The 67,836-nt window shown below is 41.2% G+C and overlaps 1 protein-coding gene and 1 long non-coding RNA gene across 2 annotated transcripts in view; both read right to left on the bottom strand.

The window, feature by feature from the left end:
- Positions 1–15,474: 15,474 nt before the first annotated feature.
- LOC139759667 (uncharacterized) lies at positions 15,475–25,244 on the bottom strand. Its single transcript, XM_071682072.1, has 3 exons — positions 24,068–25,244; positions 15,975–16,060; positions 15,475–15,590 (listed from the first exon to the last, which is right to left on the bottom strand). Exons 1-3 carry the CDS (start codon positions 24,844–24,846, stop codon positions 15,475–15,477), a joined length of 981 nt encoding a protein of 326 aa, XP_071538173.1. The 5' UTR covers positions 24,847–25,244.
- Positions 25,245–66,930: 41,686 nt separating this feature from the next.
- LOC139759688 (uncharacterized) overlaps positions 66,931–67,836 on the bottom strand; it is a 44,348-nt gene continuing 43,442 nt past the window's right edge. Inside the window, exon 3 of the long non-coding RNA XR_011715130.1 lies at positions 66,931–67,035. This is a non-coding gene — a long non-coding RNA (uncharacterized lncRNA). The remainder of the gene's footprint in view (positions 67,036–67,836) is intronic.

The raw sequence follows: 67,836 nt of genomic DNA, 5'->3' as shown, positions 1-67,836 counted from the left end.
GTATGTGCGCGGGTGGCTGGCCGGAAACCATTAATTACACTTCCTTTCATACATCAAGGGGCATTCCTGCCCTGGTGAGGTCTTCTGTTATGTACCTTTTTTGATATATGTTAAGGAGACGATGCAAAGATATTCTCTCGAGATGAAGTTCCTCTTCTCTTCGAAACAGTCTCGTATCTACAACCAGTTCTCGTCAAGATCACAGAGAAGGTTTGGCTTCGTAATTGCGACTGCTTCTTCGTCTGGCCCTAATGATCCTGTCCTCACTATATATATACATACTCCTTCCCGGGTTCATTAAAACCAGGGAGTCATTTTCTCACTCGATCGTATCGATCAAGTTTATGTAGGTCAGGAAGCCACGATTCGCAACACAGCTTCTGAAAAATGAATCAAAAGCTGTCTCAAACCATTGCCCTCATCGTTGAGTCACGTTGTACCTTTTGCCATACATGTTGGACGTGGAGGAGAGTTGAGGCATCTGACTTTAGACGTACGCCAAACATTCGATTAGAATCAAATTCATCATCCTGTCTCCACCCCCTTCCTAAAAAAAATATATATATATATAGATATATTAATCCTCGACAATTTATTTTCTTTCATCAAATGCCAAATAATGAATCGTTTAAAGCTCCAAGGTGAGGGATGTAACGGTTTCGTGTCACCAGACGGTGTGGACAAATCGAAAAATGATAAAGAAAGAGATGTGAGTCAGCGAGGGCTGGGGGGAGGGGGCGTGGCCGTCAGAATGTGGAGGAGCGAGAGATCAGAGACCACAGTGTGTGCACCAAGCCAGTCCCATGAAACGGAGCACAAATCAGTGATAATAGATAGAAAAGTAGATAGATCGACAGACAGATATGTAAATGATAGATAGTCACGTAGATATACATATGTGAATAAAAGATAGGCAGGTAGATAGATTGATAGACACACACAAATATATATATATATGTAAATAACAGATAGACAGGTAGATAGATTGATAAACAGGTAAATAGATAGACAGATATGTAAATAACAGATAGGCAGGTAGATAGATAGGCAGATATGTAAATAACAGATGGGCAGGTAGATAGACAGACACACAGACTAACAGGCACATAACAAATAGGCAGGTAGATAGACAGATAGATGTGTAAATAGTCAGCTAATCAGACGGATACGTAAACTTTCCACTAGTTTCCTCTCAGGCGAAAACCTCGTTCCCAGTGTCGAACACAGGCACGATGACAGCTCTCTCAGGTTCGTGAGTCACACACACACACACACACACATACACACACACACACACAGGAGCAGCACTACCCAAGGATATCGGGCAGGGGAAGGAGTTGGTCTGGTGGCCAGCAGCGGGTTAGGTCAGGACTAATACCAAGTGGAGGATCCGATCTTTGCTCTGCCATTACTTATACAGAGATAGATAGATAGATAGATAGATAGATAGATAGATAGATAGAGAGAGAGAGAGAGAGAGAGAGAGAGAGAGAGAGAGAGAGAGAGAGAGAGAGAGAGAGAGAGAGAATTCTACCAGTAAATGCCAGGTTGATAAAATATTTCTGTACAACCACAATATGGTGATGGTGAACTGTACCCCGTTGGGGTTTATATTCGATGAAAGGAAAATTATTTCTCTCACGTTACGTATAACAACATGGGCTCCGTGTGAATAAAAGTCCATAAGATAGCAACAGGGGGACACAGTAGTACATGAAGCAGTCTTCAAACACGTAAATATCTAGAACAGTGCATGATGACACAATCATCCCCGATTCAAACTTTCCAAATTGAAAAGCCAGCAGAACGAACCCTCGAGAACCGTTTCGAAGCGTATCAAACTACTCAGCATTAAGTCTGAATCCCAGGATGCGAACAGGTGCTCACACTGGCTCTATGATGAAACCCCAGCCTCCGGAATAAGGAAAATATACACGTGTACTTAGAATGCAGGTCACGTTACCCCATTCTTGGCGGAAGTGGGCTAAACGTTGTTCTTACACGAGACGATCAAAACAGCGCAAGCGAAGGTGAGGCTTTTAATATGATGTGTTTTTCTAGGCAGGGAGAGCGTTATGCTAAATACTAAGGACACAGTTATCACCCAGTTGCTTTTCCTGCTCTTTGCTTTGAGGAAAATACTTGCGCAGTATGTACATATGTGTGTGTGTGTGTGTGTGTGTGTATATATATATATATATATATATATATATATATATATATATATATATATATATATATATATATATATATATACATAAGTTCTGATATTTGAGACACCTCTGTATAAGGTTGCAAATGACCAACCGATGACACTTTGAAATGCTACATTGACAATGGACCTACACACCTCTCTATTTCCTTCACTCTTTATCCATGGTTCATTCAAGGTCTGGCCTAAAAGAGGACCTCTATCTGTGACTGAAACCTTCGACTCCAAGAAAAGGAAGATAAGAATGCAAGGATCGATAGGCAGATGGAAGTAGTGGACGAACTGGGAGGCAAGGGCAGAGGGCAATAGATAAACGGATACGCAAACAGACATGCCAGGTGGCGACGCTTGCATCTCTCTCCTCTTGTGCATAACATCAGATGACACAAACCTGTTTCTTTTGACTGCGAAATCCCTCTTCCAGCACCCGGATTCAACATGACTTGTGTTCGTCTATCCCGCTCACCCGTCATACACCATAAATAACCACAGGTCAGCCAGCATGCCTTCACTCCACGTCCAGAACTCTTAATTCATGCACTGCTCTTAGCTCCCGGTCATAGACACACCTTTCGGATGACGAAAGAAGATATTCCAGTACCACTCATGAATAAGAAAGCTTTGTCGTGTCGTGCAGTGGAAATAGTCATGGTCTTGTTTACCACTCTCCATCTAAGTGACAACCTGTTGGCTAAAAGTGGCTACTGGAAATGCTGCATGCAGTCCACCATGCCTGGAATATGCTCGAGAGTTCATGTGGCAGAAAATTCGTCCATGGATACCTAAGGAGAAGAATGAGGAGGAGTTCGAAGTCTCGTCCCCCAAAAAAGGCTCAGCAATAAGAAGAATCATGATGGGTCGAGTCTCTGCATTCAAGATTTAGGACGCCAGTCCAGTGAGAACGGAAGAGAATCTGACACAGGAGGACCAGCAGCCATCAATCAAAATAACGCGAGGGACATCAGTGGCAGTGATGAGTCGATCGCTGGCTTGCAGGGGGTCGGGGACGCCCCCAACACCTACTACCTGCCCTCCCCCCAAAAGAAATAGACACCAGAAGAGCAGCACTTGACCGCGCGTGTGGTCCGTCAGCAGTGGTGGGTTTACCGGTGAATGAAGAAGAAGCAAAAACCCGCAACCCGACACTTTCCCAAGGTCCTGGTCAGACGGTCAGGCGGAGATTATAGGACATAAACAATGATGACCACCCCAAGTGAATGCGTAGCAAATGATCTTACTTTTACCGAACTGAAGGCGACGGTCTCACCTTCTCCTGGAGTGGGATAAACATACACGCTACTGCATCGGTGGTGAAACACGAAACCTCTGGTTTTCTTTAGCGATTCTATGACCTTTTGTTCAACTCTCCCAAGTCGTCTGTCAAGCCCGGAACTCACATCTCAACAAACTGGGGGTCACGAATTTTTCAAGCCCAGCTTACATGACTTGAGTATGGGATTCAGAATATGAAGTCATAAGAATACACATATATTCCTTCTGCTACGATATTCATAGGAATATAGCAGTACTTTTCACGCCAATATTCATGTCAATCGAGAGTCATGTGGTCTGCCAGTACTGACTTTGAATTCAGAGCAGAACCTTTATATATAACTAGATGTCGATGAAAGAGAAGTTTGCCTGTACATAATCAGTTTCTCTTCTGTGGTGTACTGGTTAGCGTCCCTGGCCATTAATCACGCATGAGCCCGCCAGGGTTCGAACTCTGGACGGGGCAGTCGATTCACAGCTAATCCAGTGGTTCATCTCCCAGGTGGAGATGGTCGATGAATGGGTTACTTGGCTTAGGCTGGTATATATATATATATATATATATATATATATATATATATATATATATATATATATATATATATATATATATGTATATATATATATATATATATATATATATATATATATATATATATATATATATATATATATATATATATATATATTTACAGGCCAGTCCGTTTCCGACCTCTGACCGCAGCAGTCGGCCCACAGCCAACCTCAAGGCCTTCATCCTCCCCTTGGTGTTGGTTGTTAAAAGGGTCGATAAATGTGTGTGTGTGTGTGTGTGTGTGTGTGTGTGTGTGTGGACACAGAGGAGTAAAGACGTGGTTGCATAAGACATCAAGAGTGTAACAACAAGATCATAAAAAAAAAAATCTTCACCATCCTCTACTGTTCGATTGGTTGACCTTCGCATCACGGTGCGACGCACTGCCCACCAAAGCGGAGCCTCTCCACTTCCCTTCCTGAACCACCATCGGACGCCGCGTGGAGCCCTTTGAACCTGAACGCTGGGGGATGCCTGAATGGCCAAAGGGTCACGCACATCCCCTTCCTACGTCCTCAAAAACGACAGTTTATATCACGCTTGATTATGTGACCGTAAAGATGATGGTCTTGATCACTGACCTTAGCAGCACCAGGTGGTCTCTCTTAGACCATATCAAACACCATGTGATGCTACCCGGACCATCAAGATTCGTCTGATGGCCTTTGGACCATTAAGCATCATTCGGGGCACTATTTTTTCCTACCCGACGACCCAGTCGTGGGCCAATCAGGCCTCCAGTTGTCTGTCTTTCTCATGTAGACCCAAGTAAACATTGGGTCTTTCATGTAAACTCATGCGTATTTCATGTAAACTCATGCGTCTTTCATGTAAACTCATGCCACCTAGATCATAAACCCCATGTGATACCCCTGGACCATACATCAACACATGATGTCTTCTAAACTACACAACATTATGTGATACCTCTTGGAAAATGTAGCATCATGTGGTACCCCCGTGGACCATGTGATACCCCTGGACCATCCAGTATCATGTGATGCCTCCTGGATTATGCAATGACTCTATGTGACACCCTAAGATCAAACACCTCTACGTGTTGCTTCCTGAGCCAACAGCATCACTGATATCTCCAGACCACACTGAGCAATTTGAGATCTGGGCAAAACAGATATGGTCTCCATATCGTGACACTTTATATATATATATATATATATATATATATATATATATATATATATATATATATATATACACACAAACACAATGTTTAACTATAAATAGCATGTTGAAATATAATAATACGACCACAGACAGCCATTTTCACATTCCCATCACCCGTACCTACATTATGTAATATTTAGTAAACAAAAGAGGAGTTGCTGGATATAAAATCCACAGAACATTCTAATAGCAGTATCGCAGAACAGCCCCCCCTAACGATCTTGTTCAAGCACTCACCTGAAGTAAAACTTAACTTCGCCTAATGTGCAACTCAGCCGAAGAGAGAAAAGAACATGAGGACTTGAAGTTGGCGGCAAAAGGACATTAATGACTCACCTGTGCCAACGAACTCGTCCTCCAGGTGCTTTCTCCATGATCTCCTCCTGTTCTCTTCGAGGACTAAACGGTGTAAGCGGGTGTCCTTAACGGAAGTTAGGTTCTGACTAAAGGTGGCTGATCCTTAAGGAGCCAAACATGGGGCCCTACGGTGTCGTGTACAGGTGGTGGTGGGTTACACAGCCAATGTGTTTATCTTTTTTTTTGGCCCCCTTGAAGGTGGTGGACCAAGTTTATGCTGATGACTTGAGGGCGTACCATTTCTTTGTAAAGCTAAGTGTAGGGTTCGAAGGTGTTCGTTTTTTTATAAAGCTTTATAGAACGAAGCCAAGTCCCCTTGAGGCGAAACACAAGTCGAAACTCTAAACGAACTGGGAAAAACCAGTGTTTAGTAATACAGTTCTGGACGAAGATGGTACTCCAGGCCATCTCCGCCTATGTTCGAATGTTGGGACAATGAGAATATACGTCATCTCGATGGGAATTTGCATTTCATCCGCCGGTGTGTACCCATTTTAAGAATACTTCATACGACACAGTTTAGTATATTTTTCTTAACGGTACTGATGGCTTTACTGATTAACCTGATGTCTGAGGATTTGCCAACTGTTTATCAAATTCGGAGGATGCCTGTTTTTTTTTTTTTTCTCCCCTCCTCCTCCTCCACGGGGAAGTCCCGAAGGTGGAGTGGGCTGTTCCCTCATGACCCAACCTCCTCTGCTGACAAAAGTTTGGGTAATCCTGGCTTAGAACTGGCTGGTGACCAGGCACAAGGGCACTGCGCACTTCGTTCCGTCATCGAGTCTACATTCTATGCATGACGGTGTGTAATGGATAACGTCTTTTTTTTTTCACTACGTCTACGAAAGATCATGATGGCCAAACCCGTGAGGAGCCTACCCGCTCAGTACAAGTGTAATGATCAACATTACACTAAAGAAAGATAATCCCAGCTTTGATCATATTCCTCACCGGGATTAGTATTTAGAATTACCACAATATACAAAATGACTCCAAAGAAAAAACAAACCCACCTGTAATTGTATGTCTTAAAGGACTTACCTACTCAAAATTATCTTACACCAGAGTAGTTCTATCCCCTCCAGAGAGCTTTTCAATTTAGAATAAGCTTACTGCTGATAATCAAAGCAAAATAATCCGTACTCTAATTGTGTTCTTGAATTGCATTAAAACGTTTCAGTGTAAACTAATAGTTATAACAGCTGGTAACATACAAAAGTATGTCCTTAAGCTTCTAATTTAGTTAGACGATCAAAAGAAGACACAGAGGGAAATTAATTATATAAGGTCCCAAGTCTATATGTTTTAAGAATACAATTAATGAGATAAATGAGTTTCCGTTACACTTGATAACAACGAGCGGGGTTAGCCTTTCTGTGACGAAATTATAACCTTAAGGAGACTTCGCTTGACATTTTGTGCCAATCCGGACCAGTGGCTCACACACACACACACACACACACACACACACACACACACACACACACACCTGCCACAGGGGAGGAGAAGACACAGATGTGAGGTGATAGAGAGACAGAAGAGATAGAATAGGGAAACAAGGTTAAGATTTTGCGAATCAGGGAAACAGAACCGTTTGGGAACTTCTAGGATGGATGGTTGAGGCGAGATAGGTCTTTAAAAAAAAAGCATACTAGGGAAAGTTGATTAAAGACAAACTTAAAGGAGGCGAGTCGATGGTCAAAGTTATTTCAACGACTTAGTGCAAGTGTGTACGAAGGAGAGGTCTTGGAAACAAGGTGCTGACACCTCGACCTAAGTTTGGTGTAGGCGAGGATGCGAGGAAGAAAACATAAGTGATCATGAAATACGCAATGACAGGCAAGAGCTACTCCTAATAACACTCACTACTGGTTAAAAAAGCAGATATAAAGTTAGCTATCCTGCACTTGCTCCTCATTCGGTTTGGTCAATGTTTTTGCGTTCTCTTTAAGGCCAACGTTTCTCCCGAATCCCTTAAAATCCCCCCACTACATCCAATGTATAACCTGGTTATAGGTTCAAAATGCTCGTTGCTGTGTGAGGACCCGAGACAGAAAATACGTGCAAAATCACTGTTACTTCCATTATTTTCTTTTGTCTTCTAACCTTCTCACTACAGGGTCCGAAAGTACCGAGCATGCGCGCGGATCAAAAGCCCACCTGAAGAGCGTCGTCAGCCACAAAATGGCCGATTTCATAAACCATAATTCAAATGTGAAGAAACTCTGGTATCTACGTTCGTTCTCTCCAACAAATATGAAATTGCTAGCCTTAGCGAATCTCTCAAGTTCCTTTTGTGCTTTCATAGAGGTTGGGATTAAATCAGTGTCGTATGGGTAAGGAATCCAGACCGGTAAGTAATCACTTTGTCCTACGGAGTCATAAACCCTATTGTATCTTGTGCTTTATGGTGTCTATCTTCTTGGGAGATGGTGAGCCGGTCGATGGTGGTTCTCTTCGTCCGTCACCGAGAAAGCCAGTAACATACTTTAGAAAACGGAAGTTAATCTAGAATCATATAAAGTGTATGGCCTCATCTACCATAAATTAGACCTTTTTTTTTTGTTTTTCCATGGGTGGTGATTTGCGCTTTAAGCCTATATAACTATCTGGGTCACTAAAGCAGCCACGATTAAGTTATATAACCACCAAGCGGAAAATCTCGAACGCTTTCTCATGTCACAGATAATTCTAAGAACATATACATTCCCACTGTGTATACAGCCTAGCTTTTCGCTAACATAGATATTTCTATATACTCTTTTGTTAGGCTAAGGGAGGATGAACAGCTGGGGTGACTGGGGACCTACTGCCGCAGCCGGGATTCGAACCTACGCGCTCGATCTGGGGAGGGAGACCGTGAATGCATGAAGGTCAGCAACACTGACCACAACACCACGGGATTAAAAAATTCCTCTGCTAAAGCCGTTAAGACTGTCAACGTCAAGTTATAACTACCACCCACAACAATCAACATCTGACTGTAAGATCATAAAATACTCTTAAACAATAATTTTGAGACCAGACATACTTTCAAAAAATAATTCTAAGACGATACATGCTTTATAAAAATTATTTTAAGACCATACATACTTTCAAAAAATATTTCTAAGACCATACATACTTTATAAATATCATTTTAAGACCATACATACTTTCAAAAAATAACTCTAAGACCATAATACTTTCAAAAAATAATTCTAAGGCCATACATACTTTATAAAAATTATTTTAAGACCATAAATACTTTCAAAAAATAATTCTAAGACCATACATACTTTCAAGGAATAAATCTAAGACCATACATACTTTCAATAAATAATTCTAAGACCATACATACTTTGTAAAAATAATTCTAGGACCATACATACTTTCAAAAAATAATCATAAGACTTTCACTCCATGTATGTAGTTCGTGACTCTTCGATTCATCACAGTTGCCCCTTTCGGATGCCCACTGAACAACACTTCGCGTGTCAAACATCAGCTTTAATGATGTCGTTTGAAAACTATAACTACCGGTCAGGCAGGCAGGGCCTAGCTGAGGTTGCGACTGAATCGGTCGAAAAACTAGCCACTCAAGGCCATTATGGCGGGTAGTTGTGCTAGTTTTGGGCGATACAGCGCTAGTATGTCACCATGAACCATTAACCTTTGGTTACCCTAAATACCGAACTTTAACTTGAGCGACGGCCTACTTTATGCATCTACACTATACACCTTTTTTTCTATCATTTTTTCTCCCTAAAAGATATAATCAGAATGTTACATAATCATACACTAATAATACTAGGTTACCATTCGGGTAACGTACATCAAATTAACTAAATAATTAACGCCACAGGATAAGTGATCCAGTAATTACCTTTAGTGAGAAACGCTCAGGGTCATGATATGACATCAGTTGCATAATGTATGTTACATTTCGGCGCTCGAAGAATAGAAATAATTAATGACATTTGGACATCTCATGTGATCCGATACACTTAATTAAAAATACTGATAGCAATTCGGCATTAACAATACCTATATTACCTACTGACAAAATGTGAAATGTATCTCTCGCCTAACAGAAAGAAAATAGGCATTCAATCTACTCTTTCGTCACTCTGCATATATGTCAGACTGAAATAGATAATAACAGTAATGAAAGTCTGAAACAATATTTTTTCTCTCTTTTTTTTCTTTGGCAAGGAAAATGGCTACAAATTATTTCCTAATAGGGTTTCAATGCAATCATGCGCGTTACTGGTGAATTAGTGCGAGAATCCCAAAATGTCAGCTTTCTATTTTACAAGGATGTTACTTAATAGCTAAGTTAACGACCAATCATATATACATATATATATATATATATATATATATATATATATATATATATATAAGTGGAAGGGTGGAGTGATGAAACAAGACTTATAAATATGCTTAGTCTTGTTTCATCACTCCACCCTTCCACTCGTATATATATATATATATATATATATATATATATATATATATATATATATATATATATATATATATAACTTTTTTGTGTACCCTAACCTTTACTGCTAAAAGATTTAAAAATCAAATATTAAGGGCTATATATGTCTAGTGAGAACACGTCAAGCTCTGTGACATTTTCTTTCGAGTGAGAACTGAAAACAAAAAAGCATTTTGCTTTGTGTAAGGCGCTAGATGTAGCAAGTTTTTTTTTTTAGATATATGTTTATCATCAGATCTGCATTAGAATATTCCACAGAACACGTTAATTAACCAGCCCAACAGTTACATAGCTACATTCAGGGTTATTTCCGCTAACTCTGTCGACTTATAAAGACTTCTTAAGTCAATAGCTTCTTAGATCACAAGACACAACTGAAAGATCTTGAATATCTAAAAAGAAAAAAAAATTCTGACAAAATATTCGACTACCACCTGTTAAGTGAGATTATTTTCCCAAAGATGAAATACTATAGAATATGGTCATCATGACAATTCTTTGAACGAATAATCTATTAATTCTAACATTCCCTTACTATGAGAACGTTTACCGTAATCTTCTAGTATGATATAAAGAGAAAACGTTTCACATTACTAACTAACCAGAGCACTAAGAGGCGACAACCTTGTCTTGTTCTCAGACAACAGACAAACAGATCAAGGCAGGGTACTTGTTTACAACAGACCAAAGAGCAAAGTTCAATATTCGTTCCAGACAAGGTTAGATCAAGCTGTGGGCTGGGTTCATCTAAGCCAAAAACGTAGTCCCTGTGAAGCGTAACGGAATTTCTACTGGTCGCGTTTGCATAAAGAGAGAGAGAAAAAAAAGAAGTGTAATCTTAGCACAGTTTGTAATGACAGGCTCCCACATCAGTTCTGGAAAATATTGAGATACCTGTGAGTTGTGATATCCATAATGACAATGCTATATTTTTGTTGTGAGGGCAAACCTTCCTTCCCGAACTGTAAGGTCAGGGAAGAGTGTCTTCCTTCCCTACATTTTAGGACATGTAGCCTCCGCGTTCCCTTCCCTACCTTAACTTAACCATTGCCATGAAATAGCAAGCTGTTCGATGATGTGGTGTTCTCACTGTGCGAAAAAAAAAGGGTGGGAAAGCAGCGCATGCGCGTTTATGAATGTCAAGGTTTCTTATGTGGGAGAGAAACATTCCTTTTTTCATAGATTCCTAAGGCCCTACTAATGAGTGAGTGCAATACTAGGAAACTATTCCCATATCTACATTATTCACACCATTGACCATTTCACTGAAACCCGAAAGCTGCCGAACTGTCGTGTGTCAATTCACTGACTTGTACTAAAATAGTTTATCTAGTGTAATAAAACCATTTTTTTTTCATTCGTCATTAACTGCAGAGCTTCTCCAAAAAATGATTACCATTTCTTTTTATCTTTCTTCAAAAATATCGTCAGTGGTTGGTTTGAAATGATTCATCTCGGTGCAAGATTCTAATAATGCTTAACTTACTTGCTTTATGAGGATGTAGTATATCTGAATACTGGTATAACTTTGATAAAGGTTTCGCTATTATTCACATATTGTCACCACAGATAAGAGAATAGAACCTCCATGTACATACATGTCCAGGGTACTAGATATGCAGCATCATCTCCACGGCTTCTTTACTTTTAATGAACGACCGGCCGGTAACCAAATAAAAAAAGAAAAATAAATATAAGCGAAAGCAAGCGATACACTTATGCTTCATCTACGTCACAAAACAAGAAATCAAGCAGGTTACTGAGAGACAAGAGTTAGGCTGCTTGGATACTGAAATCAAGTCTGTGGATGTTGATGTCGCTCGTTGGGTAAAGAAAAAAAAAAAAAAAGAATGAACGAAACATTTGACAACATTGAAAAAAGAAAAGCAATGTGGGAAGTCGAAAGTCGCTGGGATAAATGTCTTTAACAAGAGACGATGGAAAACAAATGTTATTTTTGTGTTGACTGATTGAAAGTAAGTGTAATGTACTATGAACGAAAAATGAAAAATCGATATAAAATGAATAGAGAAAAAAATAAATAACTAAAATGGCAAATTTCGTTTATAGAAAAAAAAAAAAATGCTAATCCGGTTTCAGGGAGAGGCAAGCTGACCAACGACCGGACTACACCGGTTAAGGCGACGGTTACGACGACCGGACTACACCGGTTAAGGCGACGGTTACAACGACCGGCACCGGGGCTTCCCCCCTTGCCTAGCAAGGTCACTAAGAGCATCTGAACGTAATCGTCTGTGGTAACCAACGGCGAAAGATTATAAAATGAACTTACCAATCGCCTGTGGAAACCGTGATGTAAAAATCTAGATTTCCAAAAACATTCGTCCGGCGACAGTAGCGCTACCACTTCTTGTCTTCCGTAGACTGAATTAGATGAGTATCTTTTGAAGACATTCTTAAAGGATTGACTGCTCAAGTGTTTCCCCGTTTTCTACTTCATCAAGTGAAAATGATGTACACGTACATACGGTGAGCGCTACGCAGCAGTCCTACCTTTAATGTAATATTATCACTGGAACTGATTCTTCTTAGTAGCGATGTGGTGGATTTCAAAAATGGCTCAGCTCAATGTACTAGGATAAGACTGCATCTATGTATTTTGAGTCGAAAATCGAAAGGTTTGCATTACAGAGCAAAATTGCATGTCATTCAAACTAGTGTGGGATATAACGTTACATGCTTATCTAGCTATCTTCACTCACACGGACATGGGTCGCACACCTTAGGCAAACGGTAGACAAAGATATTATGATACGCCAGGAATCAACAGTCTACTTCACTCGGGCTGTTTTATTCTAAGTGATCGAGTAAAGCCCAACTGCCAAGCCGTCTTCTGCAGGTATCCTCTGAAGGACAAATTCGATTCGCTCGTTCTAGGTCTATCATTTTTTTTCATTTTTACTTATTTTAAAGCAAAGAAGTGGATTCATGTCAGACAAATACTACATCAGCCTTAACCTTATTGTACTTATCATTGGTTTCCGGATTATCTTTTGTTCGAAGTGGGTTAACTGATCTTAGTCATGTGCTGAGTTTCATTACTTTGGATTTCCGTAACCCTGGAAATCCAGACTTTTAAATGTGTCAAAAAAAAAAAAACCGCTCGTAAAATGTTGACCTTTGATTGCAGCAATCGATTCATCTCACTATTTACGTCTAATACACTTGATTCTGAATTATTTTTGTACTCAGTACCAAGATATGAAATGAAGACTTCACAGTCGACTCGTAGCAGCAAAATGCAACTATCTGGAAACGCTCGAGCAAGCCCGAAATTACCCAGCCCCAAATCCTTTCTGACGATTCATTTTCTAGCGTCTTTTTTTTTTTTTTTTCCCCTCCTATCATTCTACACCACCTATGTACATCACACATCGAAGATTGTAGTAGGGTTGAATGGTACTGTGGATGTATCCAGAAGTACCCAGCGTTCTACTTTTACGGTCGCAAAAACCCCGGCGCTGGCCCACCCTTCACCAGGGTCACTTCCGCACCTTCACATTCCTCGGGTGAGGAAATGTTATGTTAATTAAACACAATTAAGGAGGCAAGACCGTCTACAGATGGTTATCGGTATTGCAAGTATGCAATATATAAAAGGTGATAAAACCAAGAGTCTGAAATTATGGTCAGGGACCGTAAAAACTTACATTCTAGGGGTATCCGTCTTGCCAATCAAAGTGTGCAGTTGAGAAATATATAAGATGTATTAAATTAATGTGGATTATAATCAACAGAAGATGGGCCACATGCATAGTGAGAGTGTATGTGGTCTTAGCATTATCTTTAACACCTGAAGAAGGTGTTAAAGATTTTTTTGGTTGGTGGATGTAACTTATGTTGACGATCTTAATGAACCTAAGCACTTGATAGGCCTAAAGTCCAAACAACCAACCAACCAGCATCAAAAGCTATTTAGGAACGCAAAAATAAACCCGAAACTACCTATCTGTGAATTCCATAGTGGCATTATACTCATTACTAGAGTGAGTTCAGGATTTTTGAATTGGTGGATACAATTTGACACCGACAGTCACAAAAACCCTGACAGTCGAAAGCCTTAAAGCCCAAATGATAAACCAAATCGAACAGGATTTGGCATGTGGATAAACTTACATTAATGTATATAAAAGTACTGCAAGTACTGAAACAGTCATGAAGAGGCTGCACCTTTCTAAAATCATTTGGATCTATATTTACTTTTCATACTCAATTATCGCGAAAGACGACCTCATGTATAATCTGAGGATTACTAATATAAATATTTCCCAGGATGGTCCCGAGTCATATGAAGTATATGATATGGTCCCAGACTCGCTGAATCATAATTTAATGTAAATTATATATACAGATGGCGGGGGAAATCAGGTGGGCCAAATTGCCTCGAGGGAAAAGTACGTGTTGGCGAAAGCCACTCCTTTCCGAAATACAGGACAAGGACAACAGCAGTCTTTCCTGTTCCCTGTTACTCACCCCTTCCCTGTTTCTCACACGGGTACACAACTGTCTCCCTCCACCTCCCTCACGCATACATGTACACGTCCTAACGTAAACTCAAAACTGTCTCTTCCTGCACTCGAAGCCTCGATTATCAGCCTTCTTATCCACCTGCCCCATCATTTACTCGTAAGGAACTGCTCTAGAGCAAAACCTGCTAAACATCCTTGGTTCTTACCTGCTATAAATAAATACACCCACAGCCGCCCGATCCACCTCTTCCTAGCCCAGAGGACTCGACTAATGGGATACACTCGGCCTGCCCTGGGCTCAAGAACGTGCCTATGGGAACAGCTGAATGAATTAGGCTTTTAGTCTTCACGAGACTTGGCCCGGAGAATGAGTGGAGTGGGGTTACTCAGTTGGTTGGAGATTGGGAGGGCTGGTTTAAACCGGGTGTGAGGGAGGGAGATGGGGTTCATTGGCGGCCGTGGACGGTAGGAAGGGGAGGTGTGCAGATGGTTTCATGGCACAAAAATCAGTCGTGCGTAGAACAGCTCTGAGGAGAGAAACTAAATCCAAGTACCATACACACCTGACTCGCTATTGTATGTGTGTCCTCCCGTGTCCCAGCGTTCATATATATATAAATGTGCTGCGCTACACTCGATGACGAGGAGGTGGTTGGCTCTTTTGGAGGGAGAAGTTCTTGAACAAGACTATACACCTTTTCCTCCACTAAGAGTGATACAATTTTGCCAAAGGTAACTTTCCATACGCGGTGTGGCCTTGCGAGGGTGAGTCAGTAATATAGTTCATTTTATCTATCTATCTATCTATCTATCTATCTTTATATATATATTACCCTTCTGACTCTGACTCCCATCTCCCCACATGTACACTTCTCTCTGGCTTGTCCTTTTGAGAGCCTCATTTACCCAACTCTCCAGCATTCTTCCCAAACTCCAGTGCGTAATCTACAAAACGTTCATTTAGTCCTGCAATGGAGTGTTCCCTTAGTTCTGTAATGGAGCGTTCCCTTAGTCCTGCAATGGAACGTTCACTTAGTCCTAAAATGTAGAACGCAAAGTCCATAAGTCACGTCGCACGCTTCCACTGGCTCTGTATTCGCGCTCTCTACCACGCCGAGGTTAAGCTTCATCGAACCCAGGTTCCAATGTCTTCTCATGCTCCTGAACCCAAAGGTCAACATCCTCACCCCTCGCCCGTGATCCTGGTCCAGCACCCACACGTCTCTCACGTCCACCTCCTCCACCCCCCCGACACATCTGATAGATCCACCTGGTCCATCATCCACACCTTTCAAAGGTCTACCTCCTCAAGGAACCCACGCCTCTCGCAGGAGTCCACCTACTCTATCACTCCACACTCCTCACAGCTCCACGTGTGATCCACACACACATTCGCACGATTCCGCACCATCATCAGCTGTTCCAATAGGATGGAACCGCCCGCAACGCGCTCAATTAAACGCATCGGAGAGTTTCCGCGGTCGCTGCAAATGTCAAGGCTCAGAATGTTGCATCACTGTTGGCAAGGAAGGACAAACACAACTCCCCCCCCCCCACGGTAAAGTATTTATGTCGAAGCTTAAGCCTACAGACGGCTATGGCGCTACGCGTTGTGGGAAACGGTTGCACAAGACCCTTTGTGATTCATACGAGGTGCCTTGTCTATGATGCCAAGCTTAGTTCACGTTTTCGTATGATGCTAAGCTTAAATCATATTGGTCTATGATCGTTAGGAGAATCTTCATTATAACTTCTAAAGTCTTTCTGTTCCTTCTCACCAGGTGTAGTTATTTATGTAAGGACAGTCCTTTTTTAATATATTAGGTAAATATAACTGGCGATAAAAATATAAGAAAACGAAAAATCAAATGCCATGGCAATAAGATAAAATACGACAGAATCAGTTAATAGCAATAGGTCGAAAAATTGCTTACGTTCATTTCAAATTTATTCATAAAATTATTCATAGTTTTCTTTTTTCTTCATCAAGGGAGAACTCTACAAGATATGTGACCTTTACTGACCCACATTTCTGACTCCTCTGACAGCCGAGGCCAGGGGGAGCTGAGCCCAACGCTACGCGAGCGGGATAAGAGGAAAATGGTTATCCACAGACCTCCAGGTCGCTAGATAATGGTAGAACCTTTGTCAACAAACTATATTCCACAATCTCTCACCCACTGCAGACACGAATTTGACATAACATATTCACTCTACAGTAAACCCGACAGGCATTAAACAGCTGCCCTTTCTAAGCCAGTCTTAAGAGTCCACCTCAGCAGATATATGACCATCTGAAATCATACTCCCTAGACACACACGAGTTACAATATCTCTCCTTCTCTCTGGACACCACCCAACTTTCCATCATTGCGTGCGTGTGTGTGTGTGTGTGTGTGTGTGTGTGTGTGTGTGTGTGTGTGTGTGTGTGTGTGCATGTGTGTGTGTGTGCAGAAAAAAACGTTTTATAATGCTTAGCAAAATGAATCAAAGCGAAAAAAAAGAAAAGGAATATATATATATATATATATATATATATATATATATATATATATATATATATATATATATATATATATATATATATATTTTTTTTTTTTTTTATTATACTTCGTCGCTGTCTCCATGATATCTTTCTACATCTGACATATCACGATTTGTTAATTAAGATGTGAAAGAAAGGTTAAATGACACCCATTAACAAAACTGCTAACGAAGTGATAACTGGGATTTTTTTTACATGATTTTTAATAACTTGTCTGAATCTGTGCTAAGAAGAAAATCATTGCGAGCTATACGAAAAAAAGCTTGGCAGGGTCAGGACCCGTATTACTGTGGCTACTATAGCGATGATAATGGCGAGGGGTTGGTTGTGGAAGGTGTGGCGTGACGGTAAGGCTGTGTGGTAGAGGTGGTGGTAAAGATGCTGTGGTGGTGGTGGTGGTGACGGTGATGTAAAGAAGGGAGGAGGGAGAAGGTGTCTAGCTGACGGTGAAGGGGCTGAGGAGACGGTGAAGGGGGATGGGGGTGGTGGTGAATGTGAGGGTTGAAGATGAGGGGGGGGGCGAGAGTGAAGGCGAAAGTCACGTGCCCCTTACCCCCTCCACCCAGTGGCCAGGATTTTTCATCGATTACTTCACCAGGAATCCAACTCTGGGAGAAGTAACCATTTTTTTCTATCCATGTGATTAACCTCGGTCGACATAATCATTATGATTTCAACTCTCAGTAAACTATCTTATGGGCGGGTATCTCTCTACCATCATCATCCAGATGCCAGTAATAACACCGTCTCCAGCCACAATTCAGATGGTTAATCAGCTGTCTATAGAGTAAACAGTCTCTTTCTTTTTTCCTTGTAAGATTATCACTGAACCGATTCGAGGCATATCTTTATAACCATGCGTAGCTCTACTTCCTTGCACCAAAGAACAGCCACGTAAATAAACGCTGGAAATCACATTCTGCGACCCCCGTGTCTCATGATGAATGGCGACATCCCGTAGAAATGGAGGGCAGTGTTCATCAACCGTGAGAGAGAATGGATGTATTGCTGGAATGTTAGATCAGCCCAGATCTCCGAGACGTGGGTGAAAAAGAAAAAAGAAGAGGGAGTGGTTACGGAATCTACCGGGAACCTTTCACATACCCGGCTGTAGGTACAACCATCACTCGCATCACATATGTTGCCCTTGGGGAAGAACTCGTACAGAAAAAAGTCGATACGATGTCTGGGGATCCCAGGCAGTTAGAAAGGTGAAGATAGTCGGAAAGATAATGCAGGTCCGCCCGTTCACTTCGCCTGATGCTGAAGACTGGAGGATCTCAACAACTGCTCATGTATTTCGTGCCTATAAAACAGTAAATCGAAGTCAATTAATTGAATTTCTTCCTGTGGCGGAATATACAAGAGCCTTTACTGTGTTTCAGTACACAAATATGGGTGTGTTTTACTCTGACAAAGTGATATTGATGAAGGATGGAGCAAAGGAGTATTCAAGCCTGTGAACTCATAATTTTTCTTGGACCATTTTGCAGTTCCGAGGCTGCGCTACTTTCAGGAGCAGGAAAATGATGGGCTCCTTTGGAGTGAGAAGTTCTTTGACGACCCTGTACTCGTAATGATACAGCCTTGTCATAGGTGACTTCATTTCCTCGCGGCGTAACCTTGTGAAAGCGAAACCCAGAAACAACCAGCCAGCAAATGCACCAGAGATACGCGAAGCGTATCATACAATAGTCCAGAGATGGAAAACATATTCGATTCTATATTCAATAGTGAAGGCATATCTCTGACGTGTGCTGACACACTCGAACGCAATAATCACAGCAAAAAACGACGAGGTATGTAGCGAGGAAAGTCAGTATAAACGATGATGAAAGGTATTTGGAAACATGATCTCACATGAGCGTAAAAGACGATCAGAATGAACGGGGTAATCCTGGGAGGTGGATTCTAGCGGGTGATCTTTCAAGCCTCAGACCCTCATATACAACCAGCTTAAAGGTTCTCATCAGTGTGGTATAATGAAAGTGGTAGCTAAACCTTATACTGCCCTGGGATCACGTACGGGGTCTTTGTATAAGAGCGTGTAAACAGATCATAAAAGGGGTGAGAGGGTAGGGTAACTGACTTGCTTGTCTTAATACTGATTGATTGATGACAGGGTTATGGATACAGGAGCACACTGATATGGAAGCCAAAATCCAAAGTACACGTAAGATTTTAATGGCAATAATAGTTATGTTTTGGAATCTTCGAGGATGTTTATGCCCATAACCTGAAACATATATCATCACTCTTTCAGAATCCATGATGTACCTGAAAAGGTTCAGTGGTGTGAGAACTAATAAACTAATTTTCTATTAGTTACAAATGCCAGACAACTCTTGTTACCACCAGGATGTACTCTGTCCTGTCTTCTTCATTCTAGTGATCAATGTCCACGAAATCTATCAGCACTTTGACTTAATTCATATTATGAATTGTACTTGAAAATAAAATGAACAGAAAACAAGGCAATGAGTATTTCTTTCCAGTCTAAAGTATCTTTTTTTTTATAGATGAAATATAAGTGATAAATACACTTGTGATGTACCTATATAAACGACATGATCTCAAATAAGATAATAAAGCAAGTCAATTTTTGAAGAAATATAACCAAAAATGCAGGGTATTATTCGCGGCAAAAGTATTTTTTCTTTTCTTTTGCAAAACCGGAAGAAAACATATTTGAAAGGCTTCTTTCTTTTAGAAATGACAGAAAATATACGCATTAATGACTCTCAGGTCGAATACATAGCGGTTAATTTGAAAAAGGAAATTACTGTGAGAGATATCACTAGTCATTTCAAAGTTCATTTACAGAACTCAGTGGAACAAAAACTACATTTCGACCCCTGAATCCAATTCACCTTGAAATATATGTCGTACTCTGTTCCTCAACAGAAAATCTGTCCTTTGAAGGAAAATGACAAAAAAAGAAAAAATACACGCAATAGTTCAGGGTAATTCTCTAGCCAAAAAAATGTTCTGTTTCAAAGCTAAAATACGATATAATGAAAGGCTTTCTTATTATATATGCTATTTTGGAATATATGAATGCGTCATAGAGCCGTTAGACAACAAAGAATTATGAACAAGGACTAATTTGGAAATATACAGAGCAAGTTGGTTAAAGGCTTAATCACAACGTTTAATGGATTCAAAACAACATTTGGACAAGAGAAACCTAGTCAGTATTAAAAAGTTACCTCTGAGAATATTGTAAATTTGTTTCTCCAAGAAAAATGGCACAACATTCACGTAATAGCTAACGGTATTTTTTCAAGAGAAAACTTAATAGAAGACTTTTCTTTCTTACCTTAAGTACTGATCCAAAATATCCAGTTATACATCCAAGAGCCACTAGATGGCGAAGAATAAAGAATAGGGAAAAATATGAAAGATGATATGCATGTTACATGAAATATGTTATGCACGTCTGAAAATTATGAAGACCACCGAAAAATGATGTTAAAGATTATTCGGACGGTTGTTATGAATTGACATGGAAGGCCTTTATTGAAGTTCATAGACCCACGGCTCAACTACCCGAGCAGAGAGAGTCAAAGCTCTTATATTGTTTTCAAACCCTTTAAAAACAAAAGAGGAGTATGGGTAGATGTACGAAAACAATGTTGCAGGGATATAACAGGAAATCACTCCGATTTTAGACATGCATTTTGGGGGATGCATAATCCAAAAACCCCTGGAAAATCAGAAAAGAGAAGAATACATGGCTCATTTACGAGATAATGATGTATAGTATACCATAATTTGAACTGATTTGCAACTAACTATTCTATCGCGAAAAAGAAAAATAACTAGTAAGTTAATCATTACAAGAATCCTACCTACAGTAGCCTTCTTCCATCATGTTATCTCAATGAATTCAGAAATGAATATAGGTCACCAGGCGATAAGACCAACATAACATCCGTATTTCTTCACTGATTACAGACTCAGGAGCGGTCATGGAAAGTCCCGGCACTATCTCTTTAAGATATTGGTTTCCCTCCTTAAGATAACGAGCCTCTAGGTCTTCCAATCAATCCAGACATTCTTCAAAATCAAGATATCAAGTTTACAAAGGTCCTCCACCACCCCTTCAAAGCCCATATTTAGTGTTTTACACTCTCAATCATATTAACGTCATGAATATAACAATACTGAACGAGTCAAATGTTGTATAAGGGCGGTGGAAGACATGCATTCCAAATGATAAGAGCTGATAAGAAAACACTCTTAATCCCGATGATAATGGCTAAATGGGATGCAATCTACGGAGCTTCGAAACCTTAATTTTTGTCGAGAAAGACAATTTGATATTTGGAAGAAAGCAAGCCGAGCTTTTCGACCGGAACGTATTTTAGGTACACCCTCCCTTTATGGCTTATCACAGTCGCTTTTATGTACCACTTTAGCACGACGGTTTCAAAGAACTGACCCCTTGGAAAAGCCTAGTCCGTTGACGGCCAGACCAACATATCCAGGAGGAGGACCACCGTTCTCAACCAAGGGGTCATCCCGTTATGATCAGGATTGGACAGTCAAGCTCAAAAGTTTGTCACCCTCCGTAAATCTTCAGTGCAAGGATGGAAAGGAGAATAACGGGAGTACTATTATTTTTCCCCACCTTTTTTTAACTTTTGATATGATATCTCCCCCCCCACATGATCACCGAAGGAAGGTTATATATTGTGGATCGAGCCTTAGCATAGCACGTACCATGAACGCCAATGTGTCTTCCTCGAGTGAAAATCCTCTCCATCTGGGGTTTCTCTGCAATCTTATCTACCTTATACAGTCTGGGCTAAAGAGAGTAAGATCTGATTCTTGATTTTATCTGCAGATCGTACAACGCACAGGGGCTACGATAATGATACAGGATCTAATTATAAGATACTTGTAATATATTGGATCACGATTGCGTCGAGATCAAGGAATGGAAGGAATTCGTTTTCGGTGAATACAGATTATATACAAGTCAACTAAACGGATCTTTTGATGTGTCACATAAATCAACTGAACAGATTTCAGCTCGTAATACTTTAGTTTCCCTTATATGTTTAAGACGTGAACCGTCAACATTAAATTATTGCAGAATGAAGGCTTTACCTCAGCATACCAAGAGCATCGAGCTCAAAACAGGAACACCCTTGAGCATTATACATGGAAATCTAGGAACATATATTCTTGGATATACCTACCTTAAGCACCATTACAGAGACCAGGAAGTTCGAACCTCTCTAACTCAAATAACAGAATCACAATTAATAGAATCATATATACATCTGCCGACGACAGTGGATCATGGTATCAGGCGGGGACTTTGGCCAAAAAGTACCACGGTAATTTATAGCCTCATAAACGTCAACCTGTCATAAGGAGATCACGGAGGAAGAAAAAGGGTAGGATTCCTCACAGAGTGGGTTATTATTCCCTTAATATAGTTTGTGTATGTGTGTGTGTGTGTGTGTATATTTATGACCACATCTTAAACAATAGCTGATCGACGCAGTCTAAACAGACCGTGGTCATTAGTAAAATGTAATAAATCATTGTTATAAAATCGAATTTCACTTGCGTTCATTCTCTGATGGGTGTGCACTGCAAAAAAAGAGCGTGTATAGATTTAAACATAAAGACTACCTTATCGTGTTGCAGATTTTTTTTGAGTGATTTGTGTGACGTAACGCTGACAGCCTCCGAGCCTAAAGCCCAAACAGCCAACTGTCCAGTTAATGCTCGACTTGACCATCACTTGAGATCTTGGATCTGTCATACTGCGAGTCTACTCTTTCCACGAGTCTACTCTTTCCACAACTCACCCTCTCTTCTTTGTCATCCTTCCCGAGAATTCTCCAATAAACCTCTCTCTATTTCTTGAATGCCCAAGACTCATTTGTCCAGTCGATACTCTTTAAATGGTTCCATAGGTTTAATTACAGGCGCTTAAACCTTCATAATAATATAAGTGATGTTTTAGACAGGGAGATTCATACCGTCCGCTCGTTCGTGCACACTGTCACAAAAATGGATAACCTTTCGACCTAGTTTGTCGTGACATATCACATCAAACTTCGATTATGACAGAGCCTTCATAGCCCTCTCATATCGTACGCGTTTCCACCGTTTTCGGTCTTGCAGGATTGATAAAGAAAACAGAAATGTTCACCTAGAGAAGCTGCGAATTAATGCTTTATATACATCTGGGACATTAGTCACCCCCTCCCCACCAATGCGCGTATTTCCAATGGACTGGGAGAGGACTCCAAGTGGAATGCGTTTGACACCAATAGGTTTGAGCGGTTTTGAGGGTTTTCTATGGATTAACTGGGCAGTATTTCGAGGAATTATGGGCCACTGGTTCGAGGCTTTGAGAGAGAGAGAGAGAGAGAGAGAGAGAGAGAGAGAGAGAGAGAGAGAGAGAGAGAGAGAGAGAGAGAGAGAGAGAGAGAGAGAGAGCATTTCCGGGCTTTAAGGGATATTAGACTGAGAGCTCGAGGGACTACTGTTCACGTGGGTTCGCCAGCAGATACTTTTGTTCCCGTCCCAAACTGCAAACACACCGCTGTAAGGGACCTACATGGTCTGTGGGACTTTTAGGTTCAATATAATTCTTTTCCTCCTATGGTTTGATCGACAAGTCTACAAAAAAGGATAAAATTGTTCCTTAACGTAAGGCCAATGTATTAATTCTACTTTTTTTCAGCGCGTTGTATGATTATAGGACACTCTATATCTATATTTCTAAGGAGCACTTATACTTCAGTGTCATATGAGTAAAATCCATCAGCTCAGGATACATGATCAACGTATGTAAAAGACTGGCCACAATCCTCGCTATAAGAAAGGAAGCAGAAGAAGAAAATCCATGGCTTTTGAACAGCTGAGACCATAATCATCAATCAAACTAACAACAACAGAACTTATCTTAATCACTTACTCTTCCAGGATGATGACTAACGACTTGTTTGATATCTTGCGATGAGGAGAAGAAGCTACTTGGTCATGAGACAATGGCTGGCTGAACTGTCGTCTCAGGACAGACCTAGGCTGGTGTCGGATGACGGGGCTTCCTAGGCCAGATCGTAGAAGAACTGGGCTTGCTGTGGGAGTGCGTCCAGTGTTCCAGATTCGAAATGGATTCAGTGGTACGTTGATCACTGATCTTGGACTCTGTGCTGCGTTGATCACTGATCTTGGACTCTGTGCTACGTTGATCAATGATCTTGGACTCTGTGGCATGTTGATCAATGATCTTGGGGAGGCCGGGCTTGCGACAGGCGATTGCTGAACGCCCCCAAGCTGCAACGGTCGTGGCAGCATGCGCTTCATGACGTGTGGGCTCACGCCGTTCCCAAGGGCGCGGCGCATGGCGAGGTTGGGTATATCCTTTGGGTCCACGTTCATAGTAGCGACGTGATAGGGGATGGAAGATGGGTCGCTTAAGTCGTACTGAAAGACGTCCTGTGAAGAGGGAGACTGTCGAAGCATCGGCTGTTCCACTTGTCCCCCTCCCCTTCGCTTATCTACGAGATCGGGTGACCCTTTTCGAATCACTTGTGCTGGCGGTGGTGAATCCACGCACATCCCTTGAGTCGACTCGCCTTCATATGTACGCCCATCGCCAGCGGAGGGTTGGTTTTCAGGAGATGATGCTGTCGCCTCTTCGGCCAAAGTAGACAACGGGTTGGCCACTGACTTCTGAGGAGCTGGAGACATTTGACTTGTCAATGATGTCTGCAAGTCTTCAGTTGGGCAGGTACACAGAGTGACCTGAACCTTGTATACGCCACGATGATGATGATGATGATGATGATGATGATGATGATGATGATGCTCGGTGTATCTCAAGAAATGACAGACAGGGAGGGGAAGAGAGAGAGAGAGAGTTGAGGGGGGCGGGCTTGACAATCCGAGTTCCAGCGTCCAAGTGGGGGAAAGGGTTGTTCCTGCCTCGGTAGACCAACCCACACATGCAATACTACGGTAATAACAGCGGTAGTGTACGTGGAACTATCACGCTGTAATTCATGACAGCAATAAACTATACCACAAAAAGATCAACGCGTTATCTAATCGGGCCGGCTGTCGTCCACGGAGCCCTGATCCATCCTCGCTCAGCGACTGTGCTCCGCTCCACCAATTTTATGGCGACTGATACAACGCTGGCGTTATGTAATTCGTGTCAGGCATCACGACAAAACGTTCTAACGTAATACCTTGTCATTAAAAAAAAAAAGTTTCTTTCCTTCGTTCTCGTCTCCCCCCAGCTATGCAATGACGCTATGAGCTATGTACTTATAACTTATTACTGTTATATTACTGCCGATCTAACGCTCGGGGAAGGCGGCTCACAGACAACCTAGCTGTTCATCCGTCACTTTGAATTACCCGAATGCCCACCAGATAAAACATTCTTGTTCACGGTCACTGATCGCATTCTACGCAAATACTTTATAAGTGCAAAGTGAAGACGAAAGTCTCTTAGAAAACATGCGTAGCTCTTAACTTGAAATCTCATTCAATTTACATAATAGGCAACAGAGATGTTCTTTGAGTGAAATTTTAATACGACCCTCTGATGAGTGAAAAGGATTACTGCCAGTCTAGAGGAAACCACATACACCCACACACACACATACATCTTCCCTGTGGGGAGTCTATGGGAGAAGTGCGTCGTGATACGCACAGTTTAAACCATTCATGTCCCACGCATCTCTCATGTCCGGCTGACGTGGTCACTTCCTGAGGCGGCGGGAGGAGCAGGAGAGAGGAGAAGGAGGTAGGTAGGTAGGTGGGGCGCCAGGGCAGCGGGTCTTGCGTCAGACGACAGCTGGAGTGTAGACGCGGAAGAAGGATCGTCGTCGTCCTCCAAGGACCATTACCACAGCCTCAGCAGGGGGTAGCAGTGAGTAGGCGTATTACAAATGGCTATTGTCTGCCCGCGTTTCCGATACTGGTGCTAGAACATGTCATTACCACAGGGCCACATTATGAAACTCACGGTGTGGGAAGTGTTGGCAGGGGCCAACTACTGTCGGAAGCCGAGGAGGGTTCCAGTTTTCCTTGCTTCAATGGGATCTGCCGTTAATATCTTACACTTCTTCTCAAGACACAAAATATCCTAAGAATATCAGCTCAGGCTGAACTCTCCTGCACGCAAGACCCTGCAACTGAGAACTGAAAAACAGATACGAGATGGTACTTGCACGGGAGACAAGATCTGTAAATATCCATCGTTTAAAGCTTCTTATTGCCTGCCTCACTTCGGCCATCCTCTTTGGCTCTCCTTTCTCTTCCTACACCCCAAACATAAATCGTAAATTTCTCTGTGGAATCCATTACACCATTTCTTTTTTACATCAATCATAAATCTCTCTGTGGAATCCATTACACCATTATTTCCTTAAGTCATTGTCTTTATCCACTCAGCATTGCAATCTTCTACACCCTACCCAGGTTTCCTGTCTCCACTTGACACCCACAGACACCCTTCGAAGTTGTTGCCAGAACACGAAATGGCGTCTGCAGAGCAACACACCAACCTTATCTGACTTGTTTTGCTTGTGTTCTGGAACTGTTTTTGCTTGTCTTATTCGCCAGGTGCGTCTCTGGCACGGACCCCTTCTCCTAGTGGCAGACCGTTCGGTGATCTGAGGCATGGGAGTTGAAAAATATTGGAAGGAACTTTTAGGACGGCGATGAAGAGGAGAGAGGCGGGAAAAGGGATGGAGAGGAGGGAGGTAAAAGGCCCTAGGGTTGGCTCCGGGTGTTCTACTGTTAATCATGGCATGCAAGACAGCACCAGTTGCTTGAGGTGGTCAACTGATCTTGAGACCTCTCAGCTAACCAGAGTCATCAAGGCCACTAATGTTCACCTTCCTCAGCTGTTCAAGATATTTCTAGCTCTCTCTCTCTCTCTCTCTCTCTCTCTCTCTCTCTCTCTCTCTCTCTCTCTGAGGTTATGGTTAATAAGTACCAGCCGCAAAGTTCACGATCGTCAGACGTCAGAGCAATTATCCCGAGGGACAGAACGTGACGAGAAAGCTTGGGCGGAAGAATCTAAGAGAGCAGAAAATGAAATACAGAGAATGCAGAAAACAGGCTGGTTTCCCCTACAATCAGAGACACTACGAAAGCAGAAAACAGGCTGGTTTCCCCTACAATTAGAGACACTAGAAAACAGGCTGGTTTCCCCTACAATTAGAGACACTACGAATGCAGAAAACAGGCTAGGTTTCTCCTACAATTAGAGACACTACTCACACACATGAAGTAATTGCGGTACTATTTGACGCTATACTGTCCTACCGTACTGAATACATGCGTTACAACTACCAGTGTCAAACCTTATGTAAATAGTTGGAACCTGAGCAAAGTCCCCCATTGATAACCATTCTTACACGTGATGGATCAAAGACGTCATAAATTTCATTAAATGATCGTAAACGATCCGTCTCGGACCCACTGTCCGTTTGGCGTCCACCTTTTTACGACACTGTCAGTAAAATTTACGACAACTCCATCAAGCTTAAATCTCGTACGAAAAAGAGCGCAATCTAACCTTCAAAAGGCATATCATCTGGAAGCAATAACTCATCGATAACCAAAGCTGTAGTAAAAAAAGAGAGAGGAGGTTTCACAACCGAAATTCCCCACAGTGAAATAGGCAAGACGGGATGGTTCTTAAACAGGTCAAAATATATCTCTGCCAGCACTGGACTCCTGCCTTCGTACCAGGGAGCTGTTGTATTCCCATGTTCTCATACTCTCGTCTCGCATCGTGACTTTATTTTTGTAAAATGACAGTTATTCACTATGTTAATCCATATATATGTAGATAGACTGATAGTAAAATAGTGTTTGTGTGTGTGTGCGTGTGTGTGTGTGTTGCAGGTACATCTTAATCCACGTCAGAAAAGAGCATGACTCAAGTGCTCAAACATCGAGGTCAGCTCTAACAACATCACTCAAGTCGAGACGTTAATATGATACTGCGAAGTATATAAACCAATCGACCATAGACGATGGTGTGTAATATTCTTATACCTGTTGTACTGGAAGTAATATCTCACGTGTACTGGGTTCAGAAGGTTTGTGTACCAAGATCATTGTCAGTAAAACACTCTTGCCAATTACCTGAGAAGAATGTTCGCAAACACGCCAAACTGTCTCGGGTTATAGCTTTGAACAATGTAAACAAGGGTAACATTTTCCGCGGTAATAATTTCATTTGCAAGCGGACGTGGAGGCAAACACCAAGCAGGCAATAGTCACTTCGCACTCCATTTAGAAACGTTATAAACTGCAAACGACAAGGGAGCTTGTTATTTACGACAACGGACTGCGGATGTGGTTTGGCTCCGCGCACACACTCGCTCACACACACACACACACACACACACAATTGTTGTCACTCATTTCAATGGTTATTGTGGGATATGGCACGTGGAACCCTAAGGGTCTTATGGAAAAAGTATATAGTAACTATATTTTTTTCCTTCTAATCTGTAGAAAAATGCGGGAAAAAAAATAATTTTTTAAAATTTCAAGTACATTTACTTTCAGCACAAAAACAGATGCTTCACATTTCTAACGTAATATATTGCAACAGTACACGAAAATGAAACATCGCTCGTTAGTATTTACGCTTCGTGGGAACTGATTCTGTTTACATAAAAGTAAGAATGATAAAGGAATTAACGAAAGCCTTAATATGATAATTACAACAATGATTACATTATTGACAGATATGCTGATGAAAATGATGTCTACACAAATAGGACTAGTATTGATAAGTAGTATTTATGATGATTACAACTAATTCATATTATCATTATAATCATTAACTGGACTGAAGTCGCAGCTCCACTTACGACGGCCAAGACGCAGGAGGAATGCGAGGCAGACCAAAAGCTAAAAACCTGGGTTTACTGAGTGGCTGGCTGGGGACGAGTGAGGTGTCAACAGAAACGAAATAGCTCAACATCTTACAAGATGCAGGATGCCAAGAATGGCCTGCGGATCTTGTGCAGGTCCTTAGAAGTGGAGTTACATGGAGTGGACGGTGGGTGACAGTGGGTGGATATGGTAGGTACATGGGAGTAGGTGGGAAGGACATAATAACAAACCTTATAACCCAACACGAAAGTATATGCAGAAGGGCAGTAGTAACATATTAATACATATAAATGGGTAGAGAACAACCTTGGTAATTGTGGCAGGTAGTTAGGGACGAGTAATGGGGACTGTGGTTGGTGGTAGGATAAGGGTGGTAGTCGGTGAGGGATTGTGGTAGTTGACTAGATGATGGTAGCTGGTAGGTAATGAAGGAATGAAGTAGACAGTATAGAAAGAGGTAGGAGGTTCCTAAATACAGTTCTTTGAGATGCATTGCAAAAAAGCCTAGGAAGAAAGAGTCAGCTGTGATATTCGTCACAAAACGTATGTACACACGGTACAATCTCACCCACTTGTCATCATACATACATACACCTACGACACTTGACGTGGAACTCTCCCCTCGTCCTGTGCGCAAAAAATATAAGCGATTACAAAAACACCTGACGTGTGTCGCTGACGAGTTGACGTGGTCCTCGTCCCACAAACATCGTACACATCTAAGAAAACCAAAAGCCTTAAAAAAAACAAAATCCTTCTACTAACTAGGGACAAACGAAAGACTTCGTCGTAATGAAAATATCTTAGAAATCTTTCCGGTTGATTGGTTTAAAGAAAATGGGCAGAGTAACCTCACTTCTTAGCTATAGATGACCCCACACCTGATGCGTTTATGCGTACACGTCTCTTGTATTTCCGTAAGGCAAGCCACAAATACACTCTCTACGTACGTCAATCGGCGCGTTCCATTTTTCTCCGTAGACGACGTTGCGTCATACTTGAGCTGCGCCGGACGCGATTTATGTTATCATCTCCCGTCATCGCTAAAGATAGAGTACGAGTCTAAGTACGTCATCAAAAGGATATGCAGGGGGACACACCTCATTAAGTTATCTCAGTAAGAGTGCCACCTTATTAGACCTAGAGGCTGATAAATATATATATATATATATATATATATATATATATATATATATATATATATATATATATATATATATATGATAGGGTGGGGAGAGGTGCATTACCTCCTCCGTTAAGACATGGACCTGAGTAAGGAAGGCAAATATTCCGGTGAGTATCTGGTTTTCCTGTGTCCCTCGTTGGACAAGTCACCCCTCCAACCCTTCCACCAGTCTGACCAAATTGCTCATATCACCATACCGACGGCCGGCGTGTGTGGAGGTCGCACGACCCGTAACTGATGAATTCTCACGTATATCATCATTATCGTTCGAGGGCGAATCCCAATCGTCGCGCCATCTTGTGGTGTGTGTGTGTGTGTGTGTGTGTGTGTGTGTGTGTGTGTGATGTTATATGGGCTGCTCAAGGCTTATGTATAATGCCTCACCTGTGGGAAAGGCGGTCTTTCGGAGCGGCTGTGAGAGAGAGAGAGAGAGAGAGAGAGAGAGAGAGAGAGAGAGAGAGAGAGAGAGAGAGAGAGAGAGAGAGAGAGAGACCTACTGTGTCAGGATAAGAAGTTATAAGACGTCGCCATTGTTACTTTCTATCCCTACCATTACACACAGTAGATGCGCGCGCGCGCGCACGCACACACACACACACACACACACACACACACACACACACACACACACACACATCAAGACACTTCGCCCCACCCACATCAAACCAGGAAAAGAACACAACGTTCGGAAAAAAATCACCTCCCATCTTGTCATGTCGCGTTTCCATCATCAACAGAGACCAGAACTCTGTGATAAGTTATGTGTGGGAAGGTCATTATATGGGTGTGTGTGTGTGTGTGTGTGTGTGTGTGTGTGTGTGTGTGTACACGTAATCTCTGTGCTGTCATATGCTAAGCCCCGCCTGCAAGGCGACCTGGCATACAGAACTCACTTGAGAATGGCCTGGTGGAGTCGTATGAGTGTGGTGGAGACGGACTTGCTGGGAGTGAGACGGAAGGACGGGGAGGGAGAGTGCAAATGAAAATAAAAGATAGGGAGAAGAGAGAGAGAGAGAGAGAGAGAGAGAGAGAGAGAGAGAGAGAGAGAGAGAGAGAGAGAGAGAGAGAGAGAGAGAGAGAGAGAGAGAGATGGAAGAGAAAACACAAGAGGGATGAAGAAAGACAGAGAAGGTGAATGATAAAGGTAAAGGAAGATCAGCAGAGGAAAGATGGGAAAATACTCGAGTGGGATGTCAAGGAAGTAAGAGTTAAAAAGGGAGCGCGAGAAAGATAATGCAAGACAACAAAGTTGCACACACAAAAAAACTAACAACATGAAAAATTGCTTTGAATACGACATACAATGTTTAGCTGACAATCATATCAGAGACCGATGACTGAAAAGTTACAAGCCCACTACAGTCCCACATTCATGAACAAAACCCTGAGTTTTAACTCGGGTTAAACTCCGGCACAGCTTATCTAGATATGGCACAACAAGCGAACCCTGGCAGTTATTGAAATGTCCATATCAAGTGCTTCGAAAACATCTAGATCCTTACGAAGTGATTGCGTGATATATGAAGCTTGCTGAATGTCCTGGTAAAAATAGAATATTTTTTCTATCATTTGTAGACCAAAGATCTCCTAGAATGTCCAGGGTGATATCATGTCCTTCATCTGTTGCTTCCTGTACACCGAACTTTGATATTCCCACGAATCTCGATGAACATTACTGAGGTCTAACATTCAATTATTAACTAAATCCCAGACATTAACATCATACTTCCTCTACCAGCTCCTCTGGAAGGTTACATCACTCCCACGTCATTCCTCAACATCTTCATCCTGTGGACTCGTTCACCCAGGCTGATGGCTGCTTCAGATGACCGGATCTCTATGGCAGGGAAGTCGTCTCCTCCTCCTCCTCCTCCTCACGATGCACTCGCCACTGGATCCAACACAGTCTGGCACCAGCTAGAGATCGCCTCCTTCCACCACTGCTATATCATTCTATGATGCCATCCATCGATACCAGGGGGGAAAACTCTTAACATATGATGTATATGACGTATGGGAGAACACTCAAAGGTACATAGATGTGCCATCAGTAGTCGAAAATTCCCACCTGCAATCGAAACTTTGTGACCCACGTATGAATAACTTGACTGCGCTATTAAACCTAACAGCGTCAAAAGGGAACCTAACAGCGCCAAAAGGGAATCTAACAGCGTCAAAAGGAAATCTAACAGCGTCAAAAGGGAACCTAACAGCGTCAAAAGGGAACCTAACAGCGTGAAAAGGGAACCTAACAGCGTCAAAAGGGAACCTAACGGCGTCAAAAGAGAACCTAACGGCGTCAAAAGGGAACCTAACGGCGTCAAAAGAGAACCTAACGGCGTCAAAAGGGAATCTAACAGCGCTAAAAGGGAACCTAACAGCGTCAAGAGGGAACCTAACAGCGTCAAAAGGTGGACACTTTACACGCTGAGTGGAACGAGTCTGCGGAAGACGAAGGGGGAGGTGAGGGAGGTGGTGGTGGAGGATGACCGCATCAAGGACGGGAAGGAACTATGGGAGAATTTCGGGGCGGAGGGGAAACACCAGAGTGAGGGAGACCCGGTAAAATAGCAGGAATGTTACGACAACGTACTTTATCGTAGCGACTGCTGACCACGCATGGGTGACGGTGGCCACACACGGAAATACTCCTCGTCTGACGAGCTTTGTTCCTCAAGGGTAAGCTTCACTCCGTCTCACCGTCTCTTGCACCACTTAAAAAACTCCCCGACTTAAAAGGTTGACTCGGAGCGTGTCACGTTCGGAAACTGGGCTTCACTGACTCATCACCCAAGTGTCTGGTTTCGAAAAGTGAAGTGAGGACAGAGTACCCAAAATCATCACCCAAGTGTCTGGTTCCGAAAAGTGAAGTGAGGACAGAGTACCCAAAATCATTACCCAAGTGTCTGGTTTCGAAAAGTGAAGTGAGGACAGAGTACCCAAAATCATCACCCAATTGTCTGGTTTCGAAAAGTGAAGTGAGGACAGAGTACCCAAAATCATCACCCAAGTGTCTGGTTCCGAAAAGTGAAGTGAGGACAGAGTACCCAAAATCAGTCTTACAAAGTAGCGATGGTCATTGAGTCTCGCATCAATCTGCAGCCTGTCTTAAAAATCTATAACTACAACAGTACGATTAAATTCCTCAAATTAGTCAGTCGAGCTTTCATAAGTCATCTGAAGGAGTTTTAAGTCCGAATTCATACGACACGATCCCTTTCGAACAATGACTTCTCTTTCGGTACGGCATTCATAAACTTTCCGCATGAAAAGTATGCTCTCTCTCTCTCTCTCTCTCTCTCTCTCTCTCTCTCTCTCTCTCTCTCTCTCTCTCTCAGACCTAACGAATCTAGCACCAACGACTCAACATGAAGCGAAAGGTACAATACGTTAGTGGGATTATCATTCAGGCCGATAAAAACCATCTAATCTCAACACATTCAGCTTGATTCCTCGGGTGTACTATTCTAAATTCTCACCGAGTTACTTTCAGTTACGTTACGCCCATCCAAGGAGTGCCAAACACTAGGCCCACGAAGCGTCCATTGTCAGTTAGTTGTTGACCCACCTTACCTTCCCTCATAAACCCAGTGATTCCATCTGAAGTTTATAGTCAGTCTCCAAAACTTACGCGAGTGCCTCTCCAAATATACATGTTTCAAGAAGTGTAAAAACAGTATTACAACGCACCCAGGTGGCGGTTCAGACGACAAAGTTTGATGACATTGTGGGACTCTGTTGTGTCAAATTACCATACATTGGTTTCATCAGCTTGAAGGTAAATTTTATGAGGTTTCATAAACATGGGATAACTAAGAGTTACGTTCGATTTACAGAGGATTTCTTCCCTCATGGGAAAGGTGGACAGTAATCATTCCAAACAATAAGAGTGTGGTGCATCAAACAACCTTAAAAGAAATAGGAAATATTAAAAGCAAAATAAACGTTTGATCACGTGATCTTTAGCATCGATGGTCGATCAACGTAAACGAACTGGCTTCGATGAACAGGACTAGCCTTTGAAAGACGTCCAGAACCAGCTGAAACCGATTTGCGGGGGAGGGGGACCAATAATAGTAGTACCAAACTTGGCCAAGACGTACCTTAAGGCCGGCCAAGCAGCAGTGCCCACGGAGGGCAAAGACACACCCACTTCTTGGCCGTGATATATCTAGAACCGGTCATGACTTGCCCTGGAGGGGCCAGGCGAGGTCGAGGTGAGTAAGGCTGAACAACTCGCCTTCAAAAGAATGTGAAGACCTGGTGTCAGAACAAGTGGCGAAATGACTCCTATATTTAGCGGAGCGAGAAGAAATCCAACACGCCTTGAATGAGTGGGGCCGAATTTCTCCTACTCACGTTGGAGACGTATCACACACGTTATCTCTGTTGATTCTACCAAGCTCTGTGTTATACCATGTCTGCAATTCGAGATGAAGTTATTGGGCTAAATCACTTGGTCCCACGACCGAAGATATAACTATCAATACTTCGAAAATAAAAGGTCTTATCAAGACCTACGAACATAGGCTATGATGCAAGGCTATACTTAGCCTGGCCGATCTCCTTGCGTAGGTCATTTTCAGATTCTTAGTAGTCTATTATCAGTCATGTCTATGCTCTTTTCGTCGGTAGATTCACCCTAGCCAGGTTCATCTTCTAGGCTTGGCACTGACAGATCAAAAATGGTTGTCCAAGCCACTTAACCTGTCAGTCCAGAGGAACGATTAACGACCAACTTGGGAGTGGCATCTTTTTATTTTCTGAGCTCTGCTGAGATCTGACAGTTCTTCCTCAGCTGGGGAGGTGTATCGAAGAAACGTCAATGAAAAGAGTGACCATATAAAGGGTTGGATTTTCTGAGATATGTTCAGAAATCGCAATGACCATGTTCTAGTAACATTATACAAAGCATTCTGCTCAATTCACTTATAAAATTCCGTGTGTGTGTGTGTGTGTGTGTGTGTGTGTGTGTGTGTGTGTGTGTGTGTGCGCGCGCGCACGTAACTGCGGTACATATTCGCGATCTGAATTCATAACAGACTCAGGTGCACAGTCATTTTAACTACTGGTTGTACACGGTTGAGGCAACGTGCCCGTTGTACGTCCAACTCCCAACAGAGTTGAGCAGAGGATAAATGAGCAGGAAGTAGGTCGATATTTTGTACTGGCATTTAAGGTTTAGTAAGATGGAAAATAAAGACATTAAAACCCATCAAAAAAGGCTTTACTAACCCAATAATAAACAGAGGCAAAATGAGTGAAAAATATTAGATCTTTTAAAGGCATTCTGTAACTCGACAATTCATCTTTAGAAAGAAAAATATTAGCCCATATTTCAAAGGAGTTTTGACAGTTTCATTCAAATACCGGATGCGGTGCCTTCAAAAAACACACACTAAAGTTCACTGTGGGTCGTCTCAAGGACGGCATCGCCCGGAAACACCAGAGTAAAAAGTAAGAATCTGATCCACAAACAGAAATATATATATATATATATATATATATATATATATATATATATATATATATATATATATATATATATATATATATTCTGTTATCTGGCCTGATGGTAGCAGATATATTTCAACGTATGTCTGATACTCTGGTAAAGTAGAACAGAATTTGACCTTAATAGACTTAAGATATAAGAGATGTAAAGAATATTTTTTTTATTGCTTTTTTTATGATGTTGAGGCAGCAGTAGCTGTTTTGATCCAGTGATTATAGACATTTCCGCAAGATCAATCTAGTTACATGAAATTGTAGGAGATTGTATCGAGTTCATCCTTAGGAGTATTCCACGCTATCCATACCCCATCATACGATCTTCAAGCTACTACTGCCCTACCACAAATATCGAAATACGAACCTTGGCCACTATTGGGTCTCGTGTAAACCACTAATATCTATAACTGGTCTGCATACGTAACAGTAATGCATTTCGCCTTAAAAAAAAGTTATGCGGCTTACGTAATACGGTACCATTCTAAAACATCACTGGATACGATATTTCAGATTACAAATAAAGGACAATTTATTCCTTACAAGATTATAACGTCAACAATTATACATCAACGGTTTGAATTCTTACAAGTGCGTTGCTATACATGGCCGTTTAAAAAGAAAAAAAAATCGTTAACTTTACATCTTCTTTGAGGCACATCAGGTTGAGATTTTCAAATTTTCAGATTTTTAAATCTATTTTTTTTTTCTTTCGCCAATGAGTTAAAATTGAAAATTAGCAGTGCAGGCAAAGTCCCAGTGAGATGAACTTACTGGTATTACTCCCTCTGCCGATTGGTCCCAGCGAGTGTGCGTGTTCCAAGCCATCTCGCGCTTTCGAACCCCCCCACGTTCGACGTACTTCTTTAAGGGTTCCGTCCGAGCGGAGACATGACACTTGTGTTTCATAAAATCCAACGCCAGTCACCCGCGCCGTCTTGGTGGCGCATAACCAATATGATTAGTATGGGGGTTCTGGGTCACTGGCCATAGACAATACGACAGAAGTGACACAGCGACATACGTACACCAGGACCTTAAGTAATTCTTTGACCACCGTCCGAAGTCCGAGGATTATCCTAATCATGAATTTCTGGGAGTTTGTAGGCACATTTAATCTGGCAGTCAAATACATCTTGCCTGTTTCCTCCGTCCCAATTGCAAAATGTGTTTGTAACATGAAGATCGTTGTTAGATTCTGAGCGAGAACTGGAGTATAATATCTTAGTAAAGCTGAGATGTTATCATCAGTATTATTTACATCATGATTCGAAATGCACCATTCAAAGTATTATATAATTAGCAACAGCTCAGTTCTCATCACAGCTTATTATATACTTTACATGTTATCCTGTTACATCATTCGAAATATACAACACAAAGTATAAATGATTTACCAACACATCCTTAATTTTCTGTTCACTTCAGTCTATAATGCGATTACTGTTACATCCCTTTGAAACAGCTGCCGAACGCTTCTTCGATAATCACAGGATGCAACCAGTTGTAAAGATACTTGATTCTATCTTCTGGAATTTATCTTCTGTTTTGGTCGTCGGTGACGAGGGATATAGCATCCCTCACCAAGAGACCCCTTATACAAGGCCTATTTAGTGGCTACTCGTTCCTATACAGTGAACCTCTTGATACTTTATATTCATCCCTAGATACACCTGAGCGATAACACTGTCATTTCTTGATATACAATACTTTGCTTTTATTCAGGCACCCTGGGTTATGTGTTCCATTTTCCTTTTATGTGATATTCAAATGGAGCTAAATTACGAATCATTTTCTTTTCATCTCTGCAGATAAGTACATGTACGGCTACGAATCTTGAGCCTTGAATGCAAAAAAAAAAAAAAAAAAGGAAGTGGGTGGACTCCTTGTAAATGATTCCCCCGAGAACAACAAGTTTTATGTAAAGGGTTGATTGTGGAAGCAATGACAGTGCATGAGAAACATATGACTGAGAGAGAGAGAGAGAGAGAGAGAGAGAGAGAGAGAGAGAGAGAGAGAGAGAGAGAGAGAGGCTGGCGATGGGTGTACTGAAATGATTAGACATTCGGAGAGGATGAGTGAAGAGAGATGGACTAAAAAGGCTGCACAACACATGTCACAAGTGACGGGAGCATAGGAAGGGTTGACCGAAAAGACGAGAGGACTGAATGTAAAGAAAAAAAGGAGGGGAGGGAAGGGGGTGGCTTTGAGGTACCGTGGCCTGAACATTAACATAAGAGGCATGCATGGACTCCAAGGAATCGGATAGATGGTAGTATTCTATGAGTAACGTGCTGCGGATAATCTGAACCAGGGAACACGAGGTGGTCAGGAGAAACCACGGAACGGAACACGAAAGTGGTCAGGGGAAACCACGGAACGGAACACGAAGTGGTCAGAAGAAACCACGGAACGGTATGCCGAGCCAGGTTGTGGGTGCTGGAGTCTGGTTTCGGCTCATTATACATGACGGCTAAAGAGCAGATATAAACTTAGGAGGCAATTGTTCGTCTGTTACCGGCATTATCTCGCCTAGGGGAAAGGCGAACATTACACACACACACACACATATATATATATATATATATATATATATATATATATATATATATATATATATATATATATATATATATATGTATTATCCCTGGGGATAGGGAATAAAGAATACTTCCCATGTATTCCCTACGCGTCGTAGAAGGCGACTAGAAGTGGAGGAGGGAGCGGGAGGGCTGGAAATCCTACCCTCTCGTTTTTAATTTTTCAGAAGAAGGAACAGAGAAGGGGGTCAAGTGAGGATATTCCCTCAAAGGCTCAGTCCTCTGTTCTTAACGCTACCTCGCTAACGCGGGAAATGGCGAATGAAAAAGAAAGAAAACAAAAACATATATATATATATATATATATATATATATATATATATATATATATATATATATATATATATATATAATGTACGTGATCTAGTTTCATTTATATCCAGGTGACTAAACAGGATTACGACACACGTAACCTCGGCCTGGCGACCTTAAGACAAGTTCGGATCCCCGTCTGGACGCTCGGCAGGGACGAGGTTTTGCCTCGGTCAAGGTGCATGAACTTTTGGGAGACTTGCAAAAACGTTGGGGGAAGAGAGGGTGTGGTTAATATAGCGCGAAAGCCCGCAAAATGGAGGCACAAAGCGAGTGAAATGACTACGAGGTTTGGGCAAGGTCATTCTTTATCCCTTGTGCTGACCACAGCGGGGTCTCAGCCAAGTGTGACGTCTTAAGAGACTATTTATGTTCTGTCATACTTTCTCTCGAGTAGGGGGAGGTCTCGGGGCACGCGTGGCCTTAGCTTACAGTGAGTGAGGCTGCCAATTTGTCCCTTGTACGCTTGGCCTAGTGAACAATACTTATCATAAAGAGAGAAGGAAAGTCTTGAGAAATACGTTAACTTATTGCAAGAAATTCACGTATCTGAAGACAAAAATGCGTAAATGCTCAACGTATAATGAGATGCTTACAGAAACGATCCAGGAAATAAGGTCTCCAATCAATGTGTCTCCATTTGCTCCCGGGAGATAAGACTGCCAGGGAATGTTGCACTATTTAGTGTCATCAACCTGTTCAGCGTTGCAATGTGCTTCCATCAGCTGGACGGACGAGAGGATGCGAACTAATTTTGGTTCATCATCATTTTCTCTATGCAGTTGATCAGGACAGGACTGTTCTGTTTCTGTTTTTTTTTTTTTCTAACACAAAACCTAACCAAAATGTAACTGATGCTTACTAAAGCCAGGATGCAGGGTGTCATTGCCTAAACCTTCACGGGACAATATCCTATCCTGAACACACACACACACACACACACACACACACACACACACACACACACACCAAACCTAGTTACCCAAATCCTCCCTTCCTATCATTCACCCCAACTCCTCCTCCGTCTGCCCCCTTCCTCATCTCATCTACTTCTTGTCCATTCCATTCGGTAATCTTCCGACAAATTTTCCACGTTCATACTTTTTACAACTCCATCCTTAAATATTTGGCCATTTCCAATGTCGCATCTCTATACCATATCTCATATCACTTTAATCATACGCTCTCTGCTTTGCAATCAAATTCTCGGGCAACCATACTACTATAAGTACTCTCCGTTCATCCTGCTACACTGTGTGTACCTGTACTTCATTCCCCCAAAAAACCATCAGACAAGGTTGGAGTGTTCCTTCCAAAGGGCATCGCCCCACCAGCAAACTCCTGTTCTCCCTCTCTCCTAACATTTTACCTAATCTTTATCTCTATCAGCTATGCCCATCACCTTGCTATCCATTCCTCCATCTTCGCAAAACAAACACACTCTCCCCTTTTCAAAGAAAGTTCAAGAGTATCAGTAAAATCCAAAGGAAGCATTTCGAGGCATTAGTCCAATTAAGTCTGGGAACTTTTGCGATATCACAGAGCTATAAAGTGTAGTCGTCAGTCAAACTAACGAGATTTCAGAGCAATTTGGGTAAGATTCAGCAACGGTATTCCACGCATCCTAGTGCTATGAGAAGTCTTTAGATAAAAGCTATGACAAGGATTACTATTCCAATGGTGGAACGAGGTTGGATAGATTAGGATACGACGAAAAAACTCTTAAATGTTTCGGTACAACGCATATCAGGTATGACTATACTACGTTGACGGCATCTATGGTTCGCTGGGTAGCTAGGCTTGAGGCATCTGTGGCTCGCTGGGGAGCTAGGCTTGAGGCATCTGTGGCTCGCTGGGTAGCTTGGCTTGAGGCATCTTTCATATCTTCGTCGAGCGTACCCAGGCCCCTAACAGGATGGACAGTATTTTAAAGGGTACATCAACGCTCTATTACCGGGGGAAGAGAAACACACACATGAGATGTAGACCAAAAACCTGTTATTGGATTAATGTGGCCGAACAGGTCTTTCCACGCGTTTGCCATTCAAGTGTCATGCGGGTCAACAACCGACAGCATTGCTATTGTGTAACATTCAGATACAGGATGACGTGAAGGAAAACAGATTAGATAATACAAAAAAGACTGGAAGAAAAGAGAAGGTCAAGGAAAGATCAAGGAACGAGTTTTGCTTTAAAGAACTCTGCGCAAGGAAGGGAAAGAAGAAATCTTATTTATGAGGGTAATCGCACAAGTGTTCATATACCAGAGGGAGCCTGGCTCTCGTGGAGGCTAGGTGGGATAAGAAGACCAGCTCCCTAGGCCCAGTGCTTAGGTCCCTCATCACCGACAGGCCAACCTAGAGCATAGGGCCCCGCACCTCCGGAGTTGTAGGCAGGTTTAATCTCAAACAACAAGTGTTCATATATCGAATAATGAGAACAATTTGGTTCCTCAGGTTACTACTGTTATAGTGTTCTGCCATGTCCCCCCTGACCTTTCATTCGATTAACTCAACAAAAATGTTGGAGTTGCTGTCTCGTATTAGTTAAAGGTAAAAACATTTATCCCAAGGGTAAAGTGGAAGATAAGGAAGATGGACGAACTGGAAGAATCTTTAAAAAAGTAGAAAATGTATTCGAGGGAAGAAAATAGCAGGTGGACTGTCCACTTATACAGTGTGTGTGTGTGTGTGTGTGTGTGTTATAGACGATGATAATCATTACAATAAATTCAAAATAAAGAAAATGCACAGCGATACAGTGCAAAGTGTTATGTCAGTAGGAGTTTTTGTTCCAACATCTACAAGTCAAGATCCAGTATATCTTTTTCTGTTATGCCACATTTCCCAATCAATTAACAACTACTTTCAGACGACTTTCACGAGAATTCGTTTACCCACTGGCAGTGTTATCAGTGACACATCTCTCAAATCATACCAGCTTTATAAAGGTGACCGATATTACCGACACTCTCAGCTTAGGAACGAGTATGGTGAGGAACTCGTGGTGCTTGGAATGACTGAGGCCTCGAAGATGATAACAATGCTTCGAAATAACATGGTTCTCTCTCCGACGAGTGAACGTTTGGAAGGTCACCATGTACGTGGCCCCAAACACAGCGTGAAGCTCTGTTAGTAACACTAAATGATGGAGATAACAAGAGACGGATCAAACATGTAGGCGATATGGTGTACATAGGCAGTCTGAATGGTGTAATACCATCCATGAGTGATGCATGTGTCGTGTGTCTGATACCTGGCTTCTATCTGAGAGCCAGGTATGAGGATTCCATTCTGATACCTGGCTTCTTTCCGCGAGCCAGGTATGAGGATTCCATTCTGATACCTGGCTTCTATCTGAGAGCCAGGTATGAGGATTCCATTCTGATACCTGGCTTCTTTCCGCGAGCCAGGTATGAGGATTGCAGAAGTCACACTGTAGGCCAGGTGCGTTACGAAATAAACTTGTTTATAAAAGCGCTTCCCAGCTGGATGCGAAGGGTAGGCTTACTTGCAAACTGTGTACCAACTCGATCCGTATAACCGTATTTTAAAGTGTTTATCCTAACCTAATCTAACCTAACCCAACCCTAACCTAAGGTTGACACCTTCCACAGGATAGACTAAGCTGTGTTGGGGGAATATATCAGGATCACACAAGAAGACAAATAAATGGGTCTGTTCCCAGCGTAAATGTATATATATACAATAAACCGTCAGCATCCGAATGAAATATACATCACCCTTATATGGCAGCACCTTATCTTGATGTCTTTTTTGCACAAGAGTACCATAATGTTTGCGAATCTATTTCTTTGATGTATGTGCCATCTGTTAAACCCTCGCTGGACGCGGTAATATAATCCATGACGGGTTAGGTCAGTGTGGCATTATGTCTGTATGATTGATCCCCATTAGGAAGAAAATACCATCACATCTCAAGGCAAATGGACTTACTGTACAGCCGCCCAACAAGACTTTAAGTCACAGTAGGACGAAAGTCCTATTATAACCCGATGGATGTACAGACTCTGTGAGGAACTAAGATACACATGAAGTTGAAATTCCCTTTATAATTCAACGGTCGTCTGGGCCTTATGTGCGCCTTTCCGTGAGGGTGGCTCAAGGTGGTTGACGGCTGAAGACAAATTTCTACGAAAGTTGTTGTGGTGGGGAAAAAAAAGGCTGGAAAATTTTGCCCGTTGGCCGTGACCGAGACCAGATCGAAGTGAAGAAATGTGACGAGGGTTTTGAAATGACTTCTCAGCAGGTGAACAAAACTTGTGGTATTTAAAGTATGGCATTTTCGAGTCCATTCGACATAAAGTAGGTATGAGGAGGTGAACTGTGAACTCAAAATGTTCGATGTAAAGGAAAGAAAGAAAAAAAAAACACGTAATTTACGACAGAAATAAATGACGAGAATGCGATAAATGATAACAAAAGTGATTACAAGACTTCACTATTGTTGAAACGCATCATTGCTCACAATCAAACGAAAGAGATTACGTTTACCAAGCTTCCTACATCACCTCACAGACGCTGTTGGAATTGAAAAGCAAAAGTTCAGCGAATCTGTGATAAAAGTGACCATGCGTAGCGACCTCTTTTAAGTGCCTGCGCGCGCGCGCGCGCGTGTGTGTGTGTGTGTGTGTGTGTGTGTGTGTGTGTGTGTGTGTGTGTGTGTGTGTACGTTGAAAGTAAGGTTCATCGTTGATCAATGGAAGGCTAGGAATACAGTCTCGTCAAAGGAATTCTCGTTACAAGGGACAGTCTTATCATTTCCGTGCGCCTCAAGAGTACAAGCTTCCTACGCGCCAGGACCTCCGTAAAAGGAATCCAAGAGATGCCTATCAGTAAATGATTTTAGAACTCGTTAACTTCACATCTGTCATGTATGAACTGTTCCAATCTACCTGCTCGTCATCTACTCTCTCACTGAGCGACGAATTACTATTAGTTTCACATTTAGTGTACCGTAAACTCAAGAATTTTCGAAGGGCGAGGTAAGATTACTACGTCAAGAGTCCATAAGAATCAATTTGGGATACGAAAAGGATGCATAAAGAGGTATCCTTATTCCTCTACTTGCTTACAGTGTCTGGATAGTTCTTAGGAATTACTTTTGAAACAAGAATATTACTCGAAGTAATTTGAACCTAGTTTTGTACCATAGATTATGTTATAGCCACTACCTCAATCACTTCACTTCAAATAGAAATCATTCGACAAAATTGATAAAAATTTGGTACGTGCCACGGAACACGGATTACTCGTATATCCTCCCTCCTGACCAGGTGTATTGGCTTAATGGATAAGGAATGTCAGTTGTATCACCAAGAGATCTTAAGACAACATTGCCAAACACTCTCTTCTTCCTGTAACGCCAGTGTGGAGCTGGTATCCAGGGCTAAGAAACAGACGGAAGGAATGGGAGTGTTTGATGAGCCTGACGAAGAGAATGGTACAGAGATCCAAGCGAGAGGAGAGAAAGGAGAGAGTAAATAAGTGTACGTAAGAGAGACGAGAAGGATTTTAGAGTGAAGACATGGCGAAATTGTGCAAGACTGCGGAGGATAGAGAAAAACCCCTAAACACACAAATAACCAGGCCACATCTTTTAGCAAAATCAGACGAGAACATACAGAATACAAAGACATGGGGATAAGTTATCTAGTAATTCAACAGTCGCTGATAAAGATGTCATTTTTTTTCTATCTGGACTTCAATATATTACGCAAGGAATGAGATAACATGACCGTCACAAACTGTTGCTAAGTGATGACTATGAGCTCTCACAAATATAATAGCAAATGTCAAAATGAAGATTTCACAATTCCTACTATATGGCATATCTCAGTATTCCACCGTATAACTGCTAACTAATTTTCCAAGTGATATAACTGCTAACTAATTATCCAAGTGATATAACTGCTAACTAATTATCCAAGTGATATAACTGCTAAATAATTATCCAAGTGATATAACTGCTAACGAATTATCCAAGTGATGTGTCTATGGTGCTCGAATGAACGATCATCAACAGCTAGATATCACAGAGTCGGATTCTGCAATATGTTTACAATATGTTAACCAAATAATTCATATACAAACCACACGTAGGCTGGTTTGTTTTCTGGGTTATTTGATTATCTACAGATAAGATGTGTATGCTAAGCAATTTCACATTACAAAGAAATGAATGAACACGAACCTCAAAAATCTCTTTAGGATCCATTTCCGAAAACATCTACTTTGTTACAGGATGTAACTCATAAACCTAACGGTCCGAGGACTGTATTCCTGTATTCTTTTTTTTTTCCATAGTTGGACTGATGACCTAAAGATTACATCATAATTTTATGATAATACTGACGGGTTAGAATATGGGCAAATGCATTTTTCTGAATGGTTTCAACTACTACCACTTAACCTGTCACAAAGGTGGCATGTAATATTACGAGAAAAAAAATTGACGAGATGGACTGGTATGAAATCTAACCAATTTTAAGATAATGCCATTATAACCAAGGCCATACTACATTCATCTGATATAACGCAAGCAGAGACTTCGCTGCATATGGTGTAAACTGCAGTGTTTGTGTACTACACATGAGAAGGTTGAGACACAGTAAAGGAACAAGGTTGAAATAAGGGGCAACCAGAGTGTAGAAACTTTAACCGCGTAATACACAAACAAAATACAATTTGGAATCACCTGTTACGAACTTTCCCATTCCCGTTTTTCTATAACTTATTAAATTTCCAGTTCAACAAACATGTCTTCGACCAGATGATGATATGATCGTACTCAGCTACAATATATATCTATATGTATATATATATATATATATATATATATATATATATATATATATATATATATATATATATATATATATATATAATTTCGCTAATGCAACTCCAGTATTTTTTACTATCGATATTTTTCTAGGTTGGGCTTTGTTGGTACCGGTCTGCACGACATTTTTTTTTTATCATCAACATGCTAATGAAGCTTTTCTTAAGAAGATAACCAGTTTATCAGCGGTGGAAATGCCCTAATCACACAATTACCCATAACCTATGAAGTCAATATTAGCTGTATTTCAGAAGCTGATAAATTCTGAGATTAGATTCGTAGAACTTGAGACATTAATTTCATGAGAAAAGCGACGTTGTGTTGTGAGTACTATAGTGTAATAAACAGGGTCGGTCCCCAGAAAAAGGAAAAACATACATTTTCCTTCATCATGAATATGTTGTTGATAGATTACAAACATTACATGGTTTTTAAACTAATTATGCAGCGACCTTCAACCTCAAATGATCCTTAACTCCCCTTGGTTTTCCGACCATCTAAAACGTGTCTTTAAGAGTCGAATATTCAAACGTGGAGTAATCAGAAACCTTGTCATTGTGGTTGGATTCCCTTCCCTACTTGGAGGTTAAGAACTTATCATCAGGGTCATCATGATGGTCCGTTGGTTCTTATTTGCGTTTTCTTTCTCGAGCCTTCACCATCGCATCCTTTCGTCTCATGTTAGATCCCTAAACCTCACTAAACTTTATGACCTTTCCTCTAACATAATACAACCATCACATGCACGGCACTGATGAATCAGGATGAATAAGAACTGGAAAATAATAATATAAATGAGATGCATCTTTAACCTACACGTATGAGAGGACAGGTGGACTTACGTTATGATGCTCAGTGTACTGCCATAAATATGGAACCGCAACACAATCTGGGACTTTTGACGCTTCTTCATCATTTTATACGATATTCTATTGAGGGTCTAGACTCCAGAGCAAATCGATTTGTCTGAAACTGACGTATTATTTTTTTTTCTTTTCTTTTCACTTTCGATCGGTAAGTTTGCTTGGGACAGTAGCTACAATTCTCCAGTTGCTAACGAACGTAAAACACGTCTCCGAGGTAGAATACCGAGTCTTCTGCACTCTTCGACTTATGATTCACTTATTTAATCCATGATCCAACGTGATTTTCCACTCTTCACACTTTCCCACTATAAAACAAGAGAGGACGTTCTCACAGCGCCGGGTTTCGCTGGTTAATGACCTAAATACACATGGTCGAGCTTAAATCCTTGTCGGATCACAGTCGTACGTATCACATTGATGACGCAGGTGACTGATATCGTCATGAAGCTAAGAAAAGGAAGGAACAAGTAAGCTACCTTAATGAGAAACGCGACTTTTGGAGGAGCCGTCTAAAAACCTACCACAGAGGAACTGTCCCCGCGCGAGATGTCTTACTTGGAAGTAACAGATTTATCATTCATGACTGAGTAGTTGTAGTCTTATAAAAAAAAAATCTGCGTGAAGGGGTAACTGCATCATAAAACGAATTACGACATATGCTAACTTTTGAAACTATATGTAAGTAACCTACTTTACAAAAACTTCAAAATCTATTCAAATTGAGGATGTTACTGTATGAGAAAAAAAAATTATCAGTCAAACTGAAATTAACATAAACAGCACTTTAAGCAGAACTGTTTAGCTTTTATGCTACTACGAGTTATTGATGGCTTAAAACAAATACCAGAAGTAATTTTTGCGTGTTCATTACCATGTACGACACAGCATTTAAGACGCTGGGATATACAGGCGATAACGACATATCCCTCGTAACAATACAATAAGAGGAATCTGGAGAAAAAATGATGAAATTTGTTATCACTAAATCCGATTTCATGATGCCATCCTGAGATATATATACATATATATAAAGGTAATGATATAAAAAAGGAAGTATTTGTCACGGATGAAGACATTTTGGTCTTAATTATTGACTTTTATATTTTTTTTACGTAATGTTACACTGTGGCTGTGAAATCATCACGAAAATAACAAAACCACATTGGATAATATAGGGGAGAAAGAATACTTCCCACGTATTCCCTGCGTGTCGCAGAAGGCGACTAAAAGGGGAAGGAGCCGGAGGGTTGGAAATCCTCCCCTCCAGTTTATACTTTTCCAAAAGAAGGAACAGAGAAGAGGGCCAAGTGAGGATTTTCCCCTCTTAGGCTCAGTCCTCTGTTCTTAACGCTACCTCGCTAACGCGGAAAATCGCTAATATGTATGAAAAAATATATATATGCCTACTTCTATGGATTTCTTTAACAAGATCGAATTTCTTATGCTATACAGGATGAAATACTGTGGGAACACGTGGACAATGTCGCTTATTTTCCATTTTCCAGATGGCAACAGTCGTGTCAATAATAACTCCCCCAGAGTACAAGTCTGTGATCACACGACAACTCGGCAAAGGCCATTGGAAGACTAAATGAGTGACATCCGGGTGAATTAAATTCATGGCAAGACAACCTTGAAACGTCCCCGGAAACCTACCTCTTGTGTTGTAACGTCCGACAGAAGGTAGTCCAACCCTGCTTGATCGATGTTGCGTTTTTTGCTGGTGCGAGTCTCGCGTCTTCGTCGTAACGCTAGTTCTCGGTATTTGATTTTAAATGATCATGCAGACGGGCGCGCAGCGTTAGTGAGAACGAACGCGTGAATGTAGTCATTACCACAACAAAACACAGATCGAACACGATAACCACGCAATGCAGGTAGCTCTTTCGTCCGGCAAGAAAATCGCCGTGTGATTCCGTTGGTCAGTTTTCTCTTCCCGTCAACACAGTGATGGGTAACCGAGGTGTCACTGACGGCATCTTCATATCATTGATGACCCTGGATGCCAAAACCAACATTAGTATATACGCTGTAGTTGGTGGGCATCAGCTACCGTGTTTGCTGTCAGAGTTTTGGAAGACCTTAATGAACAAGTAGGAAAAGGCAATTTACAGTCACGAGCATTGATTCAAACCTGGAATTTCACAATCTGAAGAATTCCTAGTGTACTGAAGAGGCTTAACCGAAGTTTAAAATCAATTTCAAAAATTTCTTAATATGTCTATAGCCCGCGACATAGCAGTAGTAATAGCAGCAGTAAATAAATCTTTGCCCCAACTGTTTCACTAACCTGGGTCATATAGACTGTGAGACTGTACATGATCTTAAAATCATCTTTATCACTTCCAAAAAAAAAAATCATTTTCCTTTGATCATTATAACTTGACCTTGGCAAGTCATAAGCCTTGAGCCCATATTACCAACCACAAACTTTTCATTTTCATACCGAAATAACTTTGAGCAGTTGATGGCCTACCTCAGCTGCAGGACTATACTTAATAAACAGATCATTGTTCTATCTTGTATAACTGATGTATGACATGAATTGCAGTTTGATAGCATACTTAACTTGTTATCCGTAAACAATATATACATATATATATATATATATATATATATATATATATATATATATATATATATATATATATATATATACATATATATATATATATATATATATATATATATATATATATATATATATATATATATATATACATATATATATATATATATATATATATATATATATATATATATATATATATATATATATATATATATATATATGTGTGTGTGTGTGTGTGTGTGTGTGTGTGTGTGTGTGTGTAATTAATCCAAACCAGAAACGCGTTCAATCTCAGGCAATGTATACCACACAGACATATATCATTTTCTCATGAACAAATGAGATGAGGACCAAGACGTTGACTTGGGCGACAGACACCTTGATGATATACAGAGACTGCTGCTGTACGTGACTGGGGTAACTTCAGTCGCTCGTACATTCGCTTGCTCCAGTCCAGCCCAGGTTTACTGTCATTTCGCCGTATGGAAAACAGTTCTGAACTGTCATGAATTCGTGATGAAACTTGAGAGAAACTGCATGACTTTTGACTAAGAGAATGAGTGAAAAGTATATCTGTTTAAAAAAAATCAATACAGAAAACAAGAAATGTCGGAAATAAATTAGTTTGGCCATGTAGAAGTTAATCAAAAGGCTATATAGACAGGAGATTTGTTGAATATTCAACCATTGATATTTGTCCTCATACTGTCTCAGCAAACTTGCTTTGAACGTATAGGATCCTGAGACGCTAAATGATTATTGCCTTAAAAGACACAGCCTCTGAATAGGAAAGGATTTCTTACGGTTCGTAGAACAAGAAACGTCAGAAATAAATTAGCATGTCCATACGGATGTTAATCAGTTGGCTTACAGAGACGGTGTTAGCATGCGTCCAGCATACCTAACCCTTGGTGCGTGTACTGTCTCTTCAAAGCTTGATTTGAGCGTGGAAGGTCATGAGACGCTAAATGATCATTGCCTTAAAAGAACCAGCCTTAAATTGGAAAGGATTTCTTACGGTGCGGAGCGAGTGGAGCAGCAATACTGTCCCAATACTCCTTCTGGGAATGACTATCAAAGTATATCCTACAAGGATGTGGAGCAATCGTCCTGACACTGTCTACGTCCACCTTGAAATGACGAGATCGTGATTTCACGTTCGTACTGGGAAATGCAGACAATTATACCTTCTTAGTTTTCACAACTACAAAATACAAAATGCTCGTCAGTTAACTAATGCAAACAATTTATTCACACACACACACACACACACACACACACACACACACGGAATCAGTGCTCTCGGTAAATGAAGATTAGAATACCAGAGGCCACCACACGTAAGGTTGACGCCATGAGTACAGAGATACGGCTACAGGTGCTCCGGTATTTCCGGTCGGACCTACGGAATGGTGCGTCCATACCTCACAACGGCAGTCTGCTCCGCTGAAACCCTGTGGCAACTATTACATAGGAAGGAGTTCAGGTTCCCTCCGCTCGAGGACACTGCCGTTGAGTGTTTTTGGGGTGTACGACAGGTGTACGACAGACACCGCTGCTACTACTACTGCTGTCACTATGATGAAAAAAAAAAATGATCACAGTGTTCGCTACTACTACTGTCACTATGCTAAAAAGAAATTTGATCACAATGGTCTATTTGTCATAAAATGGAAGAAAACGGGAGATGTGTACATGGGAGAGAATTCGAGATTTTTTTTTTTCTTTGAAGCCATACGTGGTTGTGGTTATCAAACCGTATACAATCATTCGTATTAGCAAAGAATGATATTTACCTTGGCCATTACACAGGAGGTAGACTAAATTATTTACTTCTAAGACTGCTTTTTATTCTTTTTTTTTTTCTTCTCCCATTACTCTACCGTGGTTTTATTTATTTTCAACACTGAGTATACAGGCCTTGTGGATTTGTTTAAAGTTCAGGAAATAAGAGGTATTTTCATGTACATAAACTATACAAACATTGAGGATATGTGTAATCCTAGGATCATCCATATTTTAGGCGTTGGATTACGTTTGACGTAGGATCATCCATATTTCAAGCGTTGGATTACGTTTGACGTTAACTGCCTTAATTACGATGGAAGTTGATGGCAACTGATAGGCTTACAGCCCAGAGAACCATCCACTCAAGGAAATGTGCCGAACACGCAACATTTATCGACCTCTTGTTCAAACAGGAAAACACAAACGATTGTTCTGTCTTCAAGCGAGAATTTGGCACCTGTACTATATTCGTTGCTGTTCTACGCTGTCTTACGACAAAGCACACAAGTTACGTGCCACTGCGGACGGCTGACCGGAAATGCCGTAACAATAGCTGTTTTCTGAACTTACAATAGCGACATGGTAACAGCTACTCCCAACGTGAGAGGCGGTAAAGTTTAAGTTCAACTGCACTCCCGGATGAAGGGTACAAAAACATGTGGACGATAAAAAGTTTACACCGAGTCTCTCTTGTGCAGGAGACTTAAAGTCAACCCTCATGTTTGCCTAATACAAGCAACAGCATCTGATCCTACGCTTCTCGTAACGTCATACATAACCAGTGTACACTAACTCGTTATTACGACCACAGCTCTTACGTCAGCTCTTCGTTTTCAACTGTAGATTAATATCAAATGTATCCACCACTCCCGACGACTTTCCATCTTGTTGTTTTCCCCCCCCAGCATCTTATCTCTTCATCTATCTTTATGGGGGTTGATTATGAAACAAATGCTGCGTTGATTAATTCGTCCCCTCTCAAAGCCAGGGGAGCCACCCGCTCTGCACAGACACGTAATTCATCAGGCGGCCTTTTTTTTTTTTTTTTTTTTAAATCGTCTTCATATTCACCTCTCCGTCCTCTTCGACACCACGTCACCCACCACACACAAGATCAACACCCATGCGTCAAGTCGTCATATAATCAACCCTTTGCCCTGTAACCCGTCATCATTCACTTTATGAAACACCGCTAAGCCCTCCGCCTCTGCAAACGTAAACAAAAGCTTTCCCAGAACTTATCGTACCTCCCAAAATGCAAAAGAAGACGGGTCGTATCAACTTTGAAGTGTGTGTCTAATTCAAAGACCCATTAACTGTTGAGGGACGTAAGCTTCGACTTTACCTAATAAAGATAAAGATGTACGTGAAGATGAACTGTCATAATGATGAAAATTAAAAATCATCAACGGAAAAAACGATCGAATTGCTCCCCGTCAGCGAGTAACACTAAGCAGCAGAGGCCCAATTAGGTTGCCGGAACATAATAACACGAATTTGCATAACAAAGGAGTTTGCGTGATGAAGAGTTTAGCGCTCACAGATTCCCGGGTGTTTTATCAATCCCTCAAGTTTCGTTCTTTTGCAATGACAGAAACACACACTCTCGAGTCGCCGCTAAGGAAGGACTGCTTACCTTTAAAACGGTCGGGGGAGGAAACTGGTGATGGTTAAGGTGCTGGAAGTAGGTCGCTGGGCATTGTGGACGAAGATGGTGTATTTTCAACAGGAAGAAAGTAAGTCGGAGCGATAAATGGGGAACATTTCGTCTTTTAAAACATCTATTACACCGACACACGAGCTTTTTTAAATCTTTTATTAATCAAACTCACTTCATAGACTGAATATATTAATCTTGTGTGTCAATCAATGATGATTACGTACACTATCAACACCCATAACAAGTCATAAGGTTCTTATTGCGGCTTTTAATTCAGCAAAGCAAAACGTACGAAATAACAACACAGAAAAGAGAACAAGACGCCAGTGTAACAGGCTACGTGATGGAGGAGGCTATTATACTCAAGGTGATGTTCAAGAATCCATTACTCCCGCAATGAGAGAGAGAGAGAGAGAGAGAGAGAGAGAGAGAGAGAGAGAGAGAGAGAGAGAGAGAGAGAGAGAGAGAGAGAGAGAGAGAGATTTCCCATTTAAAATTGTTTGGGAAAGCCATATGCCTTTGTTTACTTAGTAAAGTGCACGGTAACGCCATGTCGGAAATTCGATCAGTGACTATACTATAATATATATATATATATATATATATATATATATATATACACCAGTTTGATCCTGGATATGTGTCGAAAACGTAACGAATTCCAGCATCATGACCGTTTAGTTCAGAAGGCATGATAGCCTCATTTAAAATCTTTCTCCCAGGCCTTAACCCGGCGCCGTCTCATGCCTCCAGATGGCCCACATCCGGCACTGTATATCACTTGTTGTTTTAGGTCTGCCTAGCTTCGGTTATCTCGGGAGCCACTGTCTGTTGACGCCTTGTCCTCTCTTCATTTTCCTGCAGTATTATTCCTGCAGTATTAAGAGCAACAAGTTATATATTTGTTCTATAAACTACATGAAAGGAAAAATGAAAGGTTTTTTTTTTTTATAAATTAGTAAAAGGAAAAGCAGGGTAATTGAAAGAGCACAGATCGCCCACCCAACCATAACGATGCTGACCCACATGAGTGAGGGATTAACCCTACTTTTTTTCCCCCCTTCCCTGTATGGGTCGTTGGTTATTCAGAATTTACGCCCATCAAATGACAGGGGTCATTAAGGTCCTCAGAGTTACAAGGTATAATCACCGATCGAAAAATCCTGAACATTTTTCACAGGTGTTTTGAAATCGTTCTAAGACTGTACGTGATTTCAGTGCATATATGTCCCGTGGACTCTTGGTGCATAATCTTAAGACAGAGCAACAAAACCAAACACGAAAACGGCGCAAGTTTTTTCTTCTAAATTGATGAAGTAACACGATTCATCATAGCCCTACTTTTCCATTCATTCTGGAGTAATGAGTAATGATAATCAGCTAATGACACTTTATCATTCTTACAGTGAACATTTCATGTCACTTTTCCCTTAACACAGGCGTAATCATTCCTTAATAAATGATATATAAATGAAATGATATACATCAAATTATATATATATATATATATATATATATATATATATATATATATATATATATATATATATATATATATATATATATATATATATATATATATATATATATATATATATATATATATATATATACATATATTGTTTTCTATAATGAAAACGAACAAGTTCAGCACAACTTCCGAGAAAGCTTTGAAGGTCACATCTTCCATCACCGGAGTACGAGGTCACAAGACACGGACCTGGGAGAAACGTAACTCATCCGACGCCTAATATGGAGTGCCCTGAGGTGGCTGTGGCCAGCTCCCTAACACACACACACACACACACACACACACACACACACACACACGCACCCGAGCAGGGGAACTTGAAATACAACCTCGAAGTATGAGGAGGGACGGACAGTGCGAGACGAATATTTTCCCTGATGGCATCCTGTTACTACTCTGTATAAAAAAAGAATGATTTTCAAAGCAGACTTTAATTTCATTTGTATTCATTTGAAATTCAATAAGTTTATAAAAAAAAAAAGTGAGCGTAGATTTGTACCCTAAGTGGACAAACAAAAAGGCAAGAACTGACCATGCACGGGTCCATTCTATTTATTTTCTTTTACGTGCCCTCCACCTCCTCTTCCCGAGAGTTTTTACGGATCTCCGGGAGTGCTTTGGGGGAGCCGCTTCACCACACCCCTACGGGGTCGAGACCACCTCCTCCCGCGTCACCTGCCCAAAATAGCAGTGAAAACGGCGCGCAGCCAGCTCCACTCATGTGTTATGCACACGTATTTTTAGGTTGATCCCTCATGATAGAGTCCTGATCCCTCATGATTGCGTCCTGATCCCTCATGATAGAGTCCCTTTTTTTCAGTGGAAAAAAAGAAAAGAATCGAAACAACTGTTGAGTGTTTTCTTAGAATAAAGAACGTTGACGAGAATCTATAAAGAAATTTTCCTGAAGCAGGGCTAGTCCAGAGAGAGAGAGAGAGAGAGAGAGAGAGAGAGAGAGAGAGAGAGAGAGAGAGAGAGAGAGAGAGAGAGTTGAAGATCAAATATCTTTAAAAAAAAAAAACATAACGATAGACAAGTAACTCACACTAAAAAAAAAAAAAGAGCATCGGTAATTCTTACGTACAAAATTCACCCCGACCTCAAAGATAGATTATTCGTATGTAAATAACAGCAACAGACGGAGGGAACTCCAATACCCATAAACACATGACGACTTCCCCCGCTACACTGACGGATTCTAAGAGTCTGTTTCTCGTCCACCACTTTACGGCGGGAAACTCCCAGTTTACGACTCAAAACTTAAAATTTCAAATCTATCTGAGGATTTCCGAGTTCCTGAACAGTACGAGGGGGGTTCATGGTAAAGTGAAGGACTATAAAAACAACTTGATTCTTGCAAGGTGAAACGTAGCTAACTTCACTATATGAGTATGCATACATCTTCTGCAGTACAGACATCCAGTTGAATGCTCATGGGCCGCATGCACTGCTAGAGTGAATGCGGTCTTAGAATTGATTTATCTCTAACACCTGAAGAAAGTGTTATAAGGTTCTTTCGGTTGATGGATGCAACTTGCATGGACGGCCTTAATGACCCCCTGGTAGTTGATAGGCTTAAAAGCCCAAACAATCAACCCAAGTCGAATGCTTCGTCTAAGTATACACAGAAGAGTATCAGTGATCCTAAGTGGTCGTGGAAGAACGCGATGAAGATTTTCCGGTTTACTGATGTGAAATGACGTCGACTGCCTTCCTGACCTCGGAAATGTGATAGGCCTTATAAAGCCCAAACAAACACACAAACACGTACCATACGCTGTAATCAGACGAAGGCAACAAGATGTATTGACAACAGTTTGCAATGCAAGCTGAATCTATTTTCCCATCGAACAGGCAGAGGGAAAACAATATACTTAGAAACAAACGATTATATCAGCATAAACAGCTAACAAAGACACTAGTTCCTCATTCACTTTTGATGGTGTAATGTTGGTGACATGAATGATCTTCATATACAAAATATTACCTACTGGGAATAAAACTAAATTCATAAATGTATAATGTTGCCGTATTAAAGTCGGTGTTACTATCGTAATGATAATTACGACAATAACACCGCATGGTGGCATGACTGACGAAAAGCTGTTGCAAAGATACGCCATCAAGAGCTCAAAACTCCCCGAGAGCCATCATCCTTTGCAACATACCTGTTCTTGAGAAGGATAACAAGAGAAGCAAGTGATGCAATGATTCAAAAGAAACGTGTCTCTACGGATTGTGCTCCTCTGCTCTTATGATGACTGAAGATACAAGTTACACAGCTTTGTAAGGTGTATGGTATACATTTTCTCGTCCAACACCCCACAAACTGAAGACTAACAAACAGGTTAGGTCTTATCATCCTATTACTGGGAGCTAACCATGAGGGCAACATGGCAATACAAACGAGTTCGCAGTTCTCGCTCACTTACAATTTCTTTCTTGTGTGTATTGATGATACTTATTAGACACTTTACTACTGAATGGCGTGAGATGATCTTTCATCACTTTGCTGAACATGTTGCCAAATTGGCTTAGTCAGCACCACATCGGCTTTTCGACTACTTACGCCTGTGTCAAACATACATCATACATCATTTTCTCTTGCTTTCGCCTTCTAAATCTTACTCTTTTGAGATATCAGCATCATCACAGTTGCTGCCATTGTCGATATCATTCGTAAAGATAGCGGGGACGATATCAAATAATACAGGATTCAGAATGGTTGGAAGTGTTAATAATTGGGCTTTATAAAAGCCCCATCTATCGATTGCAAGGATCAGTGATGCCGTCAAGTTATAACAACCAACCTGATGATATTTTATTCTTTTTTATCGCCTTCTTGAGGCACATCCGAGAACGACTTTCAGCAACAAAGACCCTGTTCCAGTTTTGGACCTGGTGCATCTTTCCACACACACACACACACACGCACGGACACACACACACACACACACACACACACACACAGAGCATGTATGGTCTTACAGTTACCTTGAGGACCTAAAGGTATTCATGATCATTCGATTAGTGGCCATAACCAGACGTAGATGGCCTTAACGACACTGACAGTCGACGGGTCTATACCTCAACCAGTTAACAATCAGTGTAACGAACTACTCAGCCATCCTTCCTTATGAATTATTCATACAACTTTGGATTTTGTTTCACAACACTTTATATGATTTATGCCATACGCTCTTGAGGATTCTGACCCTTTTTCTATGGCTCAGCAACCACAGTGTTATCACAGGGTGGCAGTGTATGCATTCTAGGTATCGTGGCCATTCGTGTCTCGTCATTATGTAACATGGTATTTCATTTTATGGCCATCGACAGATGTAGGGTTCATCGTACATAAGTGCATTCCTGAATCTAATGCCTTTTAGAAGCGTGTACTGACTGCTCACTAGTGTTTTTTTTTCTTATTCATCCTTATGACTGTAATACCACAAGCAAAAACTGGCAGATGTGGGAAGGATAGAGTCAGTGGGATTTCACAGTAAGCCCTTCATCTCTGATGCTCGTCCCGATCCTTCATTAGCAATTTTGAGAGAGGTTTTGATCTTCTTAAAAAAAGATAAAGAATACACATCGATCCTTGAATGTCGATGGCTTCAAAGGTGAAAAAAAACAAATATTTCATATAAGAAATGGTTACTGATGCGTCACTGTTAAAAATCCACGCTCTGATCCTTACAGAGTAACTGCATTCAGGCAAGATTAAGAATTCTAAAGCGTAATTTTAACTAATCCGTTTCATAAACAAGAAAAAATGCCTGTCAGGGCTTAGACCTAATCCGTTCGTTGAGGGAAGAAACACCAGCAAATTTTTCGACATCATAAAGCAGAGGTCAGAGGCTCGCGGAGGGAGGTATGTGAAGACATCATTTTCTGTGTCCATTACCTAATAATACCTCGACAATTTTACGACCTTCGCATTCATGCTGAACTCGGCTGGAAAAAACCCTCTCGTGTAATACGTGAAATCATATGTTCTTAAGAACGGGGAGGTTATCATGGTGACTGGAAACGACAGGATGATACTACTGTTAATACTGTACTGCTTCTGGAAATGATGTAACACACAAATTCTCTTCGATTCGTGACCGAAAACTTTGGAAACCAATGATGAAGTTCGACGTTCAGTCAAAATTAAGGATGTCAGAAAATCTAAGACGTGAGTGAGATCTTGGCAAGTTTCAGAATTAACCCCCATCAGAATAAAGTATTCAAGATCTTTAAACTGGTTTTAACAACGATGTGGATTGCCTTGATGGTATTCGATCAGCTTAAAGCCCAAACAACCAACCATCGAATTAACAGAGTGACAAAGAAGTATCACGAAATAAGCACCATACCTGATTTTTTTTTTTCCTCCCTTTCTCGAAGCAATCCAGAGAACCTCCCCATATACTTCATTTCCTCAAATCCACACATCCAGGTAGAAAAAAATAAATCCTGAAGCAACCTGAAGCTCGGACCATGTAAATCTTAAGGTTCCTCCCACTCATCTCTTAAATGAATGACAATAGAGCTTCGTCGATTTCGAGACTCAATCGCCATTCTCTTCTATTTTTCCTAATGTATTCTTGATCACCACACGCCCGTGTACCAATCCCAAAAACCCTAAGGTATCATTTCTCACCTCCGTGACAACCTGTCCCTCCAGTCTTCGACAAATAAGATAGATACACAGCTTCATTCTCGGTCACCTGCACCTGAAGCATATCTTCCCAGCCCAGACATATTTCAAACGGTATGCAGGGTACGGAACGATTATCATATCAAGTTAGTCATGCGATCTTAAACAAGTATATGCATATACTATCAGTAACAGCAAGGAACACGTATATATATATACTATATATATACTATATATACTATATATATATATATATATATATATATATATATATATATACTTTGATATAACACTGCATACCACATGGCACGAAGAATGTTTAATATGTGACTAAAGTACAAGTATCACTACACTGTAAACACTGTATTGTTAGGTTACATCATGTGACTACCACTTACAGTACGTAACCAATTCAAAGGCTCGTAGCTACAATGCCACACATGCTGGAGTCGAGATTGCTACCTAACGTACCATTCAAAGTACAATTTGAGAACGTTAAGATCCCCTTCTGGAATGGAAATTTCAGAGACGATCCATCAGCTGAAGATTCCAACGTCATATTATAATAAATCCAACGATTTTACTCGAAATCAAAGCTTTGCCTTCACGGTGATGGATGAGGGAAGGAGGAGGGAGGAGTGAGGAGTAGGAGGAGGAGGAGGAGGAGGATGTCAGTGTTTGAGAAACGAGACTACAAATGTTTAACCTGAGATGATCGCATCCATTCTCCATTAATGTGAAGTGCATAATGTTCCAAGAAATCAAAGCTTTCCATTTCATCTGATTCTTTCACATTCTTCCATAAAAATTCTGAGATGTTCGAGATGCACTGAGTTTAAAAACTTTACAAGTAAGAACCAACAAACCACAATCACTATCATTAAACTATCGTAAGTGGGAGGGCAGAGCGCGTAGAGTTAAAATGAGCCGGAAAAGAGGAATATCTATTTGCGCATTTCCAACTGTATGTAATAGTTCCTGTTATTTGATGGCTGTAAATACAGACCGACAACAAGAATTATCATTGGCTTTAACACGACATGGACAGTTTAAGAAATGTGGGGAGTATATGAATTACAATACTGAGCAATACATATATATATATATATATATATATATATATATATATATATATATATATATATATATATATATATATATATATATATATATCAGAATGTTAAACAAGTTCAAGATATAAGGTAGATACAAAAATGATGGCGTTCTTCGTAAATGTCTGTTCGCCTCCAGGTATCGTGGAGGGATAAGAATAGATTTTAGGTTAGGTCCTGGTCATTCAAGAGCAGGACTGAGAGGGTCAATAACCGGTTACATTATCCCCCTCCAGAGCTCCGGTAGACCGCAGAATGACGTTACATTTGTCGGTATGTGTGTGCGTGTGTGCGTGCGTGGAAGCGCGGCGTGGGAGTTGGGTGTGGGTTTACCGAGGGAGATCTGGAGCACGGGTCTAGAACGGAGAGTCAGCTGGGCGGGTATATGCTGCAGATGTGATTCAAGGACGAGAGAGTCATAAAATGGTGCGTGTTGTTGAAGAAGCCGAGGGGCAGGTGTAGAGCGTACGGCTTAATCTAAGCGTTGACTCAGGGTTTGGTTGCTGGTGGGAGAGGAGGAGGGTTGTGAGTTGGGAACGTTTGACCGAGGCATATAAAAGCCATTGCCGGGAACGAGGAGGATCCGGAAAGGTATAGACGGGGGGGAGGGAGTGTTGGGTGTGGCATGCATCCAGAGCGTACGTGCTAACCCCGTAGAGTGTCGCCAAAAGCTAATTCTGTAGTCCTCCCACGGATGTAGTCCTCTAATACTAATAAAACAAATTACGAACATCATCTGTACTGTTGTTGGCTTTCGAGTGGAAACAGACAGCCTGGCCTAGTCAGGTAGATCGCCTAGTTATCATCATTGCTGTTCTCACAGCGTGGTCCCTGGCGTTCAAATAAACTACACCCACGAGGCATTATTCAATGTCCTCCTTCTTACGAGGTCCATGTGACTCTTTATTCATGTGACGGGTAGAAGTAAGGCCCCTTGTCCTGCTTGGCTTCCTGATAATCACGAGTTACTGCTTGTTTCCCACTGACTCCGTCCCCCTTTGTCTTGTCTGGTTGTCCGATTGCCATCGCAATTTATAAGTGGTAAATATTTTTCTTCAACGACAGAGGAGGCTAAAGGAAGGACGTACCTAGGAATGGATAAGGGTTGGAGACGTGCGAGAGGAGTTGAGGTGCAAGACGTAAGTACTTTTAAGTTACGAAGGGCGTTGGGTATACAAGGCCTGAACCGACGAAGAGAATGTAGGATGTCTTAATGAGAAATAGGATGGCGGAGAAGAAAGGAAAGATGAATAACGAGAGACAGAAAGAAAAAGGAATGGGTAGAATAAGGATAGGGAACGGGCGCAATCAAAAAGGAAAGATACGTCCGGTCCTTTTTTTTTGATATGTTGAAGGCTCCAGTCACTGACAAAGTCTTGATATGTCAAACTAGGAAAGATCAGAGATGGTGAAAGACCGAAGGAAGCAAGGACACTTAGTAGACGGCGGTGGAAGGAGGAAGAACAGTGATAGGGATATAGCAGAAAACATCGTCTACCTTCCTCACAGACAGAGTAAGAAGAGGCAGAGAGAAGTGTGGGCACCACGCCCTGATCAGGATGTAGGCAGGAGCCTGCCCACGTAGCCTCCGGCTGATGCAGTGCTAAACACTATCAAAAGTAAACCCCTTGTTCTACCTTCCCTTACTTTAGGGGGTTAGAACCACACTCGTCGACAGGAAGCGAAGAGATAGGGTACTCCCACGATGTCCTAGCCTTCAAATGGACACCTTGACCGTCTTTTACGATAAGAAAAGAAAGAAAAAAAAATAGTAACGTGTCTTGCATCACTCCGGACTGGATCTACTGGGATTCAAACACGTATGTGAAGCTTACGTGCCCAGCCACACGACCACTTACCCCAAGAAAACCCATGGTTCCCTTGGAGCTGTACACGGTCAGTGAACCAGAACCCCCATAAAGACTCCTTAAAGTGTATGTTCTTCCTATCAAACATTCAAACAGAACAGAATCTACGGGGGAGGTGTGGGGGCTGCTCTTGAAATTAAAGGGGGAAGTGGTAACTCCAGTTTATATGTCAAAAGGGATTTGAACCTGTGGAATCGCCAACTGTGGCGATTCACAAACTGAAGAGAATTGGATTTCAGTATTTCCCGTGGTACACGTACAGGTCTGGTGATGGAGTTTTACGATTTCTACGAAATGTAACTTTACTAGAGAATGAGACACTTGGAGCGTTTTCAAGTCTTTACAATTCAGTGCTCATGTATGAAATCGTATTTGTATTACACTAGAATTCTTTAAAGCAGTCTTACCTAATTTACAGCGTCCGCCTCCTATATATTTTCAAAGACAATACCAGGATAAGGTTTATTTGTGGGTACAAGCATATATCACCTCAAGGTGAAAGAATCGTTCATGTGGTCGCCGAGACTAGCGTTTCTAACAGTGTGAGTACCAGCAACCCACCTCAGAGTGCCTCAAGCCATCTTGAAGGAAGGATATTTATTATACTCTTCCTGGCTGCCACTTCATTATGAAAATTTCGGTTTTGGCCGCTGCATTTCTTCCACATGTGCTTTAAGATGGTTGGCTCTTGCCTTTCTGAAGGAGGAAAAAAGCCAGAATTCTCGCTTAAAACCAAGAAAATCTGGGTACACCGAGATTTCTAGGCGCACTGGGCAGCTCAAACCGCACGATTAGGCGGCTGCTTCCTCGCTTCGCCTTATCTAGGAGATCAAGACCCTATGGACCCTAAAACATGGACAAAGAATACAGGAACCTTGCTAATTCTACATCCTGACGTCTACAGATGGTAATCAAGGCCAAAGGACAGATAACAGAACACTAAAATGTGTGCGACATCGCCTTTAATAATGCATGGGGAGGCAGCCAAGATTTTTGCAGACACCATATACCCAGTTCCTTGTTCGTTTCTCTTAAAATCTACCTCCACCGCGGACGACGGGAAACATTTATCATGGATATACCAATGCTTAGCTGTGCCTGGAGTATGAAATCATTATACCAGGCTCAGCTACTCCCTCACCTACGGACCACCGATGCTGCCCAAGGACTGACTGACTACCTATGCCTTTGGCCTACCCGGCAACAGCCGATTACAATTTGAATCCTCGAATCTGGTTGTGCACCTCGGTTGTACCATCATCGCTTTTGTTCCATTTTCCGTTTTTGCTATCATGCATTCCCCTGTTATCTGTAACCAACGATTCTATCGCTTAATCTCAAGGCTCATTTCCCCACGTGATATCGACCTAACACCAAGAACTAATTTATAACAACATTCGTTTCGCCGTGTAGCAATCTCCTCACGACGTAGCCCGACATTTTTGCGTTAGACTCCGCGCCCACCATCTCGGTCATGATGTCCTTCAAGCGACACTGGTGTTGCTAGTGTGCGCAGTGGTAAATATGAATTACGATGAAGTTCATAGCTGGTCGGTCTTCTCGCTGATAAACGATATTGACTACTTTCTCAAGATGCCTTCGGTGATAAGCACAAAAGTAATCCAGTTCTATTATCACATAACTATATCAAATCGAGCTGTATGTTCACTTATAAATAAATTTGGAATGGGGTTTAATTATCACACTACTACCACAAGCCACTCAACTGAACAACGAGATGTTAAGAGAATATTGCTTAGTCTTCTGGGCTGGAGTGTTCAATTCTCATTAAACTCGAGAAATATCTTAACATATTGCTCATATATTATTACCACCGCTATTACTTAAATAAATACAGTTACATATATAAACAAATACAATGTTTATGCAAATTTCTTTATTTCTCTTTTAAGTTAAAGACGACAAAATACAAGAAGAACTGGCGAACATGCTCAAGTCACGAGAAGCAGCGAGGTGTTCCCAAGCAAAAGGTTAAAGTTTACTGAAGGAATGTTCCCTCACTGAACTACACATCTTAGTCTGATTCTCCGTAGCACATACTTTAAAATCATCATTTGCTGAAACTTCCTAATAATCTAAGTCAGTATATATATATATATATATATATATATATATATATATATATATATATATATATATATATATATATATACATATATATATATATATATCGTTCACTAACAGCAAGATTCATTGGCAGGTGGATCTAAGAACAAACGGTAAAATATATCGGTAGGTACGTAACAAATAGGCTACAATAAGTTTCATATACAAATATACGTTCTCTCGAAGCGTGTCATGTTTATGTGTGCGTCGTACGTCTTTCGAAAATTAACGTTCACTGTTCCTCGTAACTTCTACTAGTGCAATATATCTGAAATCTAGCACCTATGATCAGTAGGAAGAGCTCTGATGTACGTGTGAAGAGCGTCAACTCATGCACCTGTCTGCACGACAAGCTGGCTTTGTAAAATCGTTGCTATTACTCACTCTGTCTATCCTCACTGCCAAAGGTGGAACCGAATGCCACAGATATACAGGAGTCCCTTACATGTGTGGATAAACCATGCGAGATTTGAATCTGACATCAGACATCCTCTTTCGTAAGATATCATTTTATGTTTCCTGGACACAGCTCGAGTCTGTGAATGTTTCTTTTTGAATTAAAAGTGGGAAACGTGGACAACAGTGACTTGCGACCCAGACTGATAACAGCGTAAGAAATCCATTCAAATGGCATCAAATGAAATATAATTTGAGACAGTGAACACAGGAAAAAGAAAATTTCTCGGGTATCTCCTGTGTGCCACAAGTTAGCGAACTTAAGTAGCAGGAGGAGGAGGCTGGAAATCCTCCTTTCCTGTATTATAACTTTCCCAAAGTAGAAGCACAGGATGGAGCCAAGGGAGGATTCTCCCTCGTACTTGTCTACGACGCCAGGCGGTACCTCGGTGAAGCTAGATACACTGAATATTCATGAAGAACTTTCTTTAGGTGTTCAGATTCATTCTAAAACCATACATGCTCCCACTGCCGTATCTGGCCCTTGCAAACTAACTAGCATGGTTGGGTATTTGAACTTTAAGCCTATCAGCTGTCAGGGTCAGAAAGTCTGTGAACATCTTCCTCAGGTGTTCGAGAGGGTCCTAAGGATGTTGTGCACATGCTCGCTATAACTAACTAGGTTGAATGATTGTTTGGGCTTTAGGGGTGTCAACTACCAAGGGTCATTAAGGTCGCCGACATCAGGCTTGGGCTTCAGGCCCTCCAACTGCCAGGGGGTCATTAATTAAGGTCGTCAACCTAATTTATATCCACCAACCGAAAAATCTTTAACTCCTTCTTCAGGCGTTAGAGATAATGCTAAGACATCATACACTCACTATACATGTGGGCCAAGCCCCTTCATCATGTATATGGAAAAGGACATTACATGGATTGACTGAGGACCTTAAGACTCATTTTGCGCATCCACAAGACCTTCATGGTCCTCGATGAAGAGAATGTAGGCCTCCACCATTTCCGGTGATCAATCAATAACTAATTCCCCCCCCCCCCCCATTCAGTAATTTCGATAATGATCACCTTCATAACACAAACCACTACTGTGTAAGTATGACTGATCTCCCCCTCGCGTGCTTTCAATTACAGAAGGTAAATAACACTTCATGAGAGGCGAAGATGTGGGGGGGGACATGACTGATGCAAGCGGATATGACAATGCTTTAGATATACAGACACTTCATGCAACGGATGTATGGGTATATGCACACTATAAAATGCTAATTTCTTTTTTCTTTAAGTTTTGTTTTCATGACCATTAGTTTTAGATGGGCATTAGATAGAAAATGACACTTTTACTGAACTTTGATGTGTCTCGTACGAACTCCAGTTTCTTGGGAATCTCGTGGTCTGCATTTTTGATATCTAAGAAAGATAACCAGGTTTCTTTATGTGTTCAATATATACGGAAGACAGATCTGGCTTAATGAACATTTGATTGTGTCGGTCGATTACCCTCTATATACATTCATGTTAATCCGGTATGTCACTAAATCTAGATTAATGACCTATAAGCTACAGTACCACGGAACCTTTAATGTCTTACATACTGCGGCCATAACACTATATTCCAAGACAGCGACAGTCATAAGTAACTTATTTCAAAAGGTTCCTTGTGATTAGGGGGGAGAGAAAAAAAATTCAAATTACATAATCCAAGTTTTAACCTTCAAAGTTTCCGTTTCGAGGTGTTCTGATATTCAAATGACCTTTTAAAGATGCGTCAATCACCCATAATGCAGTTCGCCGAAACGGCAACGACAGGACACGCTCTATAATCTCACACACAAAAAAAATATATGACCCCCAGTTCGTGACCGTCTTCGTCTTCCTCTCCTGTGGTTAGCGTGAAGCAACCCACTCTCACCCATCATTAACTGGCTCTTGTTGGGCTGCAATATGGTGGGACACATCACCACGAATAACTCTGCAAGAAGAGGCGGTCTTGGAATAACTAACATCTTCGAAGTGAGGACCAGACAGAAACCTGAATTCTATAGAAATACAAACCAACTGGTCTGTACGCACACATACACCCTCTATGTACACCGTGCGTAGTGGTGAGTGCACATCACGCACGCATAAAAAAACAGAGAGGGGAAAAATCAACTGTTTACGGCACGTTTCTGAATCCTCAACACCGATCGACTTTCCTCGAGGGGGTGACGTCAAGGGGGGGAGGAGAGAGAGTCCCACTCCATTACACCACAAGGCCAAAGGTTTAACGCAGCAAACATCTGCTAGTAGCACAATGAAGCGATGGACGAATACGAACACAGCCATATCCAGAGGTGGTGGTATTTTCTTTAATTAATCAATACGAACACAACCATATCCAGAGGTGGTGGTATTTTCTTTCATTAATCAGAACGCTGGCAGATATACAGTGAGGAATGTACTTCAAATAACACTGTCATATGTGCAAGACACCATCAGTACACTCGTATCTGATGGCGGTATATTTTCTGCACTTATATGCCTACTAAGTTCTGAATACGGCATACATATATATATACATACATATATACTTGATACATCCGCAATATCAATCTGAACAAGACTCATCGACCAAATTAGAACGTATAGGGAGAGAATATGAACCAAGGTGCTAAATAAGGGAATATCTAGAAAATACAATAACACTGTAGGCATGCTGATGAAAACACACTTCATGTATCATCATTACAAATAGACTAATATCATGCTACTTAAGAGTACCTACCTGCATTTCTTTAACTGCTGTTCGTGCGCCACTGAAATCAAGCTGACAGATGCTAGATTTACATGTGCTTAAAAACCAAGTAACTTACCTTAGTGTGATCGTTTCCCAACAGGAAGCTCCTGGTCCATTACGATCAATTTCATCTTAACGTAGAGTGAGGAATGATATATAGCTGTAAAGCCCAGCAGGTTGCCTGAAGAAAAAGAATAAAATATCAAAACACTGACATATTATAGCTCTTTCTCTGACCGCCATTGAACTTGAGAGTACTAGACAGTTCCTTTGTAAACATAGCCATCATTTGTACTGAGGACAAAAACTGTTGACAATAATCTATGGCTGAAGAGAGTATATTAGTACTCAAGATAATATCTTTCTGTAAGCAAATTCAGCTCTCTTAACTGCTTCATTGTTCCCGTGCAAATTCGGTATCAGTTGAACCGTCGCGCAGGTGAACCGAAATCATGTATTTACCATAATCTACGATACTTTGTTAAAAAAAAAAAAATCTCGTCTATGTTTTGACAATTTTGAGGAGTCGTCTCCCTTTCATCACCTGGGCCAAATCGCTTTGTTTACTCACAATTCGACAGTACATTACATTATTTCAATTACTGATACACAGGCGTGAAACCTGATAGATACACAGGCGTGAAACCTGATAGATACACAGGCGTAAAACCTGATGATAGAAAGCCATGCAGATCATCTGAAATCTTCCAAACATTCCAATTCATCATTGTGCATAGTGTACGTGAACTACAGAGTCGAACGAGTTCCTTAATGCTTTTATATATTGGGATGTCAGAACAAACACCAGCGAAGCGAAAAAAAAAAATATTCATATCATACTCGTACCACTGTTTTGTAAAGATGTCCTTGTGTTACTGGATTACTTAATATATATGGGCTTAGACTGAATATTCATCAGACATAGATGTAAAAGGTGTCCATACATTTTGATCCTATGGCTAAGCAATGCCACACCCAACCA

The sequence above is a fragment of the Panulirus ornatus genome, chromosome 33 (genome assembly GCF_036320965.1).
Source record: "Panulirus ornatus isolate Po-2019 chromosome 33, ASM3632096v1, whole genome shotgun sequence".
NCBI lineage: Eukaryota > Metazoa > Arthropoda > Malacostraca > Decapoda > Palinuridae > Panulirus > Panulirus ornatus.
The sequence above is the reverse complement of the archived record's forward strand: the minus strand, read 5'-3'. Positions and strand labels throughout refer to the sequence as shown.

Coding starts and splice junctions, on each gene's coding strand:
- LOC139759667 (XM_071682072.1), bottom strand. CDS start 24,846: ATGTCTCCAGCTCCTCAGAAGTCAGTGGCCAACCCGTTGTCTACTTTG. Junction 16,061..24,067: donor TTAGTCATCATCCTGGAAGA/GTAAGTGATTAA, acceptor TGACATTTGCAG/CGACCGCGGAAACTCTCCGA. Junction 15,591..15,974: donor GCTGATGATGGTGCGGAATC/GTGCGAATGTGT, acceptor GTTCCATTGCAG/GACTAAGGGAACGCTCCATT.